The sequence below is a fragment of the Anarhichas minor genome, unplaced genomic scaffold, assembly GCF_050575085.1.
Source record: "Anarhichas minor isolate MPS153535 unplaced genomic scaffold, ASM5057508v1 ptg000003l, whole genome shotgun sequence".
NCBI classification, from domain to species: domain Eukaryota; kingdom Metazoa; phylum Chordata; class Actinopteri; order Perciformes; family Anarhichadidae; genus Anarhichas; species Anarhichas minor.
The window spans coordinates 15,175,259-15,244,237 of record NW_027466449.1 but is presented as its reverse complement, the minus strand read 5'-3'; the positions used below and the strand labels follow the sequence as shown (position 1 = coordinate 15,244,237).

General features: G+C 41.1%; 7 protein-coding genes and 2 non-coding genes across 19 annotated transcripts in view; 2 read left to right on the top strand and 7 right to left on the bottom strand.

Annotated features, from left to right (window-relative positions):
• The window catches only part of baz2a (bromodomain adjacent to zinc finger domain, 2A), a 14,809-nt gene extending 13,256 nt beyond the window's left edge, over positions 1–1,553 (bottom strand). For 2 of the 4 annotated variants that reach the window (XM_076099772.1, XM_076099774.1), the window contains exons 1-2: positions 1,461–1,553; positions 62–185 (exon numbers count right to left, since the gene is read on the bottom strand). In XM_076099772.1, the coding sequence (XP_075955887.1) occupies positions 62–185 (124 nt within the window). In that variant the 5' untranslated portion in view covers positions 1,461–1,553. Of the gene's footprint in view, positions 1–61; positions 186–1,350 lie in introns of all 4 variants that reach the window. The other 2 variants (XM_076099771.1, XM_076099773.1) reach the window with 1 other exon arrangement.
• A 1,402-nt stretch (positions 1,554–2,955) lies between these two features.
• Positions 2,956–7,844, bottom strand: LOC142958121 (prostaglandin E synthase 3-like). Its single transcript, XM_076099769.1, has 8 exons — positions 7,687–7,844; positions 6,275–6,388; positions 6,096–6,165; positions 5,904–6,002; positions 5,693–5,782; positions 4,293–4,349; positions 4,127–4,154; positions 2,956–4,028 (listed from the first exon to the last, which is right to left on the bottom strand). Coding segments are annotated over exons 1-8 (480 nt in total). The 5' UTR covers positions 7,689–7,844; the 3' UTR covers positions 2,956–4,008.
• Positions 7,845–9,529: 1,685 nt separating this feature from the next.
• naca (nascent polypeptide associated complex subunit alpha) lies at positions 9,530–19,162 on the bottom strand. 6 transcript variants are annotated; one of them, XM_076099767.1, is made up of 9 exons: positions 19,085–19,162; positions 18,422–18,496; positions 15,901–16,626; positions 11,011–11,096; positions 10,679–10,756; positions 10,429–10,575; positions 10,101–10,229; positions 9,889–10,011; positions 9,530–9,641 (listed from the first exon to the last, which is right to left on the bottom strand). In XM_076099767.1, the coding sequence occupies exons 2-9, from the start codon at positions 18,489–18,491 to the stop codon at positions 9,627–9,629; spliced, it is 1,374 nt and encodes a 457-aa protein (XP_075955882.1). In that variant the 5' UTR covers positions 18,492–18,496; positions 19,085–19,162; the 3' UTR covers positions 9,530–9,626. The 6 variants fall into 6 exon arrangements, with proteins under 6 accessions (XP_075955882.1, XP_075955883.1, XP_075955879.1 ...); XM_076099768.1 differs by lacking the exon at positions 15,901–16,626; XM_076099764.1 differs by lacking the exons at positions 15,901–16,626; positions 18,422–18,496; positions 19,085–19,162 and adding exons at positions 11,670–14,115; positions 14,326–15,844.
• On the bottom strand, positions 9,726–9,799 carry LOC142960903 (small nucleolar RNA SNORD59). Its single transcript, XR_012956495.1, has one exon. It is a non-coding gene; the product is annotated as a small nucleolar RNA SNORD59 (small nucleolar RNA).
• Positions 10,860–10,933, bottom strand: LOC142960914 (small nucleolar RNA SNORD59). The gene has a single exon (XR_012956506.1). It is a non-coding gene; the product is annotated as a small nucleolar RNA SNORD59 (small nucleolar RNA).
• Positions 19,163–20,113: 951 nt separating the features above from the next.
• Positions 20,114–24,177, bottom strand: prim1 (DNA primase subunit 1). 3 transcript variants are annotated; one of them, XM_076092135.1, is made up of 13 exons: positions 23,417–24,160; positions 23,001–23,158; positions 22,765–22,871; positions 22,607–22,680; positions 22,380–22,516; positions 22,025–22,083; positions 21,756–21,865; positions 21,516–21,607; positions 21,263–21,395; positions 21,106–21,175; positions 20,907–21,019; positions 20,452–20,550; positions 20,114–20,366 (listed from the first exon to the last, which is right to left on the bottom strand). In XM_076092135.1, the coding sequence occupies exons 1-13, from the start codon at positions 23,523–23,525 to the stop codon at positions 20,347–20,349; spliced, it is 1,281 nt and encodes a 426-aa protein (XP_075948250.1). In that variant the 5' UTR covers positions 23,526–24,160; the 3' UTR covers positions 20,114–20,346. The 3 variants fall into 3 exon arrangements, 2 of the variants coding, with proteins under 2 accessions (XP_075948250.1, XP_075948249.1); XR_012954342.1 differs by having other exon boundaries at positions 20,907–21,015; positions 22,380–22,680; positions 23,417–24,177; XM_076092134.1 differs by having other exon boundaries at positions 22,380–22,680; positions 23,417–24,164.
• A 4,612-nt stretch (positions 24,178–28,789) lies between these two features.
• LOC142950399 (rho-related GTP-binding protein Rho6-like) lies at positions 28,790–35,525 on the top strand. Its single transcript, XM_076092133.1, has 5 exons — positions 28,790–28,909; positions 29,897–29,984; positions 34,487–34,596; positions 34,742–34,876; positions 34,984–35,525. Exons 1-5 carry the CDS (start codon positions 28,790–28,792, stop codon positions 35,227–35,229), a joined length of 699 nt encoding a protein of 232 aa, XP_075948248.1. The 3' UTR covers positions 35,230–35,525.
• Positions 35,526–46,622: 11,097 nt separating this feature from the next.
• Positions 46,623–54,395, top strand: ddx23 (DEAD (Asp-Glu-Ala-Asp) box polypeptide 23). The gene is made up of 17 exons (XM_076099761.1): positions 46,623–46,761; positions 47,974–48,128; positions 48,236–48,352; positions 48,760–48,850; positions 48,936–49,001; positions 49,095–49,233; positions 49,326–49,459; positions 50,257–50,369; positions 50,482–50,625; positions 50,787–51,012; positions 51,200–51,345; positions 51,452–51,629; positions 52,211–52,453; positions 52,563–52,714; positions 52,809–52,917; positions 53,234–53,408; positions 53,504–54,395. Exons 2-17 carry the CDS (start codon positions 47,974–47,976, stop codon positions 53,725–53,727), a joined length of 2,412 nt encoding a protein of 803 aa, XP_075955876.1. The 5' UTR covers positions 46,623–46,761; the 3' UTR covers positions 53,728–54,395.
• A 3,549-nt stretch (positions 54,396–57,944) lies between these two features.
• Positions 57,945–67,563, bottom strand: LOC142958037 (voltage-dependent L-type calcium channel subunit beta-3-like). Its single transcript, XM_076099762.1, has 13 exons — positions 67,522–67,563; positions 64,972–65,091; positions 63,953–64,075; positions 63,742–63,857; positions 63,589–63,662; positions 63,446–63,465; positions 62,862–62,939; positions 62,333–62,391; positions 62,120–62,220; positions 61,877–62,028; positions 61,693–61,788; positions 60,430–60,600; positions 57,945–58,337 (listed from the first exon to the last, which is right to left on the bottom strand). The coding sequence occupies exons 1-13, from the start codon at positions 67,561–67,563 to the stop codon at positions 57,945–57,947; spliced, it is 1,545 nt and encodes a 514-aa protein (XP_075955877.1).
• Between the last annotated feature and the right edge of the window lie 1,416 nt (positions 67,564–68,979).

The window sequence follows — 68,979 nt, the reverse complement described above, 5'->3', positions numbered from 1 at the left end:
AAGCACACAAACAGACCTTTACAGAATGCATACTGATACAGTGCAGGCCAAAACTACTCACTCTTCCCCTGCTGAGGAAAGCTCATGGAGGACCCATTAGTATAAAGAGAATCCCCTGAGGAGAGTTTCAGTCCTGAGTTTGCTGAGGAGTGGCTGTCATAGTTGAAATGATTATTTGACTCCATCTGGAAAACAAAAAATACACAGATTTACACTCCTAATACCCAACCGTCCATTCAGTAAAACATATAGAAGTGGAAGTCAATGCTTAGCGGGGCTAAGACGCATGTGCATCACAAAAAAAAGAAGAATGATTTAATTAATTCCCATGCAGCTCTGAACACGATACGTAAATATGTACGAAATGTCTATCCTCGATGATTTTTGGCAGTTGCAACTTGTGACAGCACCATTTCGTTCCAACGGCAACCGTCAAAAATGTCGCAGCCAGCAACAAGCAGATGCCAGGCCCGTAATGGACAACCGGGATATGACGATATAGAGGCTCTTCATTAGGCGCCTTGCTAATACAAGCTCAAATCTACCATGATAAATGTACGGACACACACACACACACTTGTATATCCGAAGAACAGGCGCCCGCGGCCACAGTAACAACGGAGGGATTACCGATCATATTATATAGTCACTCCCGAGGCCTGAAGGAGTTACCAGTTATACACACACGCAATACAGAAAGTAGCCCTCTGTGGATACTCGATGTCCTAATTCAGCAAAGGCCGTTGCAAAATAGCAGGCGCCGCGTTAGCAGAAGTCGCGCTAGCTGCGTTTCTCAAACGGAACAATTCCCTTTAAAGCGCCGCTAGTCCGCCGAGCTAACAACGGACACCGTGCACGTTACACACGTAGTTCGGCTCATCAATAGGTTTGAACATACCGTTTACTTTAATGCGAAACATCGGATACAAAAATATCCACAATAGCTCCAAGGTTATTTAGCTAAATCATCACAATAGAGCCTAGCTAAGAGACGCTAGCTATAGATAGGCTAACTGATAGCATCATCAACGTGAGTACGCACGGTCCTTTAAGCTGCGATGTTAGCTAATGGCCAGGTAGAAGGTGAGGAACCATGACGCCCATCAGCGGATGAAAATAAAGACCAACCGTTCTGTTGATAGCGACTAACGGCTAACTCACTCGTTAACAGACGGGAGGCGTGCTCCCCCTTTTGTTCACGTTAGCTAACGTTAGCTAGCAGCCAGATGAAGTTACATTGTTTACGCTGCACGCACACAAGACACATTTTTTTTTGTTGCAGAGCATCATCCTCCCACAACTGCCACCATCAAAAGTTTCGCTGATATTTTCAGGGAAAAGCTATCCAACCTTTTTCCAAGTCCTTCGGATTAGATGCCTCTAAACCCTTTCGTCTAAAACACGGATGTGCGGGTGAAGATAACACAAGCGGTTTAAATAATAAAACAACTATTCCCAACCTTTGGGTTTTAAATTAGCAAAACATGGCTGGTGTGGTCCATTGCAGCCATGATCACAGAACAGAGCGAAGAGGAGTGGCGTCAACGTCCCAACAACAACCGCGTACACATCCGGTCACGTGTCCTCACGAGACTTCACAAGAAAATCCGTATAGTATTAGTACATGTATTAGTATTATTATTAATAATAATAATGACCCTATATTACGTTTTTTGGTATGACTAAAAGTGTCCACTGTAAAAATGTGTCTATATCAAATTAAAGTAATTAATGAAACAGGAATAGCCCCTTTGTTTTATTATTGTTTGTTATTACATTACTATTACTGATGCATTAATGTAATGTGGTGCCTGGGTGTATATAAAATAATACAGAACTTCATTAATCCCGAAGGAAATCCTTGTGCCCCAGTTTCAACAGAGATTACGACAGAACGAGAAAAAAAACAATAAATATAAACATTTATGAATAATAATAAGTAGTAATAAGTAGTAGCAAAAGTAAGTAAATATAGTAAACATTCAACTAACAAAGCAGACGTATATTACAACATACTATATATATATATACATATATCAAATATACGTAGGTATCAATTGTCACATAAATGAGGTGGAGTAACAAGTACAATCTGAAATGTGGAGTAGAATTATTTAGCCGCAGGACATTTAAATATAAAAGTAAGGTAGCCTACAGTACCTCAGTAGGTGTACTTATATAGATACTTTCCACTGCTGTTTAACCCTAACAAAAGTGATTAATGGCCAATGTAAATACTGATGTGAGTTTGAATACATATGTAAAATCTAGGCTTTTATTTTAATGTGCTCCAGGGTAAAAACAGGAAACTAGTATTGCAAATTACAGTCACTTTCTCGGAAATGACAGTGAGGAAATCAGGCCTGCAGAGGAAGTATGCTAATATTCTGGGCCGAAGAGCCAGAAGGTTTCTGGGTCCTAGCACCGAAAGAGGCACAAATAGAAGTTAGTTACACAGAAAGGTACTCAAGTAGAAATACTGCATTTTAAGTAGGACTAGTAGTCCATTAGGTTAGACATGTCTAAAAAGTACTTGAGTTTAGAACATAAAAGGGACATTATTGTCTCTTAAAAACAATTTCATAATCAATGTTCCACACAACACGTCTACAATCCAGTGCTGAGCGCTAAACGTGAGGAATCTTAAAAACAATATTAAATTATAAAAAACAAAGCTTAATTCAAATGTCATTACTGCCCGACAGCCTGCTGTAGTTGTCTTTGCAATAAAATACTTCCAAAATATATTTCAGTGAAAAAACATTTCTTTACTTTAGGATGTTCACATGAAATATAAATTACATCTGTAACCAGGTTAGACGGTCAGCTTGCTCCCACAACTCCCCAATAATGATGTATGCGGTCCAAAACTACCATTTGAAAAAAGGCACACTTTATATTAAGGAAAAATTAATAATGTAAATGTAATTTAAGAAAAAGAAAAGAGCTTTAAGATGATTCTTAAACAGTTTATTAGAAAGATGTAGACAATAAAAAAAAGAATTTCCACTGTAATTCAACACTATTTGTCTCCCCGTACACTTTATTGACAGTGCAAATAGAATTTGGTCATTACACGTCGCCGTATCGGTCCGACACGCCCTCGCCGAGATGGGAGGATCATTCTAGATGAACAAACGGAAAGAACCTGGAGAAAAGCAACACACCACATGATGCCGAGGCCCAATTAAACTTCGAGCCTCGTTATCAGTTGTTTCACATTTCACCTTGCTTCTGCAGTCTAACATGAGTGTGTGTGTGTGAGTGCGTGTGTGTGTGTGTGTGTGTGTTAGGTGGGTATGGAAAGAGGAACTGTTAAGATACTAAATATGTGGAATCTATTCCGATTACCAAAGTAGGTGACAAACTGGGAAGATGCTGCAATGGTTTCAGAATATTCTAATTTTTCAAACAATAAACAAGAAGTAAAGGGAAACATGTAAGCTGAAAGGTTAAATCACGGAAACAAAAACTGGCTTCCTGGATATCTAATTTACGGCAAATGGAAGGCTTTAGAGGAACCCAATCAAAAAAATGCATCTAGTTCTTCTGATGTACATAGCTAGTGTCTTCTGAAATCATGAGAAACTACACGGGTCGACTTAAAAACCACAACATTGGGAATGGGTGGACCTAATCATTTTAAACCACAATTAATCCGGAAACAAATTATAAATCTGTTATCACATATTGCTCGGTTGAGAACAACTACACAGCTTTTCCAACAAATGATGTGTGCTTACTTGTAATAGTTAACAGTAAAACAAGATGCCCAAAAGGTGCAGTACAGCAAATGGAAGTGGAGATAGCTGCTCTGTACAATACCATGCATATCAACCTTCAGTGTACTGATCGGTCAAGAGTTTGGAGCTGAGGCTATGGATTTAAATATGGCTACTGACTCATATGTACAGTTGTTTGTCACCGCCTTCAGTTTCAAGATATACATTTGTTATGATTCCTCTTGCCCTCTGTTCTTCCATTTTCTTTCCAGAGTCTCACAGCCAACTATTCCAAATCTGGCATTTCTGAAAGTAAAGTGGAGCAGAAATAACGTTAAACATCACAACACACATGACAGCCATCATTTACAGATGTGTTGATATAAAGTCTCATAAATACGTACTCTCGTCATCGCTATCTGCAGACTCCTCCTAAAAAAGGACCAAAAAATAAGAAGAAAGGATTAGGTTGGAAAATGTTACACATAAAACATGTAACTATAATAACATAAAGTCTGATTTATGACCAGTTTTTATTTCTGATTATGAGCTTAATGCTTAGATTCTTACCTCTTCTGGAGCGTCTAGATCAGCCAGGTCATCCTCGCCTCCCATGTCGTTCATGATCTGTAATATTAAACCAAAATGATTAACTACTAAAAGTGCTCATTATTAAGCAAATGCTGCAACAGCTAAAAGACATCAAGCTGAGCACTCAAAGTAGGACAATGGACAATCAGTTTAAGTCAAACTGGCACGCAGAATGATTCAATTACAAAAATGTAGAGATGAATTGTCTCCCAATACCAACCACGGTATCTATATTATTGACCAATATCAACAGCAGTCTATTTTTGTTATTATTATTCGGGGGGAATTTAATGCCTTTATTATATAGTGACAGTGGAAATAGGAGAGAAAGGTCGGGAATGACATGCAACCGTCGACACAAACCGGTGACGCTGCCGTTCTTTGTTTACCAACTGACATTTTACACAAAGTGGGATAAATTCAGTTGTATTGAAAAATACAAATATCAAATTGGGATTCTGTGTCGAGTGATATTAAATAAGTCATTAAAAGAACATTTATAGGAAGCAAAGGGGGGAAACAGATTAAAAACATTATATTTCATGATATAGTCTTCTAGCCTCACTCTTTTACACTTTGGTGCTTGGCTAGATGCCATGTGTAGGTTTTTTGAGTGGTTAAATAAGGACGGGTACCGAAACACGGTAATAAACGGGATCCGTCCCTAAATTATTTAAAATGAGTATTGATAAGCTCCGAAGTTATCAGTCCTTTAATCTGTAAAGCTATATTTCAATCTGCTGTCTTTCATCCATGGCCACTAATCGACACAAGCGCGCTAGCTCAGCTGACACCCAATCGGTACAATCAAAGCGAAAACAAAAAGCTGCCTGTATGTAGTCTAACGGTTTTACTTAGTTTGCCTCGTGGCTTAAAAGTCTTGTGAAATTTGATGTGCTGGCTGAGACAAAGCATTCCTTCCTTCCTCTACCAGCGGTACATCAGGCAGTAAATCACCAGCAGAGTGAGGAGGACAGGATGAATGAAGTACACTGACTGATGTCTGTGTACTTCATTCCTTCTGAACATGACTCAGTGTCGTGACGTCAGCGATATTTATTGTACCGACATGTCAGATGTATTTCCAGTCGAATGTTATTGATTTCATAGTGACTTTGCTGTTGTAAACATTACTGTTGCTGCTCTAATAAACAACATTTAGTTATAATGAAAATACTAAATATATAATCCTATTTTGAATTATTTTTGTTGAAAATGTATTAAAAGCAATTATTTAGTAATGAAAAAGAACCTTTATAAAGAACCAAACTGATAAGAATTGATAATAATATCAATAAAATCCAAATGATCTCCTCTTAAGTGATTCAAACGAGGATTATGAATGACTTCACTCGTACTAATTGATGCATAGTTCTTACATTTGAGAATTGATCGAAGTTCCCCATCTCCTCATCTGAGTCGTCCTCCCAGTCTTTCCAGTTGTTGAAGTCGACACTGAGCCAACTCAGCTGTGAAAACACAAAATAGCGACCTCTCATTTATGTTGTGCATAAATTAATTGTATCATACCGTTAACTGTAAGCTTTCTAAATGTTTGATACGCGCTGTCCTTTGCAGTCCATTACTGACCTTAGCCTTCTCTTTTGTTAGCCTCGGCCATGGCTTCCCTGGCTGTGCTTTTCGTATATAGACCAACACTGAGCGATCTGTGCGATTATGTTTGCACTCCTGCGTTGAGGTGGAACGGAAAAAATAAAAAGTTTGCGGTCAGTTTCTGTCTGCATTTTGTACAATGCAATCTACAATTCCGTCCAAACTTACCTTTTCGTCGATGGCTTCAAAGAGGTCCATTTCATTCTCATGCTTGACGCTGTCAGTTCCTCCAAAACAACTGTGGAAATAAAATAATTGACACCCAAATCATTTCTGGGAAAAATCAAAACAAATACATTTAACAATAAATGCATGTTTAAATACAACTTGACATGAAACAAACATACCTGAAACCAAACTTTGTTTTATCAAAACTGACTTTAACATCTTTGCTGTCTGCTACACAGAACTCTATAAAAACGGAGTCCCTCCTATCGTACCACTTGGCTGTTGCTGGATGCCTGTGAAGAAACAGAGGACATCTAAACATCAACACATGTACAGCCAATTGTGAATCACCAAACCCTTTCAAAGTAAAGGCTTTGGTACCCGTAGACAGTTTTAAACACCATAAAAAATGCATAATACAGGTGATCGGTACTGGTGAGCCTGAAGGCAGCAAACTGCCTATGCATCAGGTTGCCTGCAGCATCCAGTTACACAACGCACTCCTGTATCAATAACCCTCAAAAGTAAAACACCCGTGAATGCTAAAACATGACAAGTTATATTAACAGTTTTGGGTGGGGTGGGCTCAAGCTTCCCTTTACATTGTTGTAATATTTTTCTTTACCTTACAGCTGCAAAATCATGCTAAATTTACACTGTATGAAGTGCTGGGTGATGTCCCAAGGTTTACCATCACATTAAAATCAAATGAAGCTCAGGCGATCAATCCAACTTTACAGTAGTATTTAGAAGAGAAGGCCGTGAATTAAAAAATAAAAAACGGTGTTTTTATCAAATGATATTGAAAGAAAAGAGTCCCAGTAGAATTAAGTCACATGTCAGTGGTTACATGAATCAATAACTACTCAGTGACTTAAGTTAATAACGTTAATTATTTAACGTTATGTATTTATTTTATGTGAACTAACATGAGTAGTAGCTGTATGTTTACAGATACAATATCGCTCTTGGCATTAACATGGAATAATAAACCAAATCCTCTTACACACGAACGTTGGGTAGCTTTAGCTAGCGTTAAATACAACCGTTGATTAAACGATGGTCACTTTGCGTTCAAGCCGTAACGTTTTCACGGGCTTTGAATTTAAAAAACACACACGCAAGTCCCAGATTTGATTTAGTAATTTAGTAGTTTTAATCACGGACTTCTCATCCCCACACACACAGACCATGATGCTAATCTAATGATAGCCTGCTATAGGGCGAAGTCGTTCAATTAACGCCGTTGTGCTAAGCTAACAACGCTGACTGTAACGTTAGCCGCTACGTTAGTAGAGCCATGCGGTGCACCTGGCCAACGCTATCGGACAAAAAACGCGGCCGTTTTTTCTGTAAATGCTGTTACACACCTGGTCTGCTATAATAACTGCAAAGGTGTTTTTTCCCTCAGTCTACGAGGTTGAAGCGAGGTAACGTTATCTTAAAATCCATTGAGGCAAGGCCAACCTCCCGCCTTTGCAAAAAAACGCATGCTGTCAGGCGGCTAACGCTAGCTAGCTAAGCTAAGCAGGTTGTACCGTCGCACTTTCCCTTCCATTGTTACACCCCGCGTTAACTCTCCACAACTTACATGTCTCAGTGCGAAGTGAGCTTCTTTTTCGTAGGTAGAACAGTCTCGTGAAAAGAAAAATGTGAATGCCTGCGAAAAATTAAGGAATGCTGCCCACAAACAACCAACGCAGACGCCTCTAGCTCTGTGGACTCTACTTGCGGATCTTATTGCGTATCACAGCATGAAGAATGTCAGCGCTGACGCAGGTGGAGCGTAGTAGACGTTTCTAGAGTAGTGGACGTTTTTAACGTAGTAGACGTTTCTACTAGAAGTTTCTAGAGTGTTCCGCCACAGCTGTCTCCGAGTGATGCGTAGTATAATCGGATGTGGGACGAATCTAATGCGATTTGCTGTGGTTTTGCGTACCACCCAGTATGATCGCATCAATATAACCTTAATCATGAATCATTAACAATATTATAAACAAATATCTCAAATAAATAACAAAAGATGAGATAAGCCTTTTGATTTCCAGAGGAGAAATTCGACACGGAAGGACAGAAATATAAATTCAGATAAATAGGTGTATAAAAGAGAAATAAAAATATACAAGAGCCATACAAGAGCCATAAATACGGCTCGATATATATATATATATATATATATATATACCCACACTTTACCCACGTTAATCTCCCAAATATTTTCTGGATGGTTTATTTGGTCTATAATTTAGTCAAAAATCCGAAGAGATTAACCATCATTGACGATATACATATTTATAAAACATGGTGCGGTGCCAATTAACCGATTCAAAAATAAAATAATTTTACATCCACTTGTGTACTAGTAATTGTAAAAAAAGAGGCATTACTAATATAAGCTACACATTTTAATGGACTAATAGAGATTCATCATCAAAATGATACCTATACTGATTATTTTATAAAGTGAGGTCCAATGAGTGAAGTTAGAAATGTTCTGGTTCATGAATGCAATGAGCATTTGACAGCCTCCCTGTTTATGTCACCCCCAAAATGGTTAAATATCCCCTCAAGACATCCTTTAAGACAAAGGATACTGTGCTTGTGGTAATATATATGTATATTATAGTAATAAATGATCCTCTGAGAGAATTAAGCCGTGGTATTTATTTGAGTCTTGACAAATTGGCATCAGTGCTGCTGCCTTCTTTAAACCCAATTAACGTCAACAAACTGGCTGCCTGTGGTGAAACATTTAAAAATAATTTTCAATCCAGCATTGACTTTCTTTATGTTCCCAGCTTGCAGCTTTCTTCCTCGTCTTTATTGGCACATCGCTGCTCATCTGTTGAACAGTGGGATAGTGTCACACCATTGGTAGGACCATGTATGCGTCACATGGTCGTCATGTGCATGATAAACAAGACTGGAACCCTTTCATAAAAACAGCTTCATGAGCCACTAGAGGTAAAAAAAAAATAAAAACTACACAGCTAACCATTTAGTACAATTTGTAGGCATTTGTACTCAATTTAAGTATTTGAAATGGACACTACTTATACCTTTACATTTATCTGAAAGCTGTATTTACCGATTACTTGTCAGATCAGAATTACAAACAACACAAAACATAAACCCGTGGTTCCCATTGCCTTACCTTTATTGGCTTGTGACATTTTTCATATATATTCTTTTACTAAATCCAGAGAGGTCCAATTATAAAATGAATCAGTGGGACTTATGAACTGGTGTCTGTTCAATGCGATGCTGGGATTGGTCCAGCTCCTCATGACCCATAAGTACTTATTTGTGACAATAGAAAAGTGAAGAATCCATATAAAAAGGATATAACTAGTCATGTTTAGGGTTACCTGCTAAACCAACAGTCAATCATGCAACCAGACCACAATAAAAAAAAAGTCTCCAAACCAAAACAATTTCAATTTATCATCCACAACTTTATTTCCATAATGGGTATAAATTGTATAAATGAGCTTAAATCAGCAACCTGTCTTCAACCCTTTGTTGCCAGGGTTACATCGTCAACTCCTGCAAAAGGGAACAAAAAAAGATTAATTATCACATGTGTTGATTAGTTCTTTTCCACAATATAAAGAGATTAAAGAGATACTCTCTTCTCAGGACAGAAATGTTGGCTTCAGTAAAATCAGAAGAACGAAAGTCACTGTGTTAATCATCACTGAAGAGTTCTCCATGCTCACTCACAAAGCTCTTAGTGAGCAATTTAAATGGCTTTTTCTATAACGACTCAGCCACTTTACTACCACAATCTTACCATAATAGCATTGACAATGTCGTTGTTGTTGTTTTTCAGGGCGCGTACAGCCTTCGCTCGCGACACGTTGGCTTGTGACATAACGAGTTCGATGTCCTTGACCTCAACTCCGGTCTCATCCACCTGTAAAAATGACACGAGTAATTATTTGTTACATCTCATGTAAAAACAGTATATTCGTTTATCTTCACTTGAATAAAACTGCATCTTACCTCTTCTTCTTCGCTTTCCTCCTGTACTGTTGGCGTCTGTGTGTTTTCCTGGATGTTTGATACAGCTTCTCCCTGGACCTTGAATTTTTCTGCAGCAGCCAGCTGGGCTTGCTGGGAAAGATCTTCGATCTAGAGAACACAAAGAGTAAAATGAGAGATTAAGACGACATTATTTGGCAGAACACTTTCAGCCGAGAGCCTTTTGCACCATTCTGACCAACTCAGTGGATCTTTCAATCAGTATTCTGCAGCTAGAAAGGATAGTAGGACAATCAGCTCTACAAGGGATGAAGACTAAAGGTGGCTAGTATGGTTGTTGGCTACATACCTTAGCTTCACCGAAGACGATGTATGTGTCTGATGCTGGGCTCTTGTAGACGTCTGGTTTGGTGATTACAAACAAGATGTTCTTTGACTTGCGAATGGTGACCCTGGTGACCCCCGTTACCTGCCTGAGACCAAGCTTTGACATTGCCTGAAAGAAACACAAGTCATTTTACAAATGTGGCCAATTTAGACCATCACAAAGAAAGAAAAGTGCAAATTAGATTGTTTAAGACACTAAGAGCCCTCATTACCTTTCGTGCCTTCTTTTCACTACGGCTCTGTTTGGCTTTGCTGACCGGTTCCTCGTCTATTTCAGCAGCAGCTGCAAGCTGCGAGAGACACAAGAGTCATCCATATTTTACGTCCACAAAGTAAATGCACACCGAGGAATAAGGAGTTTGATGTCATGCAAGTCATTGTGTAAACACTTTCTCTTCTCAGGACAGAAAGGGTGGCTTCAGGAGGCTCAGAAGAACGAAAGTCACTGTGTTAATCATCACTGAAGAGAAAAGGACAAACATCCGATCTATTCTGTTTAGGTTCATGTCAACAGAGGACATGAGATTTAAGACCAGACTCTCACCTGAGCCTGCTGCGTCTGTGTCTGTGCAGAATCCTGTTCCTCCAAATCAGGGACTGAGTCATCGCTGTCCGACTCTGTACCGGATCCTACAAACAAAACATTTAGTCACAACATGCCAACCATTACATACATGTATATTTGAAAGTCATAAAATATGCTGCATTAATCCTGGGGAATGAAAATAGGTTAATAGGGTTTCAAAACAGGATTTGTCTTCACCCAGGATGATCATACACCCACCTAACATTTAAATAAAATGTAAAACTGCAACAACAACCAATTCATGTTGTAAAAGGGTCACTGTGACTTCAGCTATTTAACTTCAAACGGTAACCAACCCTCCTACCCAGTACCACATTCAGACGATACTAGACATCTTTGAGAAAATAAAGAATTTTAGACGTCCTATGATCGCAAACAAAACGGCACAACATGGCAGACAGAATGCAACACAACTGCCTGTTTCCAACAACAGAGGCCTCCATGTCAGCAACTAAGTAGCATCTTTGACAAAGGACAACATAAAATATAAAACAAAGCTAATGTACACTTCAACCATTACTTTTTAAGAGAACAGCATATCTAAGCATCTGAGCAGTTCCCAGATTGCAGAAGCAGTTGGAAAAACAGATGGCACAAAAGGAGAAAGAAGAAAATACCCTTGTCGTTCTTGATCACAGGCTCCACCTTGACTGGGGTTTTAGCAGGTGTAGGGGCAGGTTTGGGTGATGAGATGGATTCTGAAGGAGTCTTACCAATTACCTCACACTTAACTGGGGCCGGTTTAGCAACTGCTTCGGCAAATGTGAGTTTATGGGGAACTGGGGCAGAAACAACAGGCGCAACTGGAGTGGGTTTAAAGGGAGCAGATAAAGGCTCAGCTACTGGTTTGGCAGCGGGCTTAGCAGCGTCAACGGGAGCGGGTTTAGCCTCTGCAGCTGGCTTAGCAGCCTCAACGGGAGAGGGTTTGGGTTTAGCAACCTCAACGGGAGCGTGTTTAGCCTCTACAGCCGGCTTAGCAACCTCAACGGGAGCGGGTTTAGCAACCTCAAAGGGAGCGGGTTTGGGCTTAGCAAACTCAAAGGGAGCGGGTTTGGGCTTAGCAAACTCAACGGGAGCGTGTTTAGCCTCAACAGCCGGCTTAGCAACCTCAACGGGAGTGGGTTTAGCAACCTCAAAGGGAGCGGGTTTGGGCTTAGCAACCTCAAAGGGAGCGGATTTGGGCTTTGCAACTTCAACGGGAGCGGGTTTAGCCTCTGCAGCTGGCTTTGCAACTTCAACGGGAGCGGGTTTAGCCTCTGCAGCTGGCTTAGCAACTTCAACGGGAGCGGGTTTGGCCTCTGCAGCTGGCTTAGCAACTTCAACGGGAGCGGGTTTGGCCTCTGCAGCTGGCTTAGCAACTTCAACGGGAGCGGGTTTGGCCTCTGCAGCTGGCTTAGCAACTTCAACGGGAGCGGGTTTAGCCTCTGCAGCTGGCTTAGCAACTTCAACGGGAGCGGGTTTAGCCTCTGCAGCTGGCTTAGCAACTTCAACGGGAGCGGGTTTAGCCTCTGCAGCTGGCTTAGCAACCTCAACGGGAGCGGGTTTAGCCTCTGCAGCTGGCTTAGCAACCTCAACGGGAGCTGGTTTGGGCTTAGCAACCTCAACGGGAGCGGGTTTGGCCTCTGCAGCTGGCTTAGCAACTTCAACGGGAGCGGGTTTAGCCTCTGCAGCTGGCTTAGCAACTTCAACGGGAGCGGGTTTAGCCTCTGCAGCTGGCTTAGCAACCTCAACGGGAGCGGGTTTAGCCTCTGCAGCTGGCTTAGCAACCTCAACGGGAGCGGGTTTGGGCTTAGCAACCTCAACGGGAGCGGGTTTGGCCTCTGCAGCTGGCTTAGCAACTTCAACGGGAGCGGGTTTGGCCTCTGCAGCTGGCTTAGCAACTTCAACGGGAGCGGGTTTAGCCTCTGCAGCTGGCTTAGCAACTTCAACGGGAGCGGGTTTAGCCTCTGCAGCTGGCTTAGCAACTTCAACGGGAGCGGGTTTAGCCTCTGCAGCTGGCTTAGCAACCTCAACGGGAGCGGGTTTAGCCTCTGCAGCTGGCTTAGCAACCTCAACGGGAGCTGGTTTGGGCTTAGCAACCTCAACGGGAGCGGGTTTGGCCTCTGCAGCTGGCTTAGCAACTTCAACGGGAGCGGGTTTAGCCTCTGCAGCTGGCTTAGCAACTTCAACGGGAGCGGGTTTAGCCTCTGCAGCTGGCTTAGCAACCTCAACGGGAGCGGGTTTAGCCTCTGCAGCTGGCTTAGCAACCTCAACGGGAGCGGGTTTGGCCTCTGCAGCTGGCTTAGCAACTTCAACGGGAGCGGGTTTGGCCTCTGCAGCTGGCTTAGCAACTTCAACGGGAGCGGGTTTAGCCTCTGCAGCTGGCTTAGCAACTTCAACGGGAGCGGGTTTAGCATCTGCAACAGGTTTAGCCTCTGCAGCTGGCTTAGCAACTTCAACGGGAGCGGGTTTAGCCTCTGCAGCTGGCTTAGCAACCTCAACGGGAGCGGGTTTAGCCTCTGCAGCTGGCTTAGCAACCTCAACGGGAGCGGGTTTGGGCTTAGCAACCTCAACGGGAGCGGGTTTGGCCTCTGCAGCTGGCTTAGCAACTTCAACGGGAGCGGGTTTAGCCTCTGCAGCTGGCCTAGCAACTTCAACGGGAGCGGGTTTAGCCTCTGCAGCTGGCGTAGCAACCTCAACAGGAGCTGGTTTGGGCGTAGCAACCTCAACGGGAGCTGGTTTGGGCGTAGCAACCTCAACGGGAGCGGGTTTGGGCTTAGCAACCTCAACGGGAGCGGGTTTGGGCTTAGCAACCTCAACGGGAGCGGGTTTGGGCTTAGCAACCTCAACGGGAGCGGGTTTGGGCTTAGCAACCTCAACGGGAGCGGGTTTGGGCTTAGCACCCTCAACGGGAGCGGGTTTGGGCGTAGCACCCTCAACGGGAGCGGGTTTGGGCGTAGCACCCTCAACGGGAGCGGGTTTGGGCGTAGCAACCTCAACGGGAGCGGGTTTGGGCTTAGCAACCTCAACGGGAGCGGGTTTGGGCTTAGCAACCTCAACGGGCGCGGGTTTGGGCTTAGCAACCTCAACGGGAGCGGGTTTGGCCTCTGCAGCTGGCTTAGCAACCTCAACGGGAGCGGGTTTAGCCTCTGCAGCTGGCTTAGCAACTTCAACGGGAGCGGGTTTAGCCTCTGCAGCTGGCTTAGCAACTTCAACGGGAGCGGGTTTAGCCTCTGCAGCTGGCTTAGCAACTTCAACGGGAGCGGGTTTAGCCTCTGCAGCTGGCTTAGCAACTTCAACGGGAGCGGGTTTGGGCGTAGCAACCTCAACGGGAGCGGGTTTGGGTGTAGCAACCTCAACGGGAGCGGGTTTGGGCTTAGCAACCTGAGCGGGTTTGGGCTTAGCAACTTCAACGGGAGCGGGTTTGGGCTTAGCAACCTCAACGGGAGCGGGTTTGGGCTGGGTTGCTACCTTAATAACCTCTACAGAGGGTGCAGCTCCTGGCATTTTAATTGTCTTCTCAGGTGGGATAAGTGGAGGGAGATCATCATCAGCAGCTACAATAACAGGAGCAGATTTTGATGAAGCAGTCTTAAACTCAACTGATGTGGGGGGGCTAGATGCAAGAGTATCTGAAAATGAAACCGGCGCTGCCATGGCAGGCTTTGAGGTAACTTTAAAAGCAGCTGGGGCTGCAACCAGCTTTGCAGCAGCTGCAGGTTTAGCTTCAACTGCAGTTTTCTTGGGGTTAGCCTCTACTGGCTTTTCTATCGCTGGTGTCACCTTGCACTCCACAGGGGAAGGAACAGGCACAAACGCCTCTCCTTTCTTAGCCTTTCCTTGTTTGCCAGCCTTGACAATTTTTGGGGTGAAGCTTTTAGCCTGATTAGCAGAAGAGCTGCCAGGTGAGGAAGCTAGGGGAGATTGCACAGCTGACAGGGGGGTAGTGGAAGAAGTGGATTTTGGTGAGGTGGGAGAGGAGGCAGACATAGAGGAGCGTTTTCTTCTGCCAGGGACAGCCTTTGGGGCAGAAAAGCCCGATGAACTCTTGGCATCTTTGCCTTTGTGCTTTGCAGGGCCAGAAGCTGCCTGATGTTTCTGGGAGGAAGCTGGGGCAGGAGGTGTAGCTGAATGGAAAAATCAATCTTTCAATTTTTGGACGGGAAAAGGGGAGGTCGCACTCATGCGGGTTAAATGATCACAAACCAAGACGCAATCTCTTTGCTTAGGGTTAGGAAAAGAACATACCTGTCTAACTTTAGAGTTTGATGCAAAACGCCACTCAGAATGCACAGTCCATACTACTTACTTCCAAAAAAGAAATCCACATTCTGTATTAAGTCAAGATGCAATTAAGACAAACGGGAAAATCCTATTTGCAATACATATCACCACATCATGATGATGCATACACACCTGCTATTGTTCCACTGAACTGATGCTTCAAGGTAGAACTGACCAACCATTAGACAAGTAAATTAACTTTTCTTAAATGCAAAATGCAAGTACAGTTAAGTATTTCCTCTCAAATATAACGTATCACAATGGATACAAATGTAACTTCAGTAAAAAAAACAAAGCAGTTCCTGACCATGCGTCATAAAAGGGAAATAAAAAGACTGATATGTACACCTTTAGCATAGATTTCATCACTTAAGATGCAGACAAAAATATTTTAAAAAAATTGACTAAACCACCACATAAAAGAAGAAAGCCATAAGGAATCAGACACATTGAACCTTTGAACTTGTAACACTCATGTTACCGCCTGGAAAAAAGATTTGCCTAACCCGATCAAAAAAAGCTCATTGAAATGATCGTGACAAAAAGTAGGGAGAGGGGAGTGCTTGCTTATCAGGACAAACCAACCTGACAGGTGGCAAGTGGAATGAGGTGGTCGTTCACGTTTGGAGGACTCCTTTGACTGAATGGCCTTGGGGAGAATTGTTACAGCTTCTTTCTTCTCAAGATCCTCATTCTGAGTAGCCACGTTGACATTCACTTCAATAGGCAATACTTTATCTTCAGCGGCATCCGGGCAAAGATTCCTCGACTCTTCTACCTCAGTCACTGGGGCATCCGTTGCAATGACATCTTCAGGAGCAGATGGTTTTGGATCATCAGGAATTTCTTCTGCCACTGCACTAGGCTTGTCCTCAGGGACTTTTGCTTCAACAGAAATCTGCTCCGCCTCTTGGCTGGCAGATTCTTCAGCAGCAACAACAGACTCCTGACTTTGTACCTCTACAGTTGGAGCGGCAGCATGTGGCTCCTCTGAGGAAACAATGGGAGTATCAGCAGAAGGCACAGGCTCTTCAGGAACTGGCAGGTCAGCCGAGGCCCCTGCTGGGTCAGCAGTTTTGGGTTGTTGTGGGTCAGGCGTTGCCGCCAACTCAGTCCCTTCAGTAAGCTCGGTCTTTTCTTTGGTTGCAGCTACGCCATTTGCTTGATCACCAGTAGTCTGAACGCTAGCTTCTTCTGGGGAGTCCACCTCTTGAGCAGGAACAGAGGTTTCTGGAGGATTCTCCAGTGGGATTGTTTTGCTCACAGGAATGGCCATCTCAGGAGGAGCAGAAGAACTCAATACTCCTATAGCTGATTAAGGAAAAGCAACAGGAGTAACAGAGGGAAGGGGCAATCACAGTAAGTGTTCGGGGAGCAATTCTAATTCAACGGAAATTTTAAAGAGCTTCAGGAATACACCGTGAAGTGAGAAAGAAATCGTGCTCCACATGTCGACAGAAACGATGTTTGTGAAAAGTTAATCGACGTGTTATCGGCTCTTGGTTTGCCAAAGTTGAAAAGGTGGGGGGTGTTAGGTGCAGTTAAGAAAAAAATAATCCCACATCCCAAACCCCATGCAGCGCCCATGTGAGATAAACACCAGAAGATCAATGCACAACTTTGCATGAAAATAAGCTATGCATATATTTACTAAAGCCTTGAATTGTTTAGAAAGCAGTGTGTGTCCTATTATTGTAATGTTCCATAACAAAGTCTACGGAGCCAATACTTAACATCCAAAATCCCATTGAAATCCATTTCAAAAACCCTTTCATTCTAAGATGAGAGCATTGTAATAGTGTTGTGAAAAGATGCCGGCAAAAACACAATCCCTATGAAATAATGACCCATCATGTGACCTTATTTTAAGTAGTGTCCAGTAATGACCATCCCAGGTTAAAGAAGGGCTATAACATTATGGCCAAAATGACGATAAAGACTCTTTCGATTGTCGCGCCGGGAGCACCATTTCTTCCCACAGGGAGAGCGGGCAGAGCAGGCACAAGTCCACAGCCCCGGCGCACAGCCAGGTCCAGACGAGGGGCGCTGTAAAGCTTAGTCGGGGGCACGAACATCAACATCGCAGGCCATCGTGCTCATTTAATTGTGGGAAGCCAAAATTGTGATCGCTATTAATATTAGATCAACTGTGCAGCCCTAAGTTGAAGCTGCATCAGTATTTTTCCTATCCATTGTTATTTAGGACAAGCATTTATTGAAATGAGAAATCTGTCATCCGAGTCTTTTGTTGTAATGAAGTTTGTATTTCCAAACAATAATGTGATGTTATGTCCACACAGTCTCCAATGAGAGCACAAAAATGTATCAAAACAATGAGAAGTATGCGGAAATCTTTTTTTTAACCAGCACGCTAACCCGATACTCAAACATCCAGGATTACGGATGTGTTTGAGTATCAGGCAAATCCATTGATCACTTTTAACCAGTTAATACCAAATGTTGGTGAAAAAGGGAACCATTTACAATATTCTGACTTTCAAAAGATGTCCACCATTATGCAAAGTATGCTTTGGTGCCAGCTTATCACTTTAAAAAATAACTTGAACACATTTACCATACTAATAACAATATACGTCGAGTTTATTTGAATAGCTCAAAGTAAATAGGCAACTTTTAATCTATGCAAAGTGGGTTGAAGGCATTTTTTTGTGCACAGGGAAAACAAAACACACAACACCATGCATTGTGTGCTAAATCCAGTTGTCAGTGCAAGTCACCACACACCATTGTGAGTTTGAGTAAATACAAAGAGGGGTCCTGGATTACTCTTTTCAAACCAAGGCAAACAATATCACCACTGCCGATTCCTCAGTGGGCAAACTACTGTTACAAATATCTCAACACATGGCCAGTGACAGTCAAACTAACCGTCACCTGTTACATCAGCTCAGTGTCTGGCCAGCTGAGTCAACTCCATGAACCAAATAACCGTCCAATCATCCATTATTGTTCCCCTTACTCAACAAATAACCTCCCATAGACGGCCATTTGTTGAACATGTCACCCCGTTCGTTGAGTTCCAGGACCCCATTGTTTTAATTTGCATGTTACATGCACGTTGAAGAGAAGTTTTAGATATACGAACCGGTCTCCACTTGAGGCTGCTGCATCTCCTGCTCGGTAACTGGGACCGTTTCTGTGGCTTCACCAGGCATGGTTGCTAGAGAGGAAATAAACAGTTTATTAGCTCAAAGCTAAAATCATTGTAAACTACTAGTGGTGTAAAACAAAATGTAGGCAAGATAACGTATGTGACATTTAGCGGATTAGCACGGAGTAGTGAGCCCATTCAGACAGACTTGCAGCTGGTTGAACAGGTGACTGAACCCATGCTTTAGCTCCCTACTCTCTATTGGAGCAATATTTAGCTAACGTTAGCTTCTGTTAGCTAACTGCTATCAACAGGCTTAACGAGCGGGGGAAGCTAACGACAAGTAACACAACCTACCATTACATTTTACCAAGATTTAAAGTTGTCACACAATTAAACCCTCACACAAATAGTCTCACAGGTCACTGAGGCCCTGAACAGCCTGCTAGTAAACTGGGAAGTCATCATGTTCCCCCATTTTGAGCAGGTAATCAGCGGTACAACGGGACTTATATCAGAGAACCGAGGGACGAAAGTGGACACATATCTGTACCGGCCTGATGACACTACTTTACTTTAACGTATGAAACATTAAATACAGACGGGAATATATGAAAAATGGCTGGATGATGTTGGATTATCAGCGGAGATACTCACCGACTCAGGAAGCTATATCCAAGATGGCTGTGAAAGAGAACTTCTGACCTCAGCTTCACGGTAATATCCGGTTTAGAGGAGCACTTTCTACTTCCGGGTTATTTAAAAGGCAAAATCTGTCTTTTTTCTTTACCATAAAAAATTCTAATCACATCCATATACAGTAATAAAGACGTTGGCTTCTTGAAAAAAAACTGCATTTTACTAAACTACAATACATTACATTTTGAGTATTTATACTTGCCTATTTTATGCTACTTTATACTTCTTCTTCTACGAATGTCAGTCAAGCCAACTGACAGCTGTTACTACAAAACAGGTGACAGTTGGTTTGAGTAAAAGCAGCAATACAACAATGTAAAAACACACCACAGCAAGTAAAACAAGTAAAGACATTAAAAACATCTACATAAGTACAGAATGCAAAATGTACTTTTCATAACAGCGTAATTGATCAATCTGGAGGTCATTTAAACTACTTTATATACATACCATTGGGAAGATTAGTCTATACAGTGTATCACTGTTCATAAGATTTTATGTTTCATATGTAAAACTTATATCTGAAAGTCACTATATTATTAGATCAATTGTAGTAAATTTGCTTAGCAACATTGCAGCACTGTATACAGAGATACATTAGTGGAAGTTTAAACAGAGATTCCAATTAAAAGCACACCTAGGCTGGAATACAAGACGTAAAGCTTTACACTGTGGTTTGTGGCAAAACCTCAATAACATTAGCATTTACAGGCTGGATACAAACAATGTACACTAGATGCCTCGACAAAACCTGGATGACTGCAGTTAAGATGGAGCAAATTAACCCCACTAACACTGGAGAACTAAAACCCTAATTTATGAATAATATATTACAACTATAAACAGACTCCATCAGCCACATATTTATCAGTGAGAAATATTGTTTATCAAATTAACAAACTAACCTAGCTGCTTGCTATTCCAGATAACAAAAAGTAAATCTGCAAAACGTCTTGTGGTCTTAATAAAAGTCACTTGAATACAAGATTTTGAAAAAGATGAAATATCAAATTTATTTTCACAAATGACTGTACAATAGAAAAAGAACAGGCAAACAACATGACATTGGTATTCTTGAGTAAGGAGATCATTTGCATATATTTTGTTTATGAATGTATTATTACAGAGTCTCTGATGAGTGAAATTAAACACATTAGATTAAGTAATAAGGAGCTATTAACAATGCGTCTTCTGCATCACGTCCCGATTGTTGATCCAGTTCAGAAGTCTTTCTGAAGATCTAAAAAATAAATAAAATGCATTACATGAAAGAACTTCTTAAAAGTCGCTCTGCCCTCATTTCATCCACTATGAATAATACGGACCACTTTTTTTGAGAAGTTCTCCTTTCCAAGAGCGAGCCAACCCATCCAGAAACTGATCAAAGTATTTCACATACTTCGCCAGGCTGGTTCGTTTGTAATCTGTCAAGAAAAGAACAATCAGTGAGTTTTAGAATAAACTAAAGATCCTTGGGTTCTCATTGGTGGTTAGGGTAAAAATTAATCATCCTGCTTTTAACGACTAATTATTATAATAAAACATGAATTTGATGAGTCCTATCTTATTATTGGAAGAGAAGCACATGAGGCCTCACACATTTGTTCAGTAACGGCAGTGTATTTTCATATTGAATTAAGGTTCATGATGTCACAGTTGATGGACCACATTTGCCTCATTTTGAGACAGAAATTCTTTTTCCAGATTACCTCGTGTTGACCTACTTATAAGCTCTTCTGTGTGATACAATGAGCCTGAGATTTAGCTTTCACAATCTCACCTCTGATCTTTCGTCTCTCGGCTGCGTCCTTCTCGTTTTCCTTCTCCTTGGCGTCCTCGGACTTCTCTTCGTCTTCGCCTGTCCTCGGTCGATCCAGCTCCTCACAGATCTGACTGGAAAATAAATTTTAAAAAGTAACAACATCATCTCTGACGAACATCAAACGCTGCACACAGCAGAGCATTAAATTATCGCTCACCTGATTGTGGGCACAGCAAAAGGATCAAACGTCTCTAATTCTTTGAGGTCCATGGGAACAGAAATGCGCCCTGGCCAGAGTTGAAAAGAGAGAAGCCACAGTGAGATGGTGTATCCACCACACCATCTTGATCAGATCCCATTAGATCTACGCTCACCTGTTTTGGGGTGGACACTGAAGGGGCTCTTCAGCAAATGGTTCACCCCTTTACTGACGTTCACGTCGAGCCGCGGGTAACAATACTGCAGCATGATTTCTTTCTCAAAGTATTGGCCCTTTTTGGAAGTGCCCTGGGGGAAGAGAGATTACATCATTGTGCGTGTGCTCATTATAAGCCGTCTAGCTGTAATATTTAAAAAATAAATTCAGGGTTAAACAACTCATCATGCAATGCGAGCAGAATTAACAACCTGTTTCCTTTTGGCTTGATCCTTCACCAGCTTCCAACGGTTCTCTGGTTTCTTCTCGTTTTGGAAGTCCTGCTGTAATTCTTTTCTCACATGTGAAAGCTGAAGTTAAGGTCAAGTCCAGTTATTTTCACAAAGGTTTTAACCAAACAGAAGAAGAGATCATGCTCTCTTATTTCAGAATCACATTTCAGAGAAAGAAAACTATTTTTTTCTCTCCACCCTTTAGCTAAAAAAGGATATCTTCCGGCATGAGCGCCAACACTTTGTCTACAGATTCCTTGCGGCCCAGTATGTCCTGTTCCTGTAGTGCGTACCGGGGAAAGTATCGCTCCACCAACGTCAGAGACTCCCTGTTGACATCACAGGTACAAGACTCTTAAACCCTTGAAGCTGCAAGATCTGTCAGAGGCAGCAACCTCAATGACAGTCGTCACATTTAGAGACAAACAGAACAAACTCAGCTACAGCTTCAAAACTGACCGTCACTCTGAAAAGGGTCGGATTCTTACCTGATGAAAGGATGAATTGGATCTGTGAGCACAACTTTCTTCACTGTCTCGTCACCTCCCTAAAAAAACAGCAGTGAATAGAACATCACAAAAAATTAACTCAGCGGTTTTGTGAAGAGAAAAAAAAAAATATCCGACATATCTAGTCAGAGAAATATCTATTTTTTAAAACTGCAATTTTGTGTTACTTATTGGCCGTCAAATATGCAAGTTTATCTGAAATAAGACCAATGTTTTGGTTGGGCACCGTTTTACCTGAGAGAAACACACTGATGCACACGATGCTGAATGCAAAACTCTGCTGCCAATAACTAGATCTGTTATAATCATCTATAAAAAGGTACAATACTGTTACCTTAACCAGGCTAAGGTATTCTGCAACTGCAGAGCGCGCTGCTACAGAGAGCTTCCTGGCAGCTTCATCACACACCCAGCAATGCACTCCTCTTCTGCCGGAATAAACCCACAGCAGCTGCTGGAAACCAAAGTCATCTAGAAAATAGAAAAATAGAAAAAAAATTTGAAATGTGTTTGATGATAATTCAGCAGAAAATCGAAGATAACGTGCCACAAGAAACCAACCTCGAAGAGCTCTGTCGAGGATGCGGATGGCGATGGTCATCAGGATCCAGCACTTGCAGCAAATGTCTGCAGCACTAATATGAGAGTTTATGTTAGCTCAGTGATGTCACTGTCAAGACACGCCAAATTGAACAAAATAAACCACGTGAAGAATTCACCTGCAGCAGCTTCTGACATCATCATAATCTGTCATATCAATATCAAACACCAGCTCCTTCTCCAGGGCATGGAAGGTTCCTGACTTCACTGTGTTGTGTTGATTGGGCTGTGGGTGACAAACAGATTTATCCATGATATGTCTCTGTTGACACACACACACACACACACACACACACACACACACACACACACACACACACACACACAAGCAAAAGAAGATGCATGCAAGTCTCACCCTGTGACTGTAAATGGCTCCGATGTCAATCTTGTACGGGTTCATCTTCAGCATTTCCTTCTCCAGCTCGGCCTGCGTGCTGAACGACTGGTAGCGGACATAGATGTCATCTTTGAGTGTGAAGGAGAACTCTCGATTCTGAAAGTAGTTCTTCTGCACTGAGGTTGTAGAAGAAAACACAAATTATATATATATATATATATATATATATACATATATACATACATACATACATACATATATATACACACACACACACTAACCGTAATAGAGGACACCATGTTGGACAAGACAGACAGTAAAGTACACAATGCCACTAACATATGCAGCCAGCTATATCACAGATAACAAAACACTGGCTAACGCTGCAGTCTTTTAACTAATACTACTTTCGCTAGCTTAACCAGGATACTCACCTCCTCCATAGTTTAGCCAGCGATAATACTGGGAGAAGGGGAACAGCCGTCGGTAGTAAAGCGGCAATAAATCCGGTAAACAGGCCGAGTCATAATTCGGCGATGCCATTATCTGACAATAAAGCACCGTTAGCCGTTGTATAAGTACGTTAAACTGCCAACAATAAGCTAGCTTTCTACCGCTACACGCTGACAGTTATGTGTGTTGTTTTAACACCGAGTGTCGCGCGGGAAAAACTCTCAAGCAGAGGAGAGAGAACCAATGAAAACGAGGATGAGCCCGTGACGTCACCCGAAATTGAGGAATTGTTTTTTATGTTAGTGATCGATATTTTCTACAATTAGCTTCTCTGTTGGATCAGCCAGCAAGGAAAAGTAAAGACAATCAGTTACGAGGTAGTTGAACTTGAGTGGTTGCTGCGCTCCACTCTATAAATCGACGTTCGTTGATGTTCACCGATAACCGGAAGTGAAGCCGGAAGTGTCGCCGACTGGTGAGAGGATCATGGGACGTGTAGTCCCATGATCGTGTTTCGACGCAATTAAATTAATGCAACAAATACAAATAAATGGGAGAAAAAATAACGTTAGAGAAAGATAAATAGAAATAAAATAAAGAAAAATGGGGAGGGCACAAAGATAAAATACAGTGAGTACATTTTTTTGTGTTCAAAAAAATACATCCATATATAAATAATTAAACTTATTGATCTGCTGTGAATTTGGGGGAAACCTTCAAGACTCCTGACACCTGCTAAATACTGTCAGCACCTCAGATCTTTCTTTTTAGAAATCTGTTTCAGAGAAGTATTCTATAATCTCTCCAGCAACAACAACAAAAATACTGTATCCTATTAAATGTGTTGTGATTTCATGGCTTTGTTGAGACTGTAATTTATTCCATTCACCTTTAGAGGGCAGTATAGTTTCATTAGAATATCTACAGAGTTGCCACACTGAGCCCTGTTGCAGGGAATGTGATGGTAATTTTCATCACGGCAGATAAATGGTACTGAAACACTCATGAACATTTATTTTCTTAAGCCGACGGGAAGAAAATACAGTCAAAATAAAAGATGAATGAAGATTCCACAGGAAAGAGGTGAAAAACAAAAAAGGACAACTCCCTGGTTTTAGAGATGACCTAGGATGCAGCTCCAGATGTGCTTACGTTTTCACACAACTGTCTTCTATTGTTTCTTTTTGGCTAAATGTATCTAATGTATGCAATTCCCTCTTCATTCAGATACACTTGTATGCAATGCACAATGACACCCTTTGCTCTGACATTTGAAAAGGGCACTTTGGCAGTAGTGGTGCCCCTTTTTGTCTATACCCACTAGTCACACAGTCTAGTGGCAACACTGATTGCTTAATAATGATGTGTCTTTTTTTACTGTTGTATTTCCAACCAGAGTATCAAACTCCATCTGACTGAAGTGGCGCTGTTCACACTGAAGGTTGAGGGCTGAGCAGCGATAAGAGCTCTTCTCAGTTGTACTTCTGATTTAAAATACCAGTCGCCCTTTGTACTGAGTCTGTACATTACATGTGAGTTGTTTTCTCATTGTATTCATTCTGGCTCATCTCCTAACTTGTCCATTGTTGTCATTAAATCCTCTCTCTATAAATTCTTAATTTCACACAAATGGAAATCTTTAAAATGGCAAGACATTTCGCATCTAAAACTTTTTTTATCTTCTATTTTCTACATCTTAACTTGCAGCATGTGGAATGTATGTATGTAGCTTTTAAGAAACAACAAATCTATATTAATGTTCGAAAAAAAAAACTGACGACACTTCCATTCTTATGCACTCCAGTTAATCCATTTAGTTTTTTTACTGTTGTCAGACAGGATGCTGACAGTGAGTACTATCTTTCCAATTACCCAACCGTTAGCATAATATGCTACATGTGAAATACCTGTGTTCTTAATGGTTAACAAACTACTTTCCCCTCTGCAGCGTCGCTGAACTGTGTTATGTTCAAGAGCAGTTAATGGACAAGCATGCCAATACATTTCCACTTGATGATTGCACTTGTGTTTATGGTAATATTCTTTAATCATACCCTGATTTACATAATGAAAAAGCTCTCAACCACGTCTTTCTTGAATTATGCAAATTATTTCGCTGCAAGCCAAAGGGGATGTGGTTAGACCTTTCTTTGAAATTATCTGAAATGGATTTGGGATTAACACTGACTCTCTAGCCACACTGTTTGCAATTTTGGTGCAAATGAATGCACATGGCGTGCAGTAAAGTAGCTCCTAACCTAAACTACGGTTGTACTTGAGCTTTCCTGTGGTATAACAGATACTGCTTACAAACATCCACTGACACACACACACACACACACACACACACACAGTCGGGTTTCCGTCACTTTAGATCACATTTAATGACTAGCATTCATTTCCTGGAGACTTACTCTAACCATAACCACTTGCCTCAACCTAACCTTACCCAAACCTTCAACCAAGTCTTCATCCTAAAATTAAATAACATTATGGGGATTTGCATTTTGTCCCCAAAAGGAAGTAGAGGCCCCAGATGTATGTCCTCACAACATGAGTAACACACACACACACACACACACACACACACACACACACACACACACACACACACACACACAAACACTAAATGTCAGTTAGGTAAGGTGAAACACGGGGTGAAAATGTAACTTCCAGCAGTGTCTATGATAAATGTAGGTCAGACAGTCCTCAGGTGTCCATGGAGCATGTAGGCCGGCACTATAGGTCATCATGTTCGCTGTACAGGAGGAGTTTGAGGATGATATAAAAGTCACTGCATTTTCAAATTACCAAAGTGTGCCACCATCTCAGAGTTTTCTCGTCTTTAATCAAGAAACCACTTGTGGATACATAGGTCAGTAAAAAATCCCCTCAACCTCAGTCTGCAAGGATCAAATAACCAAACACTGTTGGATGGTGCAGATGAATGATAAAGTCTACATCAGGAATGTCCTTATGGTGTTAAATTATCTTTAAAGAAATAGTTTGGCAATTTTCAGGAAAATATGCTGAATCACTTTCTTTCCAAGAGCGAGATAAAAAGATTGATACCACTCTTATGTTTGTGCATTAACCACAGAGCTGTAGCCGGGTCTCGATTTGCCTAATTTAACAACAAGACAGGAAAGGGAGGAACCAGGTAGCATGGCTCACTCCAACAATCTGAAACATGCCTAGCAGCACTTCTTAAACTCACTAATTAATGTGTAACACGCTTGTAAAATCCCTACGTGATGTAAGAAGTCCACAGCCATCTTAGTTTAGCGTGTTACCATGCTAACATTTTCTAATTAGCACTAAACACAAAATGCAGCTGAGGCTCATGGGAACGTCATTAGATTTGCTGGTATTTAGTCATAAACCAATACATATTTTCCTCTGGGGGACAATAATATTTGTACTAAATTGTACGCCAATCCATCCAACAGCTGTTGAGATATTTAAGTCTGGAACAAAGCCGGTTTAAAGAGCCATAGAGCTGCTAGCACAAGTTAAAAAAGCAGGATAACTCTCTGGAAGAAAGTTAATATTTTCCCAAAATATGGAACTTTAAACTCACTCCCTCTCATCTACCCCTATGTAAATAATGTGCAAAGTTTAAAGGAGGGGTTTCCCATGCAAACAATTCAATATGTAAGTTTCAAACAATAAATACTCCATCTAAGAAAAGACATCTGATAAAAGGTAAGCATGTAACACATTTAAGACCGTTTGCATGCAGTTTTTAACTCATTATACCACTAAAAGGGAGAAATGGAGCATAAAGAAGTGAAGCATTAAGTGCCAGTAGGTGTTATATGTTATTAGTGTGTGCTGTGCATGCATTTGAAGATAGAAATTGCAATGAAGCATGACATAGAGGGACATCTATTTACCTTGTTTCTCTCTGCACCAGGTGGCAGGTGCAATTCATGTCCCCATCCAGAGTTTCACGCTGTACATTAATGGCATCAAAGAGGCCTCAACGACAGTTGTTTTCCATTTATCTTCTGCACAACTAGCCAGGCTCCACTTCCTCTCCAAATGGCTCACACTCTCCAATTCTCTGTTATACTTTGGATTGATGGAGCCATCTGTCATCAGATGCATGCAGCCGCTCATATGTTTCTTGTGAAAATAATTGCATGCGTCCTCACATGGCTGTATATCTCACAGTTGGTCTGAAGGATTTACACGAAACACATCAAAGCGGTCATCAGCGGGATATTTAGACAGCATTTAAAGCAAATTCTCATTAGCTGGATTTCTGCGTGATATGCTCCCACTAACCAGATTTAAATATATCTTAGTGAGTAAATGTTTCTGTTGCAGCTGTGAACAAAATTAGATTTGGGTTTTTTATTTTTGATACTTTAAAAGGGTCTACATTTTGCAAAATTACTTCTTTACCTTTACTTAAGTAACATTCAGGTATTTTACTTGTAATGGAGTATTTTTAAACAAAATCAGTTATACGTTTACTTAAGTAAAGGATCTGAGTACCATTGGTGGAAAGTTTTTCTATACTCAAGTACAATTTGTACAACTTGTACTTTACTTGAGTAATTCAACTGTTACTTTCTACTTCTACTCCACTACATCAGAGGGAAACTTTGTACTCTTTAATCCACATTACATTTAGTCACAGATTCAGATTATCAATACAGAATATTATCATCAAATAGAACAAGATATATCATTAGATTATAAAGTAGTTTGAATTAACTCCTGATTTAGCTGCTTCATTAAAGTGATGAACACATTCATTGATTATTAATAGTGATAATAATGATATCTGGTTCTGAAATGGTCCATTCTACATAATGAGAAGGTTTCTTTTACTATTTTCGGCTATTTTGATGCTAATACTGATGTACTTTCACTTAAGTAAAATTTTGAATGCAAGACTTTTTCTTGAGTATTTCTACTGTGTGGTGGTGCTACTTAAGGCTCTGAGTACTTCTTCAACTACTCTCTAGTAATATAAATATGAGAGGTCTTGTTCGGTGTGTGTTTAGGAGGTGCATTAAGGGGACATCAGTATTTCTTAAATCCCGGCTATGGCCCTGCGGTTCGCCATCCACCATTACCACCATATAGCAAGACGAGAGACCTCGTGCGCTGCCCTCCTCCTCCTCCTCCGGCTCGCGGACAGCGCAGCGCTCATTGGATGGCGCGACAATATAAAGTTCCGCAGTGATTCCCTCATTGACTGCTGCTCTGCCTCACTCACTGATTCACTCACTGACCGGGGAAGAAGAAGAGCAAGAACCGAGAGGATTTACAAAACTTTATCGTTATTATTCCCACTCGTGTTTCTTTTTGATAGTCTGCCGGCTTGATTCATCCGCATCATGAAGGAAAGAAGACTCGCGCAGCCGTTTGTAGCGAGGTGTAAACTCGTGCTGGTCGGGGACGTCCAATGCGGTAAAACAGCGATGTTACAGGTTTTGGCCAAGGACTGCTATCCAGAGGTACGAGATCTCTTTTAACACCGTCTACAGTGATCTGTTGAATGTGCGCTGTTCTTATTGGAACTGATAATATACGGATGATATAAATTACAGGTTATGATTATGAATCCCCCACGAGGAAGAATACATGTTACTTTATCACTCCCTCAAGGAGCAGAAGACTAGAGAAGAGTTTTCTTTCTCTTTGTGTTTCTGATTGTGTGAGAGACATATAACACACCAGTAGTACTTCATTTAAATATATACTGATGTTATTCTTGAAGGCCTATTATTCGTATTCTTCTTATCATTAGTTTTTTTATTATCAATCAAACCATTGTCACTTTATCTCGCATTTTTGTATTTGCATTTTTTAAAATCTAATTTTCACTTCTCTTCTAGTTTTAGTTTTGTATACCTCCTACTGTTTATTTTTTACATTCTCTACTTATTTTATTTTTTTACTGATGTCTGTCTCTGTGCTGCTGCAACAACCAAATTCCCCCTCTGTGGATCAATAAAGGCTTATCTTATCCTCTATCTTCTATTTTATATCTATAAAACTCCCATGGTGGTGCCATATAGCGTATAGTATTACAGAGTGACATACATAGTAAAGGATGTTTGAGGCTATATTTTCCATAGGTTTAGTAATTCAGACTGGGCTTCATAAAATCCTCTCAGGTTGGGATTGGAAGTCTTCTGCTGTAAAATCATTGATATATTGTAGGTTAATATGTTTGAGCACTGCTGAATTGATTAAAAATAAACTGCTAATTTTTGTAGTTTATTGCTTTGTCAACAATCCTGCACAAATATGAAGTTTGTCTTTTATTTAAAATAATAACATATTAATTGCATTTTTGGAGTTGGGACTCACTGACTGAGTCACTGGTGACTTGATCTGCTCCTGTTTTTGTTATTTTATATTCTAAATGATGAATTAGCTAAAATATAATATTATATAATTTGTGATTAAAAACCTTTTTCTTCCTTGTCCATCTGCAGACTTATGTCCCCACTGTGTTTGAGAACTACACGGCCTGTCTGGAGCTTGAAGACCAGCGTGTGGAGCTCAGCCTTTGGGACACATCAGGTGAGGATTATGCTCAGATGTATTTCAATTTTTATTATTTCCACAGTTTAATCAAACTGGCAGAGAACAAGACTGTGATTACCTGACCCCCCCCTCTCTTTGTGACTCACTGTCAAGTTAACATTCTCCCCAAGCTTCGCTGTTTGTGGAGCGATGAGTAAAGAAGTCAGGTTTCAGTGCTGCATTCACAGGCTGGTTTGTGGAACTTGTTGACTCTCCCAGCAGCAACAACAACGCAGTCGGCCTGGAGTCGGGTAACGACTGTAAACGAAGCTCCGTCTCACTCATTGTCTTACAAACAGTGTTGCTGGCGTTGACCCAGACGTCACTATCTGCCCGTCCTGTTTTGATGCAGTTAAGCAGCTTTTTTTACTCGTGTGAAATCTGTTGAGAGATCTTCATTGGTGGATTGGTGCCGGAAATGAACAACAGGCCTGAGCAACAAGACGGGAGTGGGACCCAAAATCCACAGTTTAGCATGAAAACAAAAAAGACCCAAAAAACACAATCAAAGACAAACAGAGGACCTAGTTTGAGAAATACAACCAAGCTATTACTGGGAATATTAAATCCCTAAAGCCTCCAAATCTGACTGGTTTAATCCTAAACATTTCATTTCAATCTCATCTGTAGGATTACATTTAAACTTTATAGCATTATTGTAGCTTTGAGCTGTTTATTATCATTGATGAATCTATACCGGAGTGAGGAGCTTTTCTTATTGATTGTATTTAGATCATTCTACTGTATGTTAAAGGTCAGTATGTCACCGCAAATTAACCTACTGACATGACCCTAAAAGGTTTGAAAATTGTCTTGTCGTTAGTTGCCCAGAGGACAAGGTGACGTCTTCAGATGTCTTGTATTGTTTCACCAACAGTGTAAAACCCAAAGATATCAGTTTACAATGAAAAATAAAACAAAGAAAAGCCTCAAATCCTCACATTTAAGGAGCTGGAATCATCTAGTTTTTGGCATTTCTGCTTGAAAAGGGAAATTAAAACAATAATTTGGTTGCCGATTAATTTTCTGTCGATCAACTAATTGATTAATCGGCTAATAGTTGCAGCTCCAGTATGTCTTTATGATAAAGGGGACTGAAAAATATGTCCCATACCTACTTTATTTATAACCTCTGTTATAAAATATGTAAAGTTTAATCAAAATCAACTTTCTTGGATATAATATCTGACTCTCTCTTGTGATATTTGATAACTTGACTTCTTCCCCATAAAGGTATTGAGGCATTACAAGAACATTGTCCATTGACAAAAAAATGACACGGCAACTATCATTCATATTAAGTCATTTTTAAAGTAAAAACAAACTAAATATTTCTTGGATTTGCCTCCTCTAATTTGCTGCTTTTCTCTGTCTTTGTAAATGGAATATCTTTGAGTTTGGGACTGTCGGTAGATATGGAAGGAATTTGAAATAATAATCTGCATTTTTCAAAATTGTTGGACATTTTATAGACAAAAAGATCTACCAATGAATCAGGAAACCAATCTGCTATCTGCTACTATCTTAGCTACAGCCCTCATGCATACAGTTCAGAGAACCATAATTGTCCTTCTGACATAATGACCTTAAACATATAGAAACATTATGTAAATGGGATCAATAATAAATCCAATCCCGTATAGATTAATTTCATAACAGTATTGGCGGAGGCATTGTGCTCAGAGGAAGTTGAGCAGTGCCAGTTGGCCTGCAGAGGGGTTGTTTCACGGGGGAGAGGGGAATGCCTCGTCCATGCAGGGGGTGGAAGCGTGTGTGTGTGTGTATGTGTGTGTGTGTCCTGTCTTACTATGTGTGTGTGTGTGGCGTACGGTCGCTGTGAACAGAAGGCACAAGTGAGAGAGGGAGAGAGATATGCATGACCTCCTCACTGCCTTATGGTGTGCGCCGCCTAAAAAAAGGTCTTATGTAAGTGAAACCAGCACTGAACTGATGTAGGTTTGTGTGTTTGTCTCCCACGGAGTAAAAACTTTCTGGACAGTCGCCCTTTGTAGGGGAAACATTGCATAAGACCTATTTACTTTTGCAACACAAACACAAACACAGTTCCCGTCACTCTTCGTGTATGTTTCTTTCCATTCTCCATTTTTATTATCTTTATTTATAACATTTAGGGCTGCGAGATATTTCTTTTATCAGCGATTCATTTGAATTATTTGAATTTCTTTCAATCACAGTTTCCGAAAGCCACAGTTTACATTTTCACATGTCTTGTAACGGTCTAAAACCAAAAGATATTCACTTTACCTTCTCTTAAGATAAAGAAAAGCAGCAAATCCTAATTTAGAAGCTGAAACAAGAGAATATTTGGCAAAACATTGTCAATTAGTTGATAATCGACTAATCCTGTCAGCTCTCATAACATTGCTCCAGGTGTTTTATTATTTTAAAATATGATCTTTCACATACTAAACAGATGTGAGAAGTCCAGCTCCATGTTCACCACAATTCCTGACAGTAGAAAACGACTCAGAAGCACATCTTATCTTTTACCAAGAGATACACAGCCTCATCTCATACGTAGTTCTTTTGGTGTAAAATCCATTCGCTTTCTTTCTTTGAGAGCAGAGGGGGGCCGTTTCTTTGCATCTCAGCTAATGTTTGCTTAAACTGAAAGGGTTGTTGGTGTTTGGCTGTGTGTGTGTTTGTGTGTCCAGGCAGGGGGCTGCTGATGTGTGGGAGGTGGTAGGTGCTCGAAGTTGTGTCCTCTTTAGATCTCGCTGCCTCCTCTTTCTCAAGCCTTACATCACCCTGGATAGTTATGTGACGGCTGCTTTGATTCCCTCTAAAAAAGAAAAGGAGATGTTATTGATAGATTGTAGTTGTGTAAGATGTCCTACATAACAGATTTAAGTCAAATATTCTGACAGACTGAGTGAACCAGAGCTTGTTCAAATATTGTTGTAAAAACATTTTCATTAACGCCTCAGGAGAGAATTCCTCAAGACAACAGGACTGTCGGTTAGTTTCGGGGGAAGCTTATTAGAAGTATCTATTCCTGATATAATTATATCCTCTTTTATTTGCAAGGAAGGCTCCTGGTGCACATTTGGCCCCTGAGGACCGGAGAAGGAAATTAAATCTCAGTGTTGGTGTGTGGGGAGTGATTAGGTGGCAGAGGGAAGACAATAGAGAGCGGACATCCTGTCGCTCTGTTTTTAGCACGGGGGCCTTCCTGAGAGTGAAAGGAAAATGTCCACATATAGCCGAGCTGTTTATGGAAATACAAGGAAGATATGTTTCCTGCACTCCAAAATCCCATCACTAAAGTGTCGTATTTATGAGACAACAATCAGGGTAGGCTGTCTGAGTGAGGCAATGAATGGTGTATATCAGTATATCAGGACTGGTTTATTAGTGTGAGTGTTATTAAAGTCCCGTCTGGTTAATAAAGGCGTTGGCCGTAGTGTCAGAAGTCATGTCTGTGCACGATGTCTGAGAAATGCATTTTCTGGTTTTTGCATACAAGTAATTTTTCTTGGTGTTTTTCTGTAAAACTATTAAAATGATAGAGAATATACATAGAGTAAATATAAGTTTAAAATGTGTAAAATAGGTCTGATGTATATTACAATGTTGCAACGAAGCCTGTTGCAACATTAATTACTTTTTGCGTGTCTCTTATTAGTGTGACTGCTGCAATCTGCAGAGTCACAACAATTTGTACATCCAAAAACAAAACATTGCATTTGATGGCATTAGGTGTCAATACAGTAAAGTAAAGATGCCATTTTCGGTGACTATCCAACCCTAGAGCCAGGCTAGCTGTTTCCCCCTGTTTCCAGTCTTTGTGCTAAGCTAATCAGCTGCTTTGCCATTTCTTCGTATTCAAACGCTCCACTTAAAAGCAAATAAGCTTTTTAACAAGATGTCATACTTCTGCTTTAAGATGAATACTGTTCAATTACCTAACTATTGGTTATATAGATGTTTTTTTTTTCATGCAGACAGGGACTTAATTTAATAGACATAATTATTAAAATTGCCTTCGACATGGTGTCTGTATTTCGGCACTTTATCTGATACTGAAGCCAAGCTAAAAATGATTGAAAAGTTTATCCTACAGTGTGATGATGATTTTGTTTCACAGGACATCTGGTAGTTTTTTTTTTTTAAAGTCAAACAAGAGTTTTGCAAATAAAGTTTGCGATTGACCAATAATGGAAAGATGTGATTGGTGCAGAGACTATGACTCAGCGAGTTTACTTTATTGGAAACATTCCTGTCAGTGGGAAGGCGTCAGGCTCAGTGAAATGATTTGCTCTCTTATCAGTTTGGCAGGGGTGTATGTGACTGATTGTGTTTGTACTGTGTGAAAGTGTGGAGGATGATTAAGATAGAACATTATAATAGTGTCAACTGGATTCAGCCCTTAAAAAATAAATATTTAGTTTCTATTAAACAATGTTGTTTTGAGCTAAATGCCCACAAAGTTGTTTGTAAGACATTCCTAAGCGTGTGTCCTGACTTTGTCTCTCCAGGTTCTCCATACTACGACAACGTCAGACCCCTCTGCTACAGCGACTCAGATGCAGTGCTCTTATGCTTTGACATCAGCCGACCAGACACAGTAGACAGTGCGCTGAAGAAGGTATTCATATTATTAACCGCTGCAGTGTGAACATGACGGACGGACACCACAATATTCCAACTTCATTTTTTACTTGTGTTCAGTTTTTATCTGTCGCTGTCGTGGACAAAATGCTGTTTCTTGACACTCTCTCTTCTGCTTGCAGTGGAAAGCAGAGATCCAGGACTTCTGTCCCAGCACACGGATCCTGCTAATAGGCTGCAAGACGGACCTGCGCACAGACGTGTGCACTCGCATGGAGCTGTCCAATCAGAAGCAGGCTCCCATCTCTCACGAACAGGTTTGTTCCCGTGACTCTTTCGTCCTCTTGGTTTCTGTCTCCTGTCTAGACCGGGTTGTCGTTTCAATCCGCCAGAGCTCAACTTGCATGTTTCCTTCACGCTGCAGGGTTTGTCCTTGGCCAAGCAGCTCGGAGCAGAGGCTTACCTGGAGTGCTCGGCCTTCACATCAGAGAAGAGCATCCACAGTGTGTTCCGTACCGCGGCTCTGGCCTGCATGAACAAACTCCAGCCCGCCAATAAACCCAGCCCCGTCCGCCGCCTCTCCAAGAGACTCCTGCACCTGCCCAGCAAGTCGGAGCTGCTCTCCTCCACCTTCAGCAAGGACAAGTCCAAGAGCTGCTCCATCATGTGAATACTGTTGAGATCATGCCGGGGAATGGGGCGGGGCAAGGACAAGCAGGTGGTTCAGCATGGGGCCCAAGGGTATGCAAGGGAAAGAGAGCAACGGTTTCTACAGAGCATCTCTCTCCTTTGCAGCATCCTCCCCAAACTCCCCGACAACTACTTCAAAAAGAAAAAAAAAAGTTTGCTACACTCTCTATATTCAACTCTGACACTGGACTTTTTGATCATGACATATCACCAGCACACAGTGCAGAGACAGAGTGGGAAACTGATCTATTAAATACAACCTGTGCAAAGAGAGCAGTTCGATTCCTCACATGAGAGCTTAAATAAGATCAGTGCCTCCTCTTTTCCAAGTGGTTGTAAACACTGCTTTTGACTGCATTACCCTGATGGGAGTCATTTGAAATTCTGATTGCGGTGCCCTTTCCCATCCATCTCTTTTTTCTGAATGTCTCTTTAAGGTCACACTGGGCTGAATGACGAGATGAAAAGTAAAATCTGACAGTTATAGGAAGTGGTTTCTTTAGAAATGCGGCACGGGGAATTTAAAACAGCAGTCCTTGAAGAAATTACCCCCACCCCCTCGACCCCTCACGGTATTTCGTTTGGAAATTAGAGCTGACAGTGGAGAAAAAAAGGGGGAGAGAAGGGAGGGATTTGGCAAAGCAGAGTGTTCATTTGCAAAGGCAGTCGGGGGACAAACTGAGAGCACGTCTGAAGGAGCGCAGTGTGACTCAGCACTCACACGAGCTACCAAACAGTCCAGGGGTGGACATGCTGTGACAAAGCAAACACAACATACTGGGCCGTGTAAAGACCATCTAAGCATGTTTTTCTCAGATCCCCTTATTCATTACCCATCACCTCAGCAGTCTTATTTGTTCAATGGTAGTAATCATAAGGCTTTATTTTAGGGATGGTACATTAACGATGCCTCATCTCACTGTTCCCTGGTACTTTAAGAGCTGCCAGCTTTTGTTCCAGCGAAAAAAGTTATTTTCTTTTCTTGGTCTTTAAAAAATAAACCATAAAAAGATTTTCGTTTTAGACAAACAAAACTGTTTTTGTACCAAAAGGAGTCTTAGAAATCTTTTTTAACGATCCGGTGCCTCATGGATGTAAAAAAAAAAATAAAGTCCTAAAATTTGAACTTTGGACTATAAACGTGTAATAGATCGATGCAGGATGACGTGTTTTCACCACGGTTCCCTCGACAATGGTTTTTTTTGGGGGGGGGGGGGGGTTGTTGCAGAAAATAAGCTCTGTGGCAAACAAAAGTTTTGTTCAGCAAGCTGATCTTTACAAATTATCACCACTTGTTTGATTTTAGAAGTGTAAATGCAACCGTCAGAATTAAAACGTTTTACTCTACACCACGGTCACATGACGTCACAACCAGCTTGCAACTTGTAATTTTACTTTGCTTACCTCTTCCACAAAAGTGACCGGATCTAGCTAGTGGAAATCGAAATCAAGAAGTTGAAAAATTTGACTGAGAATAGTTTGTGTTTTAAGAGGATAAGCACAACGAGCTGGCTGTATTGGTTGACTAGCGAGTAAATGAGTTTCCGTGTTCGGCCTGATGGCGTTTAATGGTCCCAGATAACCTCTCTAGTCTCATATAGCCACGCCCTTTTTAATTCAAAATTTTGGGACGATGTACAAAATTTATTTAAGCTTGTGTTGTCCACAGACCTCTTTTCAGATATCTAACCAAAAACCCATTAAAAAACAGACAAAACATTGACTTCAAGATGAGGGAACCGGAAGGGTGAAACTCATTTCCGTGTTTTAGGACTCATTCCTGCAGCACTCTATGTGGACAAGCTCAGGTGCTGAATATCATTAACAGTTATCCAAGATGCACCTGCTGCCATTTCCAGCCTGGATAGCTGCATTAACACTAAATGTCCCTGAGATGATGTGTAGGAAGGTTGAATTGAGTCACACAAACAGGCTGGTCCTGTCTGGAGAAAGAGTTTTTTCCCCCCCCTTTCCCCTTCATGCTTTAAAAAAATCAAATTTTTCAACTTCCCTAAAAGCATCTCGACTTTTTCCATTTATGAAATAACTTTTTCTTCTGGGTATTTTTACTTGCTTGTAGCTTGTCTGTGGTGTTTGTTTGTTTGTTGATGTTGTATTCACTTGAGTCTTCTGGCATTAGCCTCTGTTGACAGCTCAGCTAATGGAGGACTTGATGATTTGTAGGTCTGCACCGAGAGAAGCCCGGAGTTCTCTGGATGTAAAGAACACTGGAATTTTACGTGTTGCCTGGCAACCTGAGTGAGCAGGGGGGGGGGGGCGTGAGCGGGGTTTCCTCACATAGAGAGAGAGAGAGAGGGAGGGATGGCTCTCCGAGAGGGTGCCTCACCTTTTATTTGTAGCATTAGACAGAAGACCACTGCGAAGGTGACGGCTGGACATGTTCAGGGCCCGCTCGTGGCCTCCACGTGGTTTTAAAGACCCCACGCTGGTAGCAGCCATGAGTGGGTTGTTGGAAGCAGCATGCGGTCTGAAACATGTCTCTGTAGCTCTGCTTCAGTCGTTATTTCAAACAAGCTCCGTTTGGTTCAGACACACAGCCCGTCATTTCACTTTTTCTTGCTCGTCTTTTGACAGACGGGCTTGTTTTGTTGTACATATCCTTCCTACTGCAACTGTTTATTAGAAGTCCCTGAAAAGAATGTTACTGAAGCGAAACAAAATGTTTGTGTCAAGTTGCCTGTTACGGCTTTAAGTTATTGACTGAATTCTGTATTTGTTATTGTTATACGCTACTTTCTTTAACTCTTTATTTAAATAAATATGTCTGAAGTTCATTTGCAAGTGTTTATTTCTGCGTTAAACCCATCATGGACAGACCTTAGACCTTTTATGGACTGATCACTGTTCATGAAGAAAAGCACTCTTAATTGTTTCACCTTTAGAACTTGTCTTGGCAAAATACTTTAGTAGTGTGTATTATATGTAGTATCATAAACTATAACCTCCAAAACAGATTTTCAGGATGGAAAATTACATATAAAACTATATTAACTATGTCTACAGTTAATTTACAAGTCAGTGTTTAACAGTTACACTAAAAGACCTTAGACCTTTAATGGATATCAAACATTTGGAATGATAAATTTGTCTGTAACCTTAAAATGTAAATTCACGTCAATTGCTTTCTTTATCTTTATTCACGTCGAAGAAACGGTACTTCGTATGCATATGAGCTGTACCAAATTAAAACGAGATTATTTGGGTCATTTTATCAAATTTTCGGCAGCATATTGTCTATTTTGTCTTAAGAAGGAATGATAACATATAGTTATTTCTCAGGTCAAGGGCACTGTGGTTCACTTCGCACTAATAAATCCATGATAAGGAGAACACAATATTCAACTGATGCTGTCTACGGTGTTATTCATAGTGGTTATTGACCGTAACTCTACAAAATAATACAAGTGACATCAGTTTTAGAAATAAATACAATGAGGTTTTTATTCATATAGATTTCTGAACATCAACCCTGAACTTTTTTGTTCCGTCCCTGACTGTGTGGCCTTAACGCAGGCCTGAACGCAGCCTTAAGGGATCCCCCTTCCCCCAACACACATACACACACACACACACACACACACACACACACACACACACACACACATGTCTAATGCCACAGCATTTATCATTTTTCATACATGATTCATTTTGAAAACTTGCCACTTTGTATTGTTTTGTTTGAAGAAAAGGGAATTGATTGTTGGGAAAGATTTACAAATAGCTGGTGCAAACCAAGCTATGGCTGCTCAAGTAGAACAACACGGTACTCCAACCAAAGTTTGTCTGTAAAGTCATTCCTATGGTTATAATAAATATATGTTGTACCTTTAGAAATGAAGACTTAAACTGGCCAAAGACTAATGCATAATTAGCATCGCAAGCTATAGCCTCCAAAAGTAAGATTTTAGAAGGGCACATTTTATAAAACTATATTAACTATATTAAATAAACATAACTGCCAATCTGTAAGTATTAGCTTAAAAATCAAATGCATGGAGAAATATGTTCAGGGTTAATCTTCAGTATAGTGAGAGGGAAATCCGATAAAGCGAACGTTATTCGGGCATAATGTTTAGTCATTTGAAGAACCTTTTGTGAAATATAATTTAAAGCCTTCCCAGTTAATATCGTCGTTAAACGGCATTTTGATCAAGTGTCATGAAAGTGTCGACCATTCTACCTCTTTTATTTATCAATACAAACCAGTTAATGTCATGTTAGCCTAGCAGCAAGCTAAAGTTAGTTGTGTCAGTTAGCTCTTTCAGTTAGCTAACGGTTGCAGTGTGATTTACTAAATTGTGTTGAACCTTTAGAATTTAAGACATAGTGTAAACACAAATAGGGTCATAGCCAACAATCTCTAAATATACAGTATATATATATATATATATATATATGTTTAAGAGGACCAATTATATATGAAACTATATTAACTATATTATATATTAATATATATAGCATTTTCTTGTCTCTTCACTCCTTACTGTATGTCTTTGCCATTTCCCTTTCTGTTTCTCTTTTCTTTTCTTTTTCTTATGTAACCAGCCATCCACCCTGACCTCCATTACTGTATTTGCTTGGTCTTTCCCTTGACTGATATTGGCTCTTATCAGGATCACCGTGGCTGCGTCCTGCGGTCACACTCTGCTCACTGATGGTACGACATGGATGAAGTAGCTGAATGTTTGCCATTCCTGAACTATTGCACACAGGATACTTATCCTTATCCTTTGTACGATAGCAGACAGGGAAATTGTAAGAATATACTCTGCATCACCAGTCCCAGATAAATGTTGTCTCTTGTCTGCTCCAACATTGATTTTCTGCAGCTGAAAATGGACTAGTCGTTTGATCGTCTTTTGGATAAACCAACAGGGCTGCCTGCCTGTCTGTCTGCGAAGCTCCTCTCTTATCTCTATCTGCAGTTTCTCCAAGTCTCTCACACAGATACATGCACACATTTATCAAAAAATGGCCCGTATATTACATGTCTCTGTAAATCAGATTAGTTTCTGTCATCCATGGCATGTTGCTCCAAGGCATGATTATACTCCACGACCATATAGTGGATGTGGAGCTCCTGCACTGCCATGGTCCTTAGACAAAGGCTGCACCTTTTTGTGCTGTTTTTGCCTGAGACTATGTTTAAAGGGATAGTTCAACATTTTTAAAAATACATAACTCCCATTTCTGTATGGTAATATACAGCTACAGCAGCTGTTTAGTTTGACTTGGTAAAAAGAGAAATATCTGGGCTGGCTATTTCCCCGTTTCCAATCTTTATGCTAAGCTAAGTTAGACGGCTGCTGTAGCCTTAACCGTGTAGAGTTGTATTGATCTTCTTATCTAACTCTCGGCAAGAAAGCAAATAGAGAGGCGAAGTCCCGCCCCTTTCCGTATTATTATTTTGGAAAAAATATTTGCAGTAGTCACGTTTGAATTGTGCCATGAATTACACTTCTGAAGCTCGTCAATTTAAGATAATTTAGCAAGTCAAGAGTGTCACAGTTTCTCATAGATTTGTGGTGATATCATTTAGTTTTGTGTGAAACAGATCAGTGAACTAACATCTCTCGACTTGCACAATGTACTTTACCGACACAACTGTCACCTTGGCTTGCTAGCTAGCAGGGAACTGAGCTATATCCGTGCAAAAATGTAACGTTATCTTACCTGATGTGTTTTATCCAGCTACTCTTTTTATCAGCCGGGAATTGAAAGAACACAATTCAAAAGTTGACCAAATAATTATTTGTCTTTCACTGTTGATACATATTTTTCCCGAAATAAGGTCCCATGGTGGTCCACCAAAGGGGCGTGACTTAGCCTCTCTATAGGTGTGGCTACCAAAATGTCAAACTATTCCCTTTAAGTTCCTCTTTGGCATATGACCCACACTACCATGGCTAACTAAATAGGTCAGCAATTTGGGAAATACACTTGGCTGTGCGCATACTTACAAGAGTATACTATTCTTCTCATTTGTATTACCCCGAAATCTCAAACTATTCCCTAAATCAGGTTCACTAGCTGTCCTCTTTTTACGTCCCATTGTCCCAGACTTTTCCAGGGATGAGATATATTGTTTTATTTATTATATGAGTGTGCCATTGTTTTTATATAGTGTGTAATTTCTTTTTTTTTTACTTGAGTGTGAATAAAGAAAATAAAAATGTGTATCTCCTCAAAAAACAGGAGGCTGCACCGCTGATTTATTTATAAAACATATAACCTCCATGTCCAGGTGAATTTCTGAAAGTCAGTCCTTGCTTGAAAGTAGATCGCACAGGCCAACAAAGACACATGTATGGCACTGACATATTTGATGTAAACTAATGAACAGGTCAGCAGCAAGTGATCTGTGCTGTCTTGACATTTGTCCCTTCCTCCTCTTGACGTATAGGTGCCTGCAGCCGAGACGGTGAGACCGTTCGAGGATCAGGATCGGGAACCATAGGGAGGATGATTTAGGGAAGAATGCTGCCATCTGAAACCCTCTCGGGGAGTCAGAGAAAATGGTTGCAGTGCAGCGTGGCTCATTACCACATAAGCACTTCATCTATCAGACATGGCAGCGCAGACACGCATAAAAACGCGCACATGATGCAAGCTCACACACATCCGCACAATCAACCTATCAGACATCTCCAGCACCACGGAGGCAGAGAAGGAAGCAGAGGGCTGATGAGAGGATGGGGGGTTTGCAAAGCTATGCTGCTTGGTTACTGATGAGCTATCTGCAGACTGACATATAGGTTACATTCCCTTATATGCCAGAGCGTGCCGAACACACACACACACACACACACACGTCCTCTATAACTGCGAGCTTTGCCACAGCTGCTCTGACAGTGTCATAACTCCTGTCTCTGGATGGAAAATGGGGTTGTATGTCAAAGGCTCAGCTGGGTGAGGAGTGACATTCTCCATGTGTCCCATGGGCATCTGCCTCTCTGTGGCTCAGTCCAGCAGACGTGGCCACCGTGATGTCGTTCCACATATTGGTATAATTTCCCAACCTATGTCTGCATAGGTTTAAAGCAATCTTTTGACATTTTGGTGAAAGATCTGTTTTTTGCTTTCTTGCAGAGAGTCAGATGAGAAGATCGATAACCAATCTCGTGTTTGTACGGTTTGCGTAAGGCTACAGCCTGCAGCTGCTTAGCTTAGCATAACGATTGGAAACGGCTGAAACCGCTATAGAATGGCTCTGTCCTAACAAAATCCCCCCTTCCAGCACCTCTAAAGCTCACAAATTAACACAATATATCTTCTTTGTTTAATCTCTTTTTAAAGACAAAACTGTAAACATGTCATGTTGTGGTTTTACAGGGGATTATGTGCCAGACTTTTTCTCGGCCGTGAGCACAATGTGTTAATTGGGGAGCTTCACAGATGCTGGTATTTGTTTTTTTCCTTTGGCCAGAGCAGGCTCGTGGCCTCCCTCCTGTCTCCTGTCTTCATTCTAAGCTAAACTAAACTAGAGGCTGGTATTGAGCTGCTCATTTAACTCTTGGTAAGCAAACAAATAAGCATATTCCCCAAAATGTTTCCTTTAAACATGTAATTTAGCTTTTCCAACACAAGCATGTTGCAATAACCGGTATGTTTGTTTCTCGAAAATATTTTTGCATGTGTCTGAATTGCTCTGTCATCTCTCGTTAATACAATAGGCCGGACTACTGCAGCCGGAACCGGCACAAAAATAACAGAAATCACAGCATAATTCCTGCTGATTGTACCAGACTTATTAAAGTGAAGTTTCTTTCAATCAATCCCTCCTGCCTGTCTGATAGCTCGGTCCAAAGCTGTCCTGATGTGACAGGTTCAGGCGGCAGCGCGGCTCCCAGCTTGTGTATGTCTGTGTGCTCTGGGCGACTCAATGAGGCACACAGACATCACCAGACAGCAGACACCACAGCCTTTCTATAGCCCTGAACCCCGAGGACTCACTCACATTAATATTAACCATGTTAAGCTGTATTAACATTTGCATACAGTGCATAATGTCCTGAAAATAGAATCAAATATTCAACAAATATGAGGCTTCATGTGTGTTCTTTTAAATTAAATCCATTCATCACTGCTGTGAATACGTTCAAGCAAGTTTCTTTGTCTCATTTTCGTGTTGCTCCAGTGCTGTCCCCTTATTGTTCATGTGTGTCTGTGAGTTCTGTATTCGAAGCTGAGTGTATCCATGCGTGACGATGTACATGTGAATTGGTGTATGAATGTGTGTCAGTGTGTGCTGTGTATACTAAGCAGTTTATCTCGTCTGCTCCACATAGTTTTTCGTTCCCCAAGTGCGGCGAGGTGAGCCAGGTTCAACACACACACACACACACACACACACACACACACACACACGCACACACACACACACACACACACATACACACACATGCACGCTCAGCTCAGGTCTGCTGGAATGATAAGACCCCGTGTGTCCCTGCTAGAGGTAAATAGACTCTCCTGGCCCCCCTCCCCTCACCCAACATATTATGACACCCCCAGAAACCCCTTATTTACCCACACTGCTCACCTTCACCACATCTACCCCCCCTTCATGCCCGCGTGTCCCGTGTGGCACACCCTGAGGGCATGTCAAGAGTCAGTGCTCTTCTCGCGGTTTAATTAGACAACCATGCCTGGCATTGGGGATTGTGGGGGGAAGGGAGCAAAAGGCTGGGGCCCATGAGCGGCTTGGGATGGTTAGAGAGGGTTATAGTTTGAGATTTGTGATGTGCACATCTGGATAACAGCTAGACACAGTCATAGCTTCAAAACGGGTAAATATCTGCTGATCAGCGCGTTCGTTTCCATGTTTAAATCTAAAGTGTTCTGGGCACAAGAATTGACCCGACACAATGTGATTTGTCGGTCCTTTAATCGCTTTGCTTGTACAAAGCCTAACTGGAACTCTTAGCAATAGTCTGCTGATCAGAATTAGGTAATCATCATCATTACACAACACAGCTCAGTTTCCTGACCTGAAGAATCATTAACTGGCCGTGACACAAACAAAACAAATAGAGCCATTAACATGTTGGTGGTAAAATTTTGCATCAGGGTAAAACAAATGTTTTTCTTAAAGTTTACAGAAATAATCTGTTATTTCTTCCTTTATAAGACATTTCCCCAGCTTTTAATGGAGAAAAAACCCTCTTCAAGCACATTAACAAACCTAATTAATTCAAAGATGAATAAGAAAGTAGTTGAATGGATTCCATGCTCAAAAATATTAAATGAATTGTGCCTGCTGTGTTTTTCTCATGCCATGTCTCTCCTCATCTTCCTGCCTTTTGTCACTGTACTTCTGCTAAAATGTAACTGTAGAAACACCAAAAATAAGGCAAAAGGAAAATGATGACAGAGTGATGCTAATCACTGGTGTACTAAATACTCACTCTATGCATTGATAGCTACAGGGCAACTATGGACATGTTGTATAATATGGTAATATAATTCACTTTTTCTATACTAGATTAATGAAGTATGTTTCTGTGCTTTGTTTACATAATTACTGCTATTTCTGTATAATTCTTATATATTACATTACATGTGTTGTATGAGAGTTAGTACCATGTACGTATATACACAAGATATACATGACAGCACTTATACCACAATAGAATATATAGAATAAGTTAATGAGAGTTGCAGGAAATCTGTCACCATGAATACACAAAAATCATAAAACGTACATTTTATAAGAGAATATAGAGAACACATAACGGGGTCCACCAGTTAAAGAAAATCCTAATATTCACATTATTTGATCTCCAAAACTACATTATTTTGTCCAACTTATAAGCAGTTGAAATGGCAACATGTTATTTAACGACTCAAAGGCCCTGCACACTCACACAGGTGTTTTATTCTGGCCCATTAGACCTCAACTCAGGTTAAAATTATTTAAGATTCTTTGTCTTAAATGCCCAGTTTTGAAAAGAGGTCTAATCAGGTAAAAAAAAGAGTAAAAAACACGGTGTGTACAATGGGTGTGTAGGGACAGTCAAGCACTGTCAAGTCAGATATTCAAGGAAAGAGCTAAAAAATTACACCTTCATGTTCTGTGATAGTTCACCAGCAATTGAGCATTTTGGCAAGTACAGTCCAGATGTTATTGCTCATGTGTTAAAGCCCAAAGATATGACGCGTGACATCTCCTCTTTTTACCCTCCTTGGCTTAAATCTTTAAGACTCCATGAAGCAGGATTTTGGGTTGACAACGTAGCTCCAGGAACAACCCTGGGTTTTTCTGTGTTATAACTGTGGTTCACTTCTTACCTTTAAACTTTTACTGTCTTACCAGTCTATTGTTTTCTTCCTGGTATCTTTCCCACTGTGTGTATGTGTGTATGTGTGTGTGTAATTCTCCACCATCAACTTTGATCTGATTCTACTGAAACTGTTTCACCTTCAGAAGGGCTCCATAAATCTCTCTTGATCTCTGCGTGGATGAAAAGGCAGGTCCGGAATATGAATCAGCATCGGGCCAATCCAAACTGTAGTCAGGCAGCATCTAAAATGTCTTTTATCTGTCTGCAGGACCATGTACACACACACTTACACACTAGAGGATGGTTTAGATTACAGGAAAAACATACTCTGTTCCCTGCACTAACAACCCTTCTTGAATGTAAATCTTCTGCAGAGGATGGTGATTTTAAATGGTACTGATCATGGCTGCACTATAAAGTGTATGGTCAACAATGGACTGATATGCCATTTTCATTTTTTTAATTCATTTTTTTGTCTTTCTGTAGAGTTAATAATTCTTCTCTTATTATTGTTATATGACAGACAGACAGACTGGACAGATAGATAGATAGATAGATAGATGAAATTAACCCAAAAAATACATAAAAACAAGTTTTCTCCTCCAAAAACAAGAGGGCTATCAAGACCATGAATTTGTGCACCTCCTTTAATGTATTTGCATGAATGAATAATTTCCTCTGAATGAATACATGCTGTCCCCGGCATTCTGTTTTTCTGTTGTTGTTATGATTGATTGATATCACTTATGCATTTTATACTCAATTTTCTATAATAAAGAAATTATTTTTTTTTAAAGAAAAGAAAAAAAATAATTAACGGTTATTCTGTTTCCTTTGTAAAAAATCTACACATTTATCATGTATAATACAAATTCTGCTAGATTAAATATATAAATCTGTATCGTGCTAACATGTAACACGGTTGCCACCTTGTGCCCATAGTTTGTGCCTAAAATGTCATACACAGACCGCCTAACGGTATTTCTAGTCAGGCATTTAGTTGTTCATGTACCAAACAATTGGGGCCCTGAGAAAAACACATCACTTTGGCTGGGAAACGTAGTGGCGACAGCCGTTGTCTGCACTTTGTACGGAACGCTCAGTACTACAACTCCCACAAACCTTGCTGGCATTCGCTCGTGTCAAGCGATATGGCGTCTTCTTGAAGCGTACATACATCGCAAGTGTTTTCTTGGCAAGTTATCAAGGTAAGCTGTAAATGTTGTAAAAAATCAAACCCCCCCTGTTGTGTTTAATGATATGAAGTCGTTTGACTCGAGGAAGGTTTTAGTTTTGCATGTTTGGGCCGTTTATAGAAGACAATTAGCCTTTTTGCTAAGTTGTTAGCTAACGTAAGGACCTAGCATGCTAACACTAGCTAGTTGTCTGCATTCATTCTGCAGAGTAACTCGTGTTGTTGTTTACGTCCTAAATGAGATGTTTAGTCTTAATAATGTCGGTAAACTTTGGTGTGAAACTAAAATAAGGCTCAAACTTTCACCGTCAGACTAATTCAATTAAATTAACATAACGTGACATTAATGTAAAATTCAAGCGGACACGCCAGCAACCTTATGGATTAGAGCTGACATAACTTACATGTTTCCTAAACCGTGGAGTCATTACTACGTTTATTTTTGTATTTTAAAGACTGTAGTGCATGGTCTGTTATCGAAAATAAGCGCGTGACAATCTTTTACCTTTAACATTGTATCTTAAGTTGTATTGTCCCCAATAAGAAATGTGTCTTTCTTTCAAGTAAAACACAATACTAAAAACATAATAATTAAATCACATTTCATATTATACGATTATGCAAACCCACCACACAATCAGTTTATGTTAAAGAATGACGTAGTTGGCTCATGTTTAGTGACCATTTCTTGTAATACTTTGTCTTCCATAATTAGATTTTTATGATTGCCTCTTAATTATCCACCTAATTACACCGAGGTGGATAATAATGACCCGGTTATTTCCTCATAACATCCTGCTGTTTTAGGCTAAAAAGAAAATAAAGAAGTTACTTGAAGCTCTTATACATTAACTATGCGTCCATTGGTATAGTTTGATATATTTATGGTCTTTTGATAATGTATCTCTTCTTCTGCTCAGCTTTTGTTGTATGAACTTTAGAGTTCAATAATGTTGGAACATAAATCTTTGTCGCGTTTTGGCATGTGGACACTGAGCGTTATAGTTAATATGTTTTAGACTAAAACAAAATACACTTTTCACTTATCAGGCTCACACTACCATCATGCATGGCTTGAGTTAGATAAGAGCATAACTGTAGGCTGTTCATTACTTTATGTCCTCTCAGAAGTAATAGAGTACAATTCTTTATCAGAAGCCTACCCTAGTGAATGTCAAGTAACTATCATTTATATTTTTTATCATGTTTTTCTTTGTGTTTGCAGATGGCAGCCGACCCCACAGACAAGAAAGATGCCGAACCCTCAGGAACCAAAGACAGGGAGAGGAAACCTCGCAGCCGCTCACGAGAACGTAAAGTCTCACCGACACGCAAACGCAATCGTTCCCGTGAGCGGAATCGCTCCAAGTCACCAGAAAGGTAACTAAAGATTTAATTATCATTCCTGCATAGTTACAGAGCATTTGTCTTGTTTTAGTTGTATTTGATGATATTGACATTGTATGTGATTTGTATTGTGATAACAGAGACCGACGCATGAAAGACAAGGATAGAGAAAAGGAGCGTGACCGGGATAAGGACAGAGAGAGAGGCCGCAAGGACAGAGACAGCCATCGGCGTGATAAAGATCGCAAGAGGTCCAGGTACGTGAAAGATCACATGCCATGTAAATGTTGAGACACTTTCTTTGGCCCACCACCACCAAACAATCACACCAACGTCCAAGTTGTAATTATGACTGAAACTGGTCCGCTATAGTCGAATTGGCATTTTAATGCCAAAGTGCCTCACAAACCAAAAAAATGTTGGATGTCTTATTGCAGACAAAAGGCAAATAATCAGTTTTATACACAACAGTGTCAGTTAAATCTGCTATGAGGAAGTGATAACCTCATAACCAGTTAAAAGTTCCTTACAATAACTTGAACATATGACTATTTAATGGAAAATGTTTTGAAATGGTACATTGTAATTAGTAAAATAAATAATGAAAGCATGATTATTTTGATTAAGAAGGATTACATCTGTTTAAATTAACTTTCCTTTGTAGAAGTCTCTCACCCAAGTCGAAGGAAAAGTTAAAGAGAGACAAGGATATTAAAACAGAAGAGGAAGAAGATGAAAAAAAGAGGAAGGAAAAGGTAAAGATCTGGTTCGGCTGAATCTTTCACGGCGTTGCATCGTTTCTTTGGTTATTTTAATGTTTGACCCGTTGCTTCTGTTCAGGTCCAACCTTTATCTTTGGAAGAGCTTCTCGCCAAGAAGAAGGCAGAAGAGGAAGCAGAGGCAAAGGTGAGTTTCCTGAGGTTCACATTTGTCTTTTCCTTTTTAAACGGAAAATTATTTTTCCCTCACTTCTTTTTATTTTTATTTTATCCTCGTCAGCCCAAATTCCTCTCCAAAGCAGAGCGAGAAGCCGAGGCTCTGAAACGGAGGGAGCAACAGACGGAGGAAAAGAGGAAGCTGTTGGAAGATGAGAGGAAGAAGAGAAGGATGTTCCAGGACATGGGGAGAAAAATGATGGGTGTGTATCAGACGCTGGTGTATTACATTTTAAACAATCTGCATGCAGCTTATAGAAGCATAATGACGGGAACCGAGACTGTGTGTTTACAGAGGACCCCCAGGAGAGGGAGAGGCGCGAGAGAAGAGAGCGAATGGAGCGAGAGAGCAATGGGAATGAAGACGATGATGGAAGACAAAAGCTCAGAGAGGAGAAAGATAAAAGCAAAGAACTCCACGCCATCAAGGTAAGTCGCTGGGGAAATTAAGGAGAGCAGAGGAAATGGTGGCGGTGACCGGCAACTTTATATGTTGAGTCTAAAGCCTGATTCGGATCGCCAAACTCCCCGGTCCTCTTGTCATTTGAATCCCTTCCGGAGAAATTACTTCAAAAATTTAAAATTGATCCAAAGAGATGCTTCTCCTTCTAGTTTATGATTTTCAATCAGCTCAGTGTGAAATTAGTTTTGGGTGAGAAAATGAAGGAAGGTCAGAAACATGTAAACACCAACATTCCCAATGGGAATGTTTATGATGACAGGAGAGCAAGATGTGAAACTTAAAAAAACGTGGCACGTCTCAATTGAATGCCGTCACAATAATTAACAGCACAAAGTTCAATACACTGAGACATTAACACGTCATCGCGTAGGGAGGTTCGAGCTTGCACTCGTCAATGTATTTACAAATGTATTTAAATTGAGGAAAAGTCCCTCACGCCCACAAACGTCATAAATTCAGATACCAAATATCAAATGGCTGTTGTGGCAAATGTTCCGTCATCTCTTAAAAAAACAATGTAACAAAGTGTAATAGAGTGTCACCTCTGCCTGAACGATAAAAGCCATAACTTAAACGGATGAAGCCAACAATGTAACGTATTGTGTCCTAATAGCAAAAGCTTAAAAACTGTGTGCGTGTAGTTTACTTGTAAACTTTTGGTATTCAAGCGTCGCAAACATCAAAATGTCGTCCTTCTTAAACACCTGTTCATTAACACTAAACATTTGAATCATGTAATTTACCAAATTAAATACTTTTAAAGGAGCGTTACCTCGGCGGGCTCAAGAAACGCCGGAGAACTCGCCACCTGAATGACAGGAAGTTCGTGTTTGAGTGGGACGCTTCTGAAGACACCTCAGTCGACTACAACCCGATGTGAGCAAACGCCACCACATTGCATCCCCTGAATTGAAGCAGGTGTTTTTTTTTTTTTTTTAATGAATGTGCACCAGTCTCAACAACGTGATGTTCCCAATCTGTCTCCCAGTTACAAAGAGAAGCACCACGTGCAACTGTACGGGCGAGGCTTCATCGCCGGCATCGACCTGAAGCAGCAGAAGAGAGATCAGTCACACTTCTACGGAGACCTGATGGAGAACAGACGCACGCTGGAAGAGAAGGAGCAGGAGGAGTGAGTCAAACAAAAGCATCTTTACGTTTTTAAACCTAATGCAAAATAGTAACACTGCGTGTATATAAGTAGAGCTGACTGGAAGGTAGATAATAACGTGTTTATGCAATCCAAAAACGTCAGAAGTATACACGATTATTCTAACTCTCTTCTCCTCTCAGGGTGAGGCTGAAAAAGATGCGTAAGAAGGAAGCGAAGCAGCGCTGGGACGACAGACATTGGTCTCAGAAGAAGCTGGACGAGATGACGGACAGAGACTGGCGAATCTTCAGAGAGGACTACAGCATCACCACCAAGGGAGGAAAGATCCCCAACCCCATCAGGAACTGGAAGGAGTATTCTCTGCCCGACCACATCCTGGAGGTCATCGACAGCTGTGGCTACAAGGTAAAAACAATGGTCGCTCTCAATCGTCACGTAGGACCCACTTGACGTGTGTGGTGGTGTTATTTTACCTTTTCTATTTTCTTCTAACTGACCTACAAACTGATATATATATCCTCACTGCTTTTTTAGTGCTTCAATTAAAACATAAAATCTGACTGACTGATGACTTTTCTCTCTTGAAATCCAGGAGCCGACTCCTATTCAGAGGCAGGCCATTCCTATTGGCTTACAGAACCGTGACATCATTGGTGTGGCCGAGACGGGTAGCGGTAAAACGGCTGCTTTCCTCATTCCACTGCTCGTCTGGATCACCACGCTGCCGAAGATCGACAGGTAACACAGTCCACTCAAATCACGTCAAGTGAACACACCAACAGGGTCCCACTACCTTTTTATTTTACTTTACATAACCGTCTACTACACTCCTCTGTTCGTGCAGGATTGAAGACTCAGACCAGGGTCCCTATGCCGTGATCCTGGCTCCGACTCGTGAGCTGGCGCAGCAGATCGAGGAGGAGACCTTAAAGTTCGGTAAACCTCTCGGTATCCGCACAGTGGCTGTGATTGGAGGAATCTCCAGGGAGGACCAGGGCTTCCGTCTCAGGATGGGCTGTGAGGTGAGACATTCAGACATTCAGCTGTTACACTTCTGCAGAAAAGCTAGCAACCTCCTGAATGCACTGAAGTCTGTTCGCATACCCTCTGAATAATTTTCAGTTTTGATTCATTTAGTTTGGCTCTACATTAACATACTTCCTGCTCTTATACCCCAAGGTATTGTGGGAATTTTAGTTCCACAACTTGGAGCATGATTATTTAAAACAAGAGTAATAAAAGAACAATAGACAAAATCAGAAATACCTTTTGACGTGTTGCATTATCAGAGATTTTTATTTTTATTTTTACATTACTGAGGCCAAAATATTGAGCAACTTATGTGTGTAAAATAGTTTTTTCAGATGCACATTAATGTATCCTTACCTATTCTGAAAAAAACAATAAGGTGGTTTCATGTTATCTGGATATCCTGTCGAGATAAAGTAGATTTATTAATACCTGGTGTGAATGCAGAGGCCCTTGGATCAGATGTCATTATCGTTTAACAAAAACAGCGTCTCTTGGCAGGAAGCCCACCCTGCCATTACACTCTTAAGATGAACGACACACATTCACCAGCTGCGTGTTTTCCTCCCAACAGATTGTGATCGCCACCCCCGGCCGTCTGATCGACGTGCTCGAGAACCGCTACCTGGTTCTGGGCCGCTGCACCTACGTCGTGCTGGACGAGGCCGATCGTATGATCGACATGGGCTTCGAGCCCGACGTCCAGAAGATTCTGGAGTACATCCCGGTGACCAATCAGAAACCAGACACCGACGAAGCAGAGGACCCCGAGAAGATGATTATGAACTTTGAATCTGGAAAACATAAATACAGACAAGTATGTTCATCTGTCAAACATAATTTATACACAAGACTGTTGTGTTGCTGCCTGGTGCTCTCACTGTTTGTTTGTGTTTTCATGCTTTATTGTTTTTGCACCTTTTCAGACGGTCATGTTCACAGCCACTATGCCTGCAGCTGTGGAGAGACTGGCCAGGAGCTACCTGAGACGTCCCGCGGTGGTGTACATCGGGTCTGCCGGCAAACCTCACGAGAGAGTCGAACAAAAGGTGTTGCTGATGTCCGAGGGAGAGAAGAGGTGAGACGGACGCAAACGTAAAAACTGTGAACATCGTGTGTCTCTGTTAAAGTGTCAAACTAAGCGGTTTTTTTTCGTTGTCTGTGTGGTGCAGGAAGAAGCTGCTGGAGGTGTTGTCGCGTGGCTTCGAGCCTCCCATCATCATCTTCGTCAACCAGAAGAAGGGTTGTGACGTGCTGGCCAAGTCTCTGGAGAAGATGGGGGTAAGTCGCTGTAGACTGGACTCGACACAAACATTAAATGTTTCCGTTAAAATAAGCAAAAGTTTAAGCTCAGAGAAAAAAACTCTTAGTTGTTTAATTTTCCATGAGAGTTATTGCAAACATGGTGAAGTTTTCTGATTGTTATTGTATTGTCTCATACTTAATTTATAACTTGAGTAATGACAGTCCCATGAGCCTGAGCTGTACTTTGTGTTGAGTGCTAATTCATGTTGCTAAACATCCCGTTAACATTCATTGCTATAGTGAGCGTATTATAAAACAAGATGTAACCTCGGTCGTCTTCTGCTTCACGCAGTACAATGCTTGCACGCTGCACGGTGGCAAAGGCCAGGAGCAGCGAGAGTTTGCGCTCTCCAACCTCAAGGCCGGAGCCAAAGACATCCTGGTGGCCACAGACGTTGCTGGTCGAGGTATCGATATCCACGACGTCTCCATGGTCCTCAACTACGACATGGCTAAGAACATTGAAGGTAAGAGGCCTCATTCTCAGCGTTGGTTTATTCTTTATTGTCTGTTTATTTCTTCTTTTCATTCATAACAATACCTTTGCGTCGTCCTCCTGCAGATTACATCCATCGTATCGGTCGTACGGGTCGTGCCGGTAAGAGCGGTATGGCGTTAACTTTCCTCACCAAAGAGGACGCGGCGGTGTTCTACGACCTGAAGCAGGCTTTCATGGAGAGCCCGGTCTCCACCTGTCCTCCGGAGCTCACCAACCACCCGGAAGCTCAGCACAAACCCGGAACCATCCTGACCAAGAAGAGACGCGAGGAGACCATCTTCGCCTGATTCATCCGGACTGTTTCCACACAAATTGGACTGAATACGCTGAACACACACACACACACACACACACACACACACACACACACACACACACACACACACAGCAGAGTCTCAAACTGCTTCTTTACGTTGTCGCTGTACACAATCTCTGTTTTGCATTCTGGATTTGGTCTCCAGGTATTTTACGCCCATCTCTTTTGGTTCTTTCTCCACCTTGCCTCCCTCGCTGTCGGCCTGTTTTTCTCTTTTCAGCCAGTCTGTTGTGTTAACTGGTGCAGCACTCGTCACCGTACTGGTTTGGGGATTTTAAGACTCAAACGTGGGCAGTTTGTCATCGATGTGTGTGAACTTGAATATTTCTATTCATTCAAATAAGTGTAAATGTGGACTCGGTGATGCACGTTTTGTTTTGCTTCTATAAGGATGATGTGACTGATCTGCAGGGTGTAGATGCTACTCTTCAGTCAGATGTGATACATAGCAGCCAGGATGTGAGTGTAGATGAGTAGTACGTGATATGTTTTTATTGATTACCCGCTGACCGTAATTTCCGTTTCCTCACAGTTTAAGAGACCAATGCCAGAAGTGACGGTGATTTTCTTTAGCTTCAGATGCATCCTGTGACTAAATTGTGATTCATCATTTTAAATATAAACATTTGTATGAGGTGACGTCTGACTCGTGACTCTACAATGATACCTCTCTCTTTCTTTTTCCGATAGCGATGAGCTCAATGGGTAAATGTTGGGAGGCAGAAAAAGGGTTTAGATCTTTAAACTTGTACGAAAGAGCAAACTTCTAGCGCCTGAACATTTAGGAGCGGGAGAGATGTGGAGTTTAGATTAAACACTTTGTTGGCTACACGGCTTGTTCACAAAACAATTTCCAAAACTGTTGTGAGCTTGGCAAGTCAAATTCCTGAGTCTGACCTTTTTATGAACAAACCAAAGCATTTACATAAGAAACAGTCCAAAAGGCAATAAATTAGGAACACTAAATAAAGGTAAACATTGTATTCATGGACACTTGATTAATTATATTTCTGAACAAGCCATGTAACCAATAAAGGCTTTTAATCAGAGTTCCACCAATGCTGCCTGATGTTTAAAGGTATTTATTTTGTTTTTTTTACCTCCGTGTGAATAACCAGTGAGATTATCTCTCATAGACAACCACCATCTTTGTTTTAAAGGCTCTGAAAACACGTGTTCTCAGTCAGCTTCTTACTGAGGGTGATGAGGCTCCACATCAAACATGGCTGTGTTTTCTGCCAAAGTTGGAACAGTTATTGACATTTTTTTTTAATGAGGGATTTTTTTTTGCATTTGTCCTTTCTCACTGATATTAAAATCCAGATGTGATGAGTTCCGTGGCTGTCGATCAAATCTGGTCAAACTACACTCTCACAGTCCTGAAAAAGTAGATTTGTGTAGTAAACTCTTGAGTCATTTTTTCCTGAACTTTAATTTAAATATTTGCTCATTTTGCTTTGAATTTACAGAAATGTGTAACCACGTTTTCAGGGGCTTTTAAATCAGCAGTGTGTATTCCCTGTTAACCACTGTGTGTGGTCATATATAGAAAGTCAGAGGATCACCAATTTCTGATTAACTCTAAAGAAGAGAATCTGTATCTGCATCATATTTCATGGCAATCCATCCACTACAGTCACTAACGAGCACAAATGTCGACCTCATGGTGGCGCTAGAGGAAAAGTCATTACTCCTGTGAAAGTCATTACTACTATGAATGTCTGTACAAACGTCCAAGGCACCGCTAAAGAGTGGATTGTGTAAAAGTGAGACAAAAAAAAAAACGACAAACAATTAAAAGTACGTAAAATGTCATGTTTATTTTGTTTTTAAGTCATATTTTACTTAGCATTGTAAATCTATTTTCAAATAGAAAGCATTCTATACAGCATCAGGCAGGAAATGTCTCACTTTTTACACATTTGCTGTCTCTTTTGATAAATAGAGGGAAGAGGCGTGTTGGGTCACGCTAGCACGCTGTGGTAGTCTGGTGGATACACGGTTAATATATTTAGTGCAGTTATTGCATCACAAAGCAACCATCCCGAAAAAAAGTAGTGCAATTTTTCTTTTTTTTTTGTTGAATCTACTCAAAAACAAAAAGAGGAAGTCCAGATGGTGTAAGGCGTTTAAAGTTTTTCAATGTTAGGCTTAGTATTGCGTACAGAATAAGACAGAGGAAACTAAATTATAACCCTTGTAAAAATTGTGCTTCATGAATTGAAAAAACCTCAACTGCTTTTATCAGCTGCTGAATTGGTCCGCTTTGAAAAACATACTCTGCCAAAAATATAATCAAAATAGCTAATTGGCGAACTAAAACATGCAGGGATTTAATAATCTTTAATTTTTTTTATCCCAAATTGAAAATAAATCTGGCCTGATCTTGGACAATTTCTAAGTGAGTGACTTGTAAAAGTGCATCAACCACCAGGGTCCACCCAATGTTGTGGAGAGGGGGAGAGAGAGAAACAAAAAGTCCCCGATATAAATGTTTGTGGATAAATAAAGTGATGCATTCTGATTTATTATTTTTAAGTAATAGTGTTGTTAGTGGTGTGAGGAGTGAGTAGCCCCAAAGACAAGACTATCACTACAAGACAACGAGGAGAATCTGAATCAATGCATTACTGAAATACTTAACTGTAAAAAGAAACAATCCGATTTCATGCAACACTTGCATAGATTTTTTTTTCTCAATCATGCTGATTTTTTTTTTTTTTTTTTGTCTTCAAAATATACAGAACACTAGATAAGAGATACCTGTGAGACATGGAAGCAGTAAACCAGTGATTCCTAAAGTATCGACCCCCCCAAACTCTTCATCGGCTCGCGGACTAACTATAATGGGTGCGGGAACAGAATGACGTCATGTCACGGCTGCTACGAGTCCTCCAGGAGCGCGACACGTCCGTCACGTGCGAGTGGAGCGCGATGAAGTGTGCAGGACTTTACACCTGAGGATCTGCTTTGTTAAAGAAACAAAGAAACAAAAAAAAACCTAATCAAACTGCAGGACGTAACGCAATGTTTTTGGCAAAGACGCACGAGGGGAGTGAGATATAGGTGTAGAAACTATGGATGCTACAATCAATAACGTGCTACAATCGAATTACAGGGCGATCGGTTGGGGGGTTTGGTGCTGGAGGTGCAAAAAGGCATGCAAGCTTACATTCTCTGAAGATCTTGAAGAGGAGCTGCAGCGTGCGCAGCGTGTGCTTAATAATATGTGAATGATTCGATGTAAACAAGCAAGTTTGGCGAATAATTCACCCTTTAAAAAGATAAACATTCCCTTTTCTTAGTTGTGTTTACATTCTCTGTGGCCGTTCTTTTGTTTTTCTTCTTCTTCTTCTGAGAGGTGTTAAGAGAGTGATTGTGCAACAGCGAAGACGAGTGATGCCCAAAACGCACGAGGTGACGCTGACGCTGTGCTGCAGCCTCATACCGCGTACTTACATTGTGATAAACTCTGTGTGTGTGTGTGTGTGTGTCAATTCACCGTCTTCAGAGTAAAAAACTGACATGGGTGGCAACATTTCTCTGAAACAACGAAGAAGTCCATATCAACAAAATCAAACAAATATAGTAGCCATGAAACAAAAACCAGGTGGCCATTCAGTACATTGTAATCAAATGCATTACTATTTCCCGTGAAATGGACTCAACAGTAGTACATTCCAACGTTGGTTTAACCGTTAGAGGTCATTCAGTTCCTGTTCTGACGTTAATGTGCAAATAGTCTTAAAATAATTATACTCATACATGCAATAGTAAAGATAGTTAAAAGTCTTAGGAATTTTAAGGCCAGCATATGAGACATCCTACAATAGAGAAACCTTAGGCGAAGCAGCTAAAGTTTGAGTTTGCGTACAGCTGGTAGCCTGAAACCTTTCCATTGCAGAGGTGAGTAGCCCTGTTGACTTTAATCTGAATGACTTGACCCTGGAGAGGTCAGCGTGTCCCCTAAAAATAAATCAAAACTGGGAGTCTGGAAGAGAGAAATACTGTAATACACCTAAAGTTGAGAACTCAATAAACTGGACATCTGTTTCTGATTTTTGGGGCTTTTCATCTCTAAAACCATTTTGTTTGGGAACGTAAGACGGCCTGGGGTGATCTCGATGCGGATCTGGAGGCCGGAGGAGGGGCCTAGCTCCTCAGTAGGTGTCTCGGGGGCCTCACTCTTCAGTAGGTGTCTCGGGGCCAGGGGCGGCTGCGCTGGCGGTTGTTCCTCTGGTTGTGACCTTGCTGAGCTTCGCGTTGGAGCAGCCTGTCATGTGACTCGTGCCCGTTGGCACTGTGGACACTGCCGGTGTGCCCACGGTGAGAGGGGTACATGTCCCTGTATGTGCGAGCATGGCAGGGGGAGGCATACTCGTCCTCCTCCTCTTCCTCCTCCTCCTCCTCCTCCTCCTCTTCTTCCTCCTCCCCGCCCTCCCTGTGGCACGGGCTCCCCCTCCGGCCGCGAGACAGGGAGTCGCTGGCCTCGTCGGACGGCATGAGACTGTCCTGCTCCAGGGGGGAGTGGGCCTCCTCACCTGCCTCCTCCTCACCCTCCAGGCCCACCGCCTCACGAGGCTGCGGCTGGTTCTTGTTCTGGTTCTGGAGGATTCGAGTCGTCATGGAGGGAGGAAAATAAATAAAGAGGGTAAAAAAAACAAAAACACTGAGAGCAGCTTCACACTTTTTGGTAACAGCCAGTTTTCATAGACAGCAAACACACAGAGGGTAGACAAAATAATGCAAACACTACATCAAGAAGGATTTTAAAGGAAATCTATCTTAAAACAACACTAACATGCCCGAACGTACATTGAAAAAGTTATTGGTTGCTACAATTGTTCCTCTCGCCCCCTCTGGGTGAAAACACATCCCCTCCTGGAGCTCATAAAAGGCGTCAGCACATTTAACAAGTAAAATCAACAATCTGTTTTTTTGTGTTTTCACAGACTGCGCTTCCTTGCTGAGCTGCAGCAGAGGGATATTTACACAAATATTTCATTTCATCTTCCATTTCATGATTTTAATCTTGAGTCGCTTTTGGAAGAAATCTCTTCACACCCAGTACAACCAGGCGGAACAATCACAGCGACCAGTAACTGTTTCAACCTAGATATAGACATGTCAGTGTTGTTTAAAGATGAAAAGATAACTATGTATATGCCTGTGTGTATGTGTATGTATATATATATACATATGCAGTATGTATAGCTGTGAGAATATAAACACTGCACTTTTGATGCCAAACATCAGAATTTGTGAGCTATAAATCAGATCTGACAATCAGCACTTGGCAATAAATCACAAAAGGACACAGCTCACTTTACTGATTAATGAAATTAAAGGGAACCATGATTCCAGTATGCAGGTACTCCTTGTATTTCAGTTGTATTGATTCTTTTTGTATACAGCACCTATGTGCACATGACTAACTTGCTGTACGGTATAGGAAACATTTAAGGCTAAAAACGACTTAAACATTTATCAAATAACAAAATTGTTGCAGATACTCTTCCGTACAATACATATATATATAAATGGAATACAGCTGAAAAGCCTTTGGTTCATGTTAGCAGAGGTAGTTAATATTAAACTATTTATGAGTCTCTATTTCTAGTGTTCAAAGCCACAAGACACAACTAATTAACTGTTCTCTTAAAAATGTTGTTTTAGAAAGTTTCTAAAACGTCAAGATGTGGGAAATCATGACGACAAGGAGCAGCGGTAATAATCTGCAATTTATACATATAATAATAATAATAATATATAATGTACAATACATAGGGGCTTTGATGTGAATTGATATGCAGCAGTGTTTGCAGTGTTGGTAAAGTCTCTTCAAAGTCCTTCTTAGTTTACAGTGTTTTGTCTGCGCGTACACAGATTAATACTAGACACCCAACAAAAGAAATGCCGGTGAAACAGTTGAACACGAAATGTTACTGTGCTGATGTTATGGTCTCAGTTTATGCATTTAGTTTGGGTGAACACATTATTGAAGCATTGATCATATGCCATCATTCAAGATAGCATTACGTGCCGCTGAGGGCGGGGACACCATTCACAAAGCATGCTCGGGAAAAAGGATCATCACCGATTGAAAATAGAGAATAATCGTCTGATAATTACGCCTTACACAGACGTTTTATACTCTCCCAGAAAGCCTGAGGAGCAGTGATTCACCTGAGACCATGAACTAAAGGAAAGGAGGCAGGATGCAATGAAGAAAAAACACGTCATCTTCTCTGTGGTGAGATCTGAATGAATACAATGCTGTTCATTCACTGTCTCAGCCGCTGTGTAATCTGTGTTCCGGTGTGTAAAAGAGGATTGTTGGGGTTGAGAGTGCAAATATAAATAAATATAAATATGCATATATACAGTATTATATATACATATATATAGATCATAAACCCTACTACTCACCCAATTTTGTAAGCGATCATTCAATTAATTCCTGTGTTTCAGAAAACTGCAAAAATGTTAAGCATGGATGAGTGAGAGGACAGACGAGACAACTGGAGACAATAAAAACAAAGGAGTGAGAATCTGAGATGGGAAGAGCTGGTAAAGACAGTGACAACACACAACATGTTCAAAACAGAGATTCCTGCTTATAGAGTCATGAACACCGTATTAAAACTTTTTGAACAGATGAAGACAAACTCACCTGCAGGCTGGAGATGGCAGAAGGCGGGGTCATCAGAGTCCGCTCCAATAAGGGGTTCAGAGGGGTGTTGCCTGGGAGGTGAGTGGCACGCCAGTAGATCTCCAGGTATTCAGCCAAATGCTCACATGCATCTTCCAGCTGGTTCTCATCCAAAATGACATCAAACATATCCTACAAATGACAGAAAAAGAAAATGAGAAATTAAATCATTTTTTTTTACCACCGGCAGCTGAAAAAAGTGCAAATGTAAGTGGCACAAAAGTTTCCAAATCATTGACTATCACGGTAACGGTGTGCAGCTGGCAAATGTTAATAGCAAAATGTCCATGGACGTAGTATTTTTTATCATAATGTGTGTAAAGGTCATACTATCCAACACCATCTGACCTGCTACGTCAGATAGCAATCCTCCCCCATAAAGCAGGTCACTATTAAACCCTCCCTCAGTGACACGAATCAATCATCCTCGTGTTCTATGATTTTGCGCCAGCCAGATGTAGTATGTCCCAATACATAGTGCAGTATGCCAAAAACACCAGGATGTTCTAGTACATCCGATCCCATACGCGAGCCAGCATGCTTTTCTGGCTATTCTGACCCCACAATCCTTTGCACAGCGGATATATGAGCAAGAGGGTCAAGGGGAAGGTCAGGGGCAGCTCAGATATTAATGATATGAAGCAGTGTTTCCCTCCAATCCAGTCACCTGACCTTCCCCGCCCATCTGCTCACCTGTTTCCTCTTTCCCTCATCAGCCCTGCGGCATTTAACCGGCCTATTTGCACTCTTTCTCTGTCACATCAGCAGTGTTGCTTTTCGGCTCAGTGTCATTTCTTTCGCCCCTCTGTTATCTGTTCTCTGTTACTTGGACCTGCATCTAGACCCTGTCTGTACCTGCCTTCCTGCACCTTTCCTCGCCCCATTTCTGCTGAACTCAATACAGCTTCTGTCTGGACTTTTCTACCCATGCCAGTAAGCTCATGTACTTTCATTTTAGCTATCAAAACCCTGAACTGTTGCTGTCGCTCTGCATTGTCTGCATTTGGGTCCTCCCCTTGCTGTATCACACTCACCCCCATGACAATGTATACACCACATCTCGTGGTAATACATGCAATAGTTGTTGAGTTATTTCAATTAAGACCGCAAAATGTGAACCTCGTGATGGCGTTACAGAAAAAGTCAGTGCCTCTATTTCACCTTGAGAATATGACTTAGGAACAACGGAACATAATAGGACTAGAAAGAAAAGCATCCACTCACAGGGGGGCACTGAGAGAGTTTGTCTGCAGCCATCATCTGCACATTCAGGTGCTTGCTCTGAGACTTCCCCCTGGATTTGACCAGCCTCTGGAGCACCTGAGAGAAAACATTAGAGTAACGTTTCAGGTTTCAGGTGGAGGAAGATGAGACGGCCTTAATCTACGAGTGAAGTGACCTACTGTACCTTTGGTGAGGAAACCTTCACGTAGACAATGATGGGTGCGAGGGAGGTTTTGGCTAGCTGTGCAGGATGGTTGATGGTGTCCGCGTCCAGAATCACCAGCTGCAGGGTTTTGGCGAGTTCAAATATCCTCTCAATCTCACTCTGAACCTCCGCTGCACACACAGACACGTTCGATTTGAGTTCAAACTCATTGCTTCTTTGTACCATAAAGATTTCAGGAGCTTTCATGCTGACATTAGTCACCTAGGCTGGAGCGAGTGTTGGACCTCTCCATTATGGGTCTTTTGTTGAGGACAGATCTCTTGGCTAAAGACAGGTCGGCAGTTACATGAGTGATTGAGATCCTGCCGCAAACATAGAGAGAGAAACAAATATGCTGTGAGACTTCTTGATCAGATTCATTTCATTTTAAGTTACTTTCCACAACTACAGAGATCATCTCTCCACTTTACTGACCTTCCCTCAAATCTGTGTTTCAGGAAGTCAAAAAGAGCTTTCTGCATCATATCCGTCACCTTGGTGGGAAGAAGAGAGGTAAGAAACAGACTTTTTAAACAGACAGAACAAAAACTTCCTGAAGAAATTATGTTTTGCTTTGATTTAACGTCAGGATACCAAAACAGTAAGACTTCGAAAATATTTATGGAAATAATGTGAGTCGTGAGTAAATTTGTATTATGTTTTTCTCTCAAAAAGTTACTTATGTACATGCAACATCTAAAATTCAACATCAAGAAAACAGTTTTGGTTTGCTTCTCGGCCCCTGACGGAGATAAGAAGACAACAAGTTAAATAATAACTTAGATGTAATGATTCATTGAAAATGTATCGAACAGGTTTCACAAGTAAAATATCTCGGCCTTATTTCAGGTCCGTTGATTGTGATTCAAACAACAAACTGCGGCAGTGCAGGAACAGGTTTAATGGTGAAGAGTGTGAGGCAGTCATTCTGTGTCTGCTGGAGGTTAAAGGGGGAGAGGCTCACCTCATAGCCCTTCAGCGATGGTCCCACGAGGACCACCGGCCTCATAGAGGGCACCACGTCGTAGGGAGGGACGTGCTCCTGCCAGAAACAGGGGATGACGAGGGGAGGGGGACGAAGAACAGAGAGAGCCGGGGTAAGAAATGATGGGGGCTGGGTTTGTTGGTTGTAAAAAAGCTAAAAGCAATTACATAACCATGGTTTCTGCAGAGACCATTGAATTAAATTGAGGACTTTTTAAAACCACCAATTTTTACTAAATAAGCTTCCTAACTACTGTGACTAGAAATAATAATAATGAAACATAATTACGCCACAAAAAGCACCTACATGCACAATCCACTGTCACATTTTATAGTGTTTATAGATATATAAAAAGTAATATAAAGGTACCCGTCTCCCATCACCTCGTTTATAAAATACTTAACCAATGTTATTGTCTACGGCAGGCAAAAAAACAGAATGTTCAAGACATTTTTAACACTTTTAAAGACATGTAGATACTCTGAGAATGTCACTTAAAGTTAAAAATAATAAACTACGTATTATGAGCACATGCTGTGTCATCATAAAGTACGCAAACCTACCTGTTTTTGCTTCTGTTTGGCTTGTGAAAACAAGAAAATAACAATCAATGAAAGAAGGGAGACAGAAGAAGACAGCAGAGGGGAAAGTGTTTTTTTGTTCCAGCAAAGAATTAAAGGGAGAGGTTTGTAGTACTTACATTCACCTGCAGATGGCGGTGTGGTCCTCCAACTCCCAGTCACCATGTCCCCTAAACTGGAGGAGTTACCCCCTGTTTTCCTGCAACAGCAACACACTATGTTATCAAACTTTTACTGCGGGAATGAGTCCTCCGAGACGTTTGATGCTATTAACAGACCTTTGTTTCTGCTCCTGCTTGAGCCTCATCGCCTCCAGTCGCAGAGGGCTGGGGATGAAGGTGATGTCTGCTCCCTCTTTTACTAGCCGGCCGATCCACCAGTCATTGTTATACTTCTGTTGAGTGAGACAACAGAACCGTGTCACATATATAAATGTTGTTTTAATGTAATGAAGGGGTTCATCGTAATCGACCACACACAATCACTCACTTCTTTGATGTGCAGGAAGTCTTTGGCATCAAAATTGACTGCAGCTCCTTGGACAGGACAGTCCTCATCCAGAGCTCCGCAGTAACTCACATTCGTCTTTACTGCAAACGCTACAGGTTTGGACTGTTGAGAGATAACAAAAACATGTGTTAGCGATGGAAACAGCAGTACAAATGTATAAGTGGTGTGAACTCATGAATCTGGCTTTAGCCTCGACTTTTGATTTGACTTGATATCCACTCCAAAGATGAAAAACTACATTGCAGAAAAAGAGTTCAACAAATTTAGTCCTTGTTTTTCAGACAACAGATCCACTACGTATCGATCTGACAGCAGCCAATCACGTGGTCGACCTCGAATAATCACATTCGGACATAAAGACAATATGGTGATCAACAAAGAACGGACACCAACACGTTAAACATGAGGCTAAAAACTGAAATGTTCAACCAACTTTGTTTGACATTTGACACGACACAAAAACCATTAAGTTGAGGTGAGCGTGCTAACATCAGCTAACGTTATGGGTGGCCATCAGTAAAGTTAACCTGCTGTTGCTGCTGTTCCTAATTTCACAATGACTTGTTCAGGACTCAAAATAGAAAGTTTAGGACTTGGGCTTGGACTTGGGACCTGCTGATATAGGGGCTTCAACTCTGGACTTAATAACCAAGGACTGAGAATTCCTTGAGACTTGCAAAACAATGTTTCCCACCTATGTTTTGCACTAAAACCCAGCTTTATATATCGTATATATATATCGTTATCGAGATATTGTGATATATATCGTTATTGAGATATGAATGACCTATATTGTGATATATATATATATATATATATAAATATCTCATTATCGAGATATAAAATGCCTATATCGGGATAGAAGAGTTCGGCCATACCTCCCAGCCTTATTTGAGGGCATATATGAAGGTTCTTCTGGAGCAGCAGAGGCCCACAAGTGGCTCCGGACTTGACTTAACGCTACAGTATGCGGTAGTGTAAATCACTGTGTGACGTACCTTAGCTCTGTCGAGCTGCAGTTGTGCCTGGCGCTCGGCTTCACGCCGATACGCCTCGCGGTCCTCCTCTGCTGACAGGTCTGAATCCGACGGCCTACTGGTGTACGAATCAGCCGACCCCTGTCAGGAGCGAGACGGAGGTTGACATATTAGTTGTAATTAATAATAATAATGAATTATAATTTCCATCTAGTCTTGCCAAGACTACTATTACTATGAGGCGACATAGGCAGACCTTCTGCTTCTGTTCATGCTTTCATCTGTGTTTCTGTTCTGCAGTCTTTGTGTGCAGGTGTGCATGCAAATACGTGTCTGTATTCATGAACACATTCATGCATCTCCAACACAATGTGTTGCTCTCCCACACCAGCCATCCTCTGGAAGACCAAATATAGCACAAAGAAGGCAACTGCTTCCTCTTCTCTCCTGCCTGGCCCCGATCCATTCCATCATCCCCCACAGTGCAGCACATATACATCCTCTGTTCCCCATGTTTATTCTCCAAGGACATTTCCTCATTAGCAAAATATATGCTGGCCATCATTTCTCATTGTAAGAGGTTTAAGGACACATCCCAGGGATGGCTCGCAAATTATGCTGAAAGCGACAGATAAAGCACACAAAGAGACGTTTACACAAAGTCAAAAAGGTGACGATGTGCTGCTGCTGGCTTTTATTCTAAACCTGTAAGGTTTCCTGTGATTATTTACTGAAATGACTGCATCACAACCTGTAGAGCTGAAACGATAATATATGTTATATTATAACGATATTATATATATAATATAATAATAATAATTATGAATATTTTCTAAAACCATCCACCTTCGGGGTGAGCTAACTGCTTCAGACACGTGTAGATAGCGAGACCTTTATATTCGCCATTTTTAGTCTCGCGACATCATACGTTGTCTGAGCTGTGCTCTCGCCTCTCCCCCACACACACACTACATGCATGCACGCACACACACACACACACACACACACACACACACACACACACACACACACACACTCTCTTACCACAATTTGTTGATTTTAGATAGCGTGCTCATGAATGTATAGTTTTGTTATAGTTTTAGATATTAGTTGACTAGATCATTATTATTGGAGCTTAATAAACTCTGTTATACTTTAAAGAGCAGCTGTATGATTACTTTGTGCATGTGTATTGTGATTATAGCTGTATATGTGGTCTGTTGCTCGTACTCAACCTTCACTTTCACTCTGAATGTGTAATAGTACTTTGACTATTGACATTGTGAGTGAATGCTAATTATGAGACTTAGTCTATAGTTTGGTTATTGGTCCCTGTTCGCAGGGTGGTGCCTCGTTATTATTAATAATTGTTAATAATCTGACATTAATAATTCTATTTATGTCAATAATAATCAATAATAATTTAGTATATGCTGATAACTCAAACACGCTCCTTTTCGTTCCCAACAATTGCTTATTTCCATTGAGGAAAATCATATAAGGAGAAGAATACGGAGAGGAGCTGTAGATGCAGTGTGGGTACTGTGTGTGTGAGCTCTCCTATATTTGGTATTTCTTTGGATTTCTTTGGAGGAACTCAGCCCTGAATCTGTCAGTAAAGAGAACCGCTGCAGCAAAAACAAATCCAAGACAGGAGGCAAACAAGAAATACAAAAGAATACAAGAAGTGATGAATGAGACAGACATGAAAAGATAAATCTCTCACAGGTAACTCAAGATCCATAATTACAATAATATCTACTGATATGATCAAGCATATTCTTGCAAATGAAGCAAGATAAAGAAACTGAAGAACACCAAACAAAACAGATTTCACTTTGGTTTTGCTTTCCTCTTAAGTGCAGCGACTTAGTTCTGGTCATCCATCTTGCCAACATACACAAACGAATCCTCTGGAGGACCAATTAGCAGCAGCGCAACAAAAGGAAATTCAGGCTCAAAATACAAAAAGAAGTGCCCAGACATGAAGAACAACCACCACCTTTAGCTTTCTCTGCCCCTCAGAATGCATACATACGACCCAAAATATTTTTTTTACCACTTCAAGCCCCAGAGAAACCGCAAGCGAACACCTCTCCTCCTTTATTTTGTATGTGTCTATGTTAGATAACTAGATCTGATTTCTAGCACTCACAAGCTCTGCAAGGCAACACTGCACCAGTGCCAGAGCAGCACCGAGAGAGAGAGAGAGAGAGAGAGAGAGAGAGAGAGAGAGAGAGTAAAGGAGGGTGAGGAGGAAGAGCAAGATAGCTAGAAAGTCAGACAGAGAAGGGGGGACAAGATATACTGAAAAGAGAAGGATGGAGAGTGACTGAAGGATGGTTGGAGAGACGGACGAGAGAGTGTATAAACGATTTATATGACAAGATAAAGCGAGGCTATCTCGAGGGGAAGATGAGATTAGAACATAATAAAATGCTATGAAGGAGTGGAGTGAGACCTAGATATCTATCCTCATCGCAGATAGAAGAAAAGAGGGGAAACACAGTGTGGGGGGGGGGGGGGCATGAGAAGACAGAGACACACAGACAGGCAGAGAGAGTTGCATACCTGGCTGATTAGGAGGACGGCGCTAGAGCCTGATAAAGACATGAATCTGATTTATTTTCTCACTGCAACGGCTTCCCCCGTCTTCACACCGGGAACACGCTCAAACGCACACGGACATAAAAGTGGAATAAATACGGTGGTGGGCACAAGGGAAAGGCGTTGTGTCAGAGATGGGTTTAATGATGTTAGAACACAGAGAGCTGTCTGGGCTGTGATTGCTGTTCAGTGGTAATGTTTGGACATGAGGCTGTGGACCTCTGCTGCACACTGGCTATACCGGTCAAATCCGAAAACAGAACACTGTTACCACCAATGTATCTGAAGGGAAAACTGTGTATTTTGCAGGAGAAGCAGAGCTGCAATGCAGAGTGTAATGACGTGAGTTCTTCTTTATCGTCTTGTCTGAGGATGTCTTGTTTTTTTGTTGTTTTATTTTCCTTACTGCCAAACGTCCCCGTTTGGGAGCTAAATTTAACTGTTCCCTCCTATTCTGTTTCTGTGATTATTCTTCACACACTGCAACACTGATGGCCTCAACTCCACAGGGAGGGGCCAACGAGGAAGTGTGTCATCCAGCTAGTCGAGTCCTCGAGAGGGCCAATTAATCCTTCAGTCTAGGGACAGAACAGCAGGAGATTTCTACATTAATTTCATCAGGATCTTACTGATACCTTCTTTACAGTTTACGTTCTAATTTTCTTTTGGGAAGACACGTAGGTTAATTAACTCGTTAGTCATGATGAAAATATAACTTTAAAGGAACAATTATTGATCACAATGTAAACAAAACCCTATCATTGAAAATGTAAATTTAAGATTGGAATGTACCATTTTCAAATTGATTGAGGGGTGACACCTGGAATATCACTAGACAAAACACAAATCTGTTATTAATGTTATTAATCCTGCGTTAATTGATTTTGGGGTCACTAGGGGGCAGTGACCCCAATGGTGGCTTATCAATTCAATTTATTTATATGACGTCAAATCATAACAAGTTATCTCTATATGACACTTTTCATATAGAGCAGCTCTAGACCGCACTCTATAACATTCCCCCATGAGCAAGCACCTTAAACAGGACGAAACATTGGGCGGAACATATCACCCCATAAAGTTAATATGCTGAAAGCATTTGTTTATTTACACACCCAGCAGACACGGAGCAACATTCATTTGGAGTCATGTTTGTGTCCACCTGTTGAATCCAGGGCAAAATTCACTGCAATATTCACTCTCCTTTTAGTTCTGGTTTGCTCTTCATCAACTCCTGAGGGAAACACCTGCTCATTGTTTTGGTTGACATAAACCAAAACAATGAGCTGAAAGAGGTCAAAACGCTTCATAAAGCTGCAGTGTCGGGTGATTCTTCGCTGTGGGTTCATCACTATGAGGTGTATTGTATTTTTGTACAGTACAAACAGCCGTTGCAGGCGATGTGGCATCGGCCTTTCATTT

Excerpts from the sequence above, each read along its gene's own strand:
- LOC142958121 (XM_076099769.1), bottom strand. Across the intron at positions 5,783-5,903 it reads TAACAAAAGAGAAGGCTAAG|CTGAGTTGGCTCAGTGTCGA; the intron begins GTCAGTAATGGA and ends GTGTTTTCACAG. Across the intron at positions 4,155-4,292 it reads ATCTAGACGCTCCAGAAGAG|GAGGAGTCTGCAGATAGCGA; the intron begins GTAAGAATCTAA and ends GTCCTTTTTTAG.
- naca (XM_076099763.1), bottom strand. The coding sequence starts at position 15,021 with ATGTCTGCCTCCTCTCCCACCTCACCAAAATCCACTTCTTCCACTACC. Across the intron at positions 11,097-11,669 it reads TGTGATCAAGAACGACAAGG|GATCCGGTACAGAGTCGGAC; the intron begins GTATTTTCTTCT and ends TTTTGTTTGTAG. Across the intron at positions 10,230-10,428 it reads TCGTCTTCGGTGAAGCTAAG|ATCGAAGATCTTTCCCAGCA; the intron begins GTATGTAGCCAA and ends TGTGTTCTCTAG.
- prim1 (XM_076092134.1), bottom strand. The coding sequence starts at position 23,525 with ATGGCATCGCCGAATTATGACTCGGCCTGTTTACCGGATTTATTGCCG. Across the intron at positions 22,872-23,000 it reads GAGCCATTTACAGTCACAGG|CCCAATCAACACAACACAGT; the intron begins GTGAGACTTGCA and ends TGTCACCCACAG. Across the intron at positions 20,367-20,451 it reads AGAACTTCTCAAAAAAAGTG|ATCTTCAGAAAGACTTCTGA; the intron begins GTCCGTATTATT and ends TTTATTTTTTAG.
- LOC142950399 (XM_076092133.1), top strand. The coding sequence starts at position 28,790 with ATGAAGGAAAGAAGACTCGCGCAGCCGTTTGTAGCGAGGTGTAAACTC. Across the intron at positions 28,910-29,896 it reads CCAAGGACTGCTATCCAGAG|ACTTATGTCCCCACTGTGTT; the intron begins GTACGAGATCTC and ends GTCCATCTGCAG. Across the intron at positions 34,877-34,983 it reads CTCCCATCTCTCACGAACAG|GGTTTGTCCTTGGCCAAGCA; the intron begins GTTTGTTCCCGT and ends TTCACGCTGCAG.
- ddx23 (XM_076099761.1), top strand. The coding sequence starts at position 47,974 with ATGGCAGCCGACCCCACAGACAAGAAAGATGCCGAACCCTCAGGAACC. Across the intron at positions 50,626-50,786 it reads GAAGAGAAGGAGCAGGAGGA|GGTGAGGCTGAAAAAGATGC; the intron begins GTGAGTCAAACA and ends TTCTCCTCTCAG. Across the intron at positions 53,409-53,503 it reads CATGGCTAAGAACATTGAAG|ATTACATCCATCGTATCGGT; the intron begins GTAAGAGGCCTC and ends GTCCTCCTGCAG.
- LOC142958037 (XM_076099762.1), bottom strand. The coding sequence starts at position 67,563 with ATGTCTTTATCAGGCTCTAGCGCCGTCCTCCTAATCAGCCAG. Across the intron at positions 62,940-63,445 it reads CCAAACAGAAGCAAAAACAG|GAGCACGTCCCTCCCTACGA; the intron begins GTAGGTTTGCGT and ends TGTTTCTGGCAG. Across the intron at positions 58,338-60,429 it reads CTGCCATCTCCAGCCTGCAG|CCTCGTGAGGCGGTGGGCCT; the intron begins GTGAGTTTGTCT and ends AACCAGCCGCAG.